This window comes from Primulina tabacum, chromosome 15, assembly GCF_025594145.1.
Source record: "Primulina tabacum isolate GXHZ01 chromosome 15, ASM2559414v2, whole genome shotgun sequence".
In the NCBI taxonomy this organism is placed as follows: Eukaryota; Viridiplantae; Streptophyta; class Magnoliopsida; order Lamiales; family Gesneriaceae; genus Primulina; species Primulina tabacum.
Genome location: NC_134564.1, coordinates 2,214,143 through 2,285,910, shown reverse-complemented (window position 1 = coordinate 2,285,910; position 71,768 = coordinate 2,214,143). Strand labels below are relative to the sequence as shown.

General features: G+C 35.7%; 6 protein-coding genes and 1 long non-coding RNA gene across 9 annotated transcripts; 2 read left to right on the top strand and 5 right to left on the bottom strand.

The window, feature by feature from the left end:
- Window positions 1–9,203: 9,203 nt before the first annotated feature.
- On the bottom strand, window positions 9,204–11,232 carry LOC142527615 (2-oxoglutarate-dependent dioxygenase 19-like). Its single transcript, XM_075632457.1, has 4 exons — window positions 10,950–11,232; window positions 10,053–10,291; window positions 9,639–9,966; window positions 9,204–9,537 (listed from the first exon to the last, which is right to left on the bottom strand). Exons 1-4 carry the CDS (start codon window positions 11,163–11,165, stop codon window positions 9,286–9,288), a joined length of 1,035 nt encoding a protein of 344 aa, XP_075488572.1. The 5' UTR covers window positions 11,166–11,232; the 3' UTR covers window positions 9,204–9,285.
- A 22,728-nt stretch (window positions 11,233–33,960) lies between these two features.
- Window positions 33,961–35,581, bottom strand: LOC142527614 (2-oxoglutarate-dependent dioxygenase 19-like). Its single transcript, XM_075632456.1, has 4 exons — window positions 35,285–35,581; window positions 34,883–35,121; window positions 34,412–34,739; window positions 33,961–34,294 (listed from the first exon to the last, which is right to left on the bottom strand). The coding sequence occupies exons 1-4, from the start codon at window positions 35,516–35,518 to the stop codon at window positions 34,037–34,039; spliced, it is 1,059 nt and encodes a 352-aa protein (XP_075488571.1). The 5' UTR covers window positions 35,519–35,581; the 3' UTR covers window positions 33,961–34,036.
- A 16,185-nt stretch (window positions 35,582–51,766) lies between these two features.
- LOC142527591 (putative RING-H2 finger protein ATL53) lies at window positions 51,767–53,307 on the bottom strand. The gene has a single exon (XM_075632434.1). The coding sequence runs from the start codon at window positions 53,076–53,078 to the stop codon at window positions 51,945–51,947; it is 1,134 nt and encodes a 377-aa protein (XP_075488549.1). The 5' UTR covers window positions 53,079–53,307; the 3' UTR covers window positions 51,767–51,944.
- A 1,362-nt stretch (window positions 53,308–54,669) lies between these two features.
- On the top strand, window positions 54,670–56,516 carry LOC142526533 (uncharacterized). The gene is made up of 5 exons (XM_075631003.1): window positions 54,670–54,966; window positions 55,063–55,134; window positions 55,654–55,736; window positions 55,984–56,186; window positions 56,334–56,516. Exons 1-5 carry the CDS (start codon window positions 54,758–54,760, stop codon window positions 56,430–56,432), a joined length of 666 nt encoding a protein of 221 aa, XP_075487118.1. The 5' UTR covers window positions 54,670–54,757; the 3' UTR covers window positions 56,433–56,516.
- An 83-nt stretch (window positions 56,517–56,599) lies between these two features.
- On the bottom strand, window positions 56,600–61,168 carry LOC142526532 (bifunctional riboflavin biosynthesis protein RIBA 1, chloroplastic-like). Its single transcript, XM_075631002.1, has 7 exons — window positions 60,862–61,168; window positions 59,666–60,050; window positions 59,366–59,587; window positions 58,670–58,992; window positions 58,466–58,595; window positions 57,507–57,803; window positions 56,600–57,023 (listed from the first exon to the last, which is right to left on the bottom strand). The coding sequence occupies exons 1-7, from the start codon at window positions 60,909–60,911 to the stop codon at window positions 56,757–56,759; spliced, it is 1,674 nt and encodes a 557-aa protein (XP_075487117.1). The 5' UTR covers window positions 60,912–61,168; the 3' UTR covers window positions 56,600–56,756.
- A 2,964-nt stretch (window positions 61,169–64,132) lies between these two features.
- Window positions 64,133–64,688, top strand: LOC142526335 (uncharacterized). The gene is made up of 2 exons (XR_012815223.1): window positions 64,133–64,238; window positions 64,342–64,688. It is a non-coding gene; the product is annotated as an uncharacterized LOC142526335 (long non-coding RNA).
- LOC142526334 (long chain base biosynthesis protein 1-like) lies at window positions 64,453–71,408 on the bottom strand. 3 transcript variants are annotated; one of them, XM_075630655.1, is made up of 13 exons: window positions 71,329–71,408; window positions 70,323–70,547; window positions 70,149–70,243; window positions 69,178–69,269; window positions 68,568–68,661; window positions 68,391–68,463; window positions 68,147–68,279; window positions 67,277–67,451; window positions 66,179–66,319; window positions 66,009–66,104; window positions 65,193–65,334; window positions 64,926–65,053; window positions 64,453–64,848 (listed from the first exon to the last, which is right to left on the bottom strand). In XM_075630655.1, the coding sequence occupies exons 2-13, from the start codon at window positions 70,435–70,437 to the stop codon at window positions 64,642–64,644; spliced, it is 1,491 nt and encodes a 496-aa protein (XP_075486770.1). In that variant the 5' UTR covers window positions 70,438–70,547; window positions 71,329–71,408; the 3' UTR covers window positions 64,453–64,641. The 3 variants fall into 3 exon arrangements, with proteins under 3 accessions (XP_075486770.1, XP_075486769.1, XP_075486768.1); XM_075630654.1 differs by having other exon boundaries at window positions 70,323–70,584; window positions 71,333–71,355; XM_075630653.1 differs by lacking the exon at window positions 71,329–71,408 and adding an exon at window positions 71,098–71,314 and having other exon boundaries at window positions 70,323–70,584.
- Between the last annotated feature and the right edge of the window lie 360 nt (window positions 71,409–71,768).

The window sequence follows — 71,768 nt, the reverse complement described above, 5'->3', positions numbered from 1 at the left end:
AGATTGGCACTGTGCCTGGCATGAGATCGATTGCAAACTCCACCTCTCTATCTGGTGGAAGGCCTGCAACGTCGTCTGGAAAGACGTCTGGGAAATCTCTGACTACTGGCACCCCTGATACAGAAGGAGTGGGCACGTCCGGTGCTGAGATAATGCTGGCCAAGAAGGCCTGACACCCCTTCGAAATGAGTCTCCGTGCCTGCATGCAAGAGATAACGCGCGGGAAACTCCTCCATCTGGCTGGCTCAAAAAGAAACTGCTCCATGCCCAATGGTCTGACTAACACTGATCTCTTCTGAAAGTCGATAAGAACTCTGTTCTTAGTCAGCCAGTCCATTCCCAATATGATGTCGAATTCTGGCATCGGCAATAGGATTAAATCTGCATATACTAGGTGGCTATGCAGTTCTAGATCGATATCTCTGACCACACTGGTAGCTAACAGCTCTTCCCCTGATGGGACTGTCACTGAAAAGTTCACGTCTAGGCCAATGGACTTGAGGTCCAAATGATTAGCAAAAGTCTCCGATATGAATGAGTGAGTGGCTCCTGAGTCTATCAGTGCAGTTGTGGATAATCTCTTAATAAAAATGTTTCCTGAGATGCGTTAGCACAACACAAAACTTATATCCCCAACATACAAACAGTAACCTAAAGCATAATAGAACTCAATATCCCAAGTCACACAAAATATTACTAGCACACTAATAATCCCAAGCAAAATTTCCACATGCATGGCAAAATAATACTGAGTTTAGGTAGAAAGGTTTACCAGTCAGTAAAGTGGTGTCTGGATCCGCCTCCTGTGCGTGCATGGCGAATACCCTGCCCTGGGTTGGGTGCTTCCACTGCGGGCACTCCTTCACAATGTGGTCACTGGATCCACATTTGAAGCATTTGCCTGATCCGTACAAACACTGGCCCTATGCTGACGACTGCACTTTGGGCACACGGGGTATTCTGGCTTCTGAGGAACTCCCTGCTGCTGGATTGGACCCTTGCCCTGCGGCGGTCCATGATATTGTTTCTTCCCTGGCGGCCCCTGGGGAGCCCTCCTATGCTGGGGTCGCTGATGCTGCTGCTGCTGGTACTGCGGAGCCTGATAGGGCCTCTTGCCCTGCCTGTCAGCCTCAATATCTCGCTGGTCTTGCTCTGCCGCCAGCGCTCTAGATACGGCGACTGCATAAGTAGTAGGGCCAGCTACCCTCACATCACGGCGCAAGATCGGCCGCAGTCCATCCATGAAATGCCTCAGCTTTGCTTGGGCATCATTCGCAATGAGGGGTACGAAGTAACACCCCCTCTCAAACTTTCTGACAAAATCTGCCACACTACTGTCTCCATGTCTCAGCGTCATAAATTCCCTGGTCAGACGAGAGCGTACCTCTTCAGTGAAGTACTTGGCGTAGAACACCTATTTGAATCCGTTCCACGACAGAGTCTGCAAGTTTACTGCCACTGATGCACTCTCCCACCATAATCTAGCATCCCCTGACAGCAAGAATATAGCACATCTGACCCTGTCAGCGTCAGTCAGCTTCATAAAGTCAAATATTACCTCGATGGACTTGATCCATCCCTCAGCTGCCATCGGGTCAGTAGTACCCGAAAACTCCTTCGGACTCATCCTCCTGAACCTCTCATATACTGCCTTTGGTCTAGGCCTCTCCTCAGGGCCTACAGCAGTCTGGTTCCTCGCAAACTGTGCGAAGAATTGCGTCATACCAGCAAGCATCTGCGCCTGCATATCTGGAGGTGGTGGTGGAGGATTGGCTCTTCCCTCATCTCGAGGCTCTCTGTCCTCCTCCCTAGCTTCCCGGTTAATCATACGTCTAAGAGGCATACTGTTCCAATGAATTACCCAACACGTAAACCCAACATGCATGAATATGATATAAATGACATACGATGCACGAAATTTGAACTTAAACATGAACATGCTGAAATCATGGCTTAATGCATACTACATAGCATAAATTTTTGAAACTTTAAAACTTACAGACTTGAGGTGTGACTTTGTGAGCTTCTTGCGGCTGGCGGTAGGCGTAACCCTTTACAAGAACACCGCTCTGATACCAACTGTAGCGTACCATACTTTTACCGTTCAAAATTTGCGGAAAAATTTAACATTTTCTTAAACATAACATAACCTTCAAAGTTTGCCATAAAATATCTCAACCAAGTCCCCCATAAGACATGTTGCTCAAAATAACTTCAATAAAATTTGCTCACAAAAGGTTTGCTCAAAGTGTTTCCCTCAAAACATGAAATCAGAGTAAATTAACATTTGCATAAAAACATAAACATTGCGGTCCTCGGGTTAGCCTCCCGCTCAGTCCAAGCCTGTCCCTTGGTCGCCACCTCCTGTCTCCTCATCAACATACTCACATGCATCGATCAAGTCTAGTGAGTTTAAAGACTCAACACATATAAACTGAGAAATAGCGAGTACTACATAATAAAACCGCATGCAACTTTAAAAATAGAACATACATACTTGAACTTGGATTTAACATGCTTGAAACTTGAACATCGTGAGCTTAACTTAGACGTGCCATCAACATGAGCTTTTCTTAAACATTCTCGTAACATAAACTTGAGCGTATAAAGCATAATTTTGCGTAGAGGCATGTTTCAAAGTAAGTGACCCATAACATAATAAAGCCTGATCAGACACACCACAGTACTGGGCTGACAGGGACGTATCCGCTGCCGCATACATAAGATCCCCGTTCATAAGTTTAACGGGTGGATTGGTCCCTGTTCATAAGTTTAACGCTTTCCATTCCCGATCTGAACCCGTTCATAAGTTTAACATGGGCGGAGAGGTCCTCGGCCACGTTCACCGACTTCCAAACCCATTCATACATTTGGTCACAAAGCAATTAGCATACCTCAAAACTTTAAAATATTTTCTTTTGCACGTCATCATACTTACTTGGCGTTGAGGAATTCGTTGGACTTCGACTTGGGCCGTTGTTGCAACATACTAACATGAAATTGCATACTTAACTTGCACAACTTAGACGTAGAAATCCTACTTACTCTCAAGCTCAATCATTCCTTAGGACATTCTACAATTTCCCATGACACGGCCTTGATAACCCTTGCACTAAACCAAGACATCAAACCCCAAAGCAACCATCATATTTTTCTCAAAAACGTGAGTACACAGGACCCCGGCCCCGAGTCCGTGTAGGGTCGGTGACCTGTGTGCAAAGGAAAAGGTGAAGGCACGGACCCCGTGCTTGCCTCCGTGTAGGGGTCCGTGTCGACTCGCTAAAGCCATACTCTGAAAAAAAAAAGGGGGACACGGACCCCGTGTCAAGGTCCGTCAAAGGGTCCGTGTACCTACGCAAGTTTGACACCAAAAATAAAATAAAGGCACGGACCCTGTGTCAGGGTCCGTGTGCAGGTCCGTGTGTCCTCGATTTTTCTGCACCTGCGAGAAAACTTATGCAATGTCTATTCACCCAATTTGACACTTAAAGGATGTGATTCAACACCTTAAGACTCTTCTTAGGACACCATAACATTGCACCAAAACTCGTACAAACGCCTCAAAACACGACGTCCACTCTACTACTCAATGCAACACAAAATACGGCAATTGACATTAAATCTATTTCCTACAACTTCTCACTAGTTCAAGTGCCTAACGACATGAAACGTAACCTCAAAAATACTCCAAGCATCATTACCAATATATCTATACGCAGCAACAATCACCCGTCGATCTCCAACGAAGCCTGCAACACAAAAACTTCAAGAACACATCAATATCATAAAATTTCTGAAAACGCAGTTTGAGAAATCTCACGAAAAACGCCATAACTCACTCGATTTTCATCCAAAAATCTCGAATTTTATATCAAATCGAAGGCATCGAAAAGTTCTACATTTTTCAGTGTTGAAAGTTTTCTCAAAATCTCGACTGAAAATTCGCAGTTTTAACCAGAACAGTAAAAACGTGATTTAGATCTAAAATTTTTCCTTCAAAGTCGATCCAATCAATTAATCGCTCAAACTACGAACATCGTACACATGATTTTACGCATAAAAACAACGCAACACATAATATGACATGATCGACGTAGCAAAGGAGAGATTATACGTGCCTTTAAATCGTAAACGTTACCGAACCGGCGATACCGAAGAGGAGATGGAAGCGAGGTTGATCCGGGGCGATTGTGGCGTTGAAATTCTTGAAGGAAACACACGAAAATTCGCTGGAAATATAATGGAGAAGGGGGCGGCTGCTCTAGGAACAAGAACCCTAGGTTTTGCTTCTTAAAAAAAATAAAAGCTGGAATAAATTGTGATAGTGTGTGTGTGTTACGGCTTTGGTATGTGTGAAAAGGTGTGAGTGTGTGTGTGTGACTAACGTGAGTTAGTGGTGAAATTAGGGGAGATAGATTGCTTAATCATGAATTAACCACTAATTTTATAAAATTCCCCTTTAGTAAATAAAGTCCACAAAATGCTAAGTTTAAAAATTTTAAACTCTTAAATCACTAAATACATAAACTAGGCTTTAAAATGCTAACTAAATAAATTATTTAAAACGCCCCAATCTCAACTTAAAATTAAAATACCGCATTAAAATTGCCAACAATCGTCACCGGGTCTTTTCCGCTATCCCGCCTCGAATAATAGCCTGAAACATGAAACTCGAAATAAAATATTTTTAACGTGCATCACATAAACATGACTAATTTAAAATAATACATTTTCATAAATCATGCATGGATAAACTCATTTAAAGTTAATTAAATGATTTAATATTTAAATAGATGCATGGTTAATACGTGTACTGCATTTCGGGCTCTACACTCATAGTGTCCATATCTTGTTCTGAAAGCTGTCTTCGGAATATCGTCTGTCTTGACCTTCAGTTGGTGGTAGCCTGACCTTAAGTCGAGCTTGGAAAAGGCTATAGCTCCTTGAGTTGGTCAAACAGGTCATCTATCCTTGGAAGCAGATACTTATTCTTGATTGTGATCTTATTCAGTTCTCTGTAATCGATACACAATCTCATGCTTCCTGTCCTTCTTCTTTACGAACAGGACAGGAGCTCCCCACGGAGATGCGTGTGGTCGAATTTGCTTCTTATCCAACAATTCTTGAAGTTGCTCTTTGAGTTCTTTCAACTCTGCTGGAGCCATACGGTATGGTGCTTTTGAGATTGGTGTAGCCCTAGGAATCAAGTTGAGCTCAAACTCCAATTCATGGTCGGGGATTGTGCCAGGGAGTTCTTCGGGAAAGACGTCCGGAAATTCCTGAATAACTTGAATATCCTCTATCTTTAGAGTAACTTCGTTATTTACCTCGCTGATCGATCATTGCTAGTTAGACTTTCTAGGTCTGAGAAGTAGAAATGAAGGAGTTATGTTCCTTATCTTTACCACGAAGTACGATTTATTCTTGGATTGGGGTTTGGCATTCTTATTCCGACAATCTACCATTACATGATTCTTGTCCAACCAATCAATTCCCAAAGTACACTGTATAAGATCGGCACTGAATATATGTGTATCCATACTTATTTACTCTATCTTAAAATTAACACGATTACTAACTCAAATCTTGAAACCAATATAGAATCTTAGAATATAACTCCTTATCAGCCGATTGCTTCAAGTCCCAATAATTATAACTTAGTTAAAATTTCTTTCAACCTTGAACGGAAGAAACTAAATCCTCAGACAATTCTTCTTTTACTAAATTTTTCCTTAATCAAGACTATGAGTCCAGCATGTTTTAACACAAACAAGTTTCATTGGATGTCTTTCTCTTAGCATCCCAAATTTAATGTACATACCATTAATTATTGACAAAAATTTTACTCCTACATCTGAATTTCAAAGCTTATATAATCCTTATCTCATATTTTCATAAATCATATATTATCCGCGAGTCAAACAATTCATCTTAAGTCAGAAGCTTATCTTTGATAGGTAAATTTTCAAAAATGTAAGTCAAATTATATCAGATAGGTGTATTATCAAAATATAAGTCACTTATATCTGATACGTACATCCCCAATATAATTCAACTTATCTTGGTACATTCCCAAAGAATGTTACACTTATTTCTTTTCGTATGATAATACCAATCTAGTCTACCTTATCATCTCTCCATTATCACTGTTATTTTTCCACTACATCTATAGGTATTTCTTCTTCTCTAAGCTCTTAATGTAGCTACTCTGATCAGTCATAAACTTCATCCAAAACAGGAGAGTGAATGTTCAGAGTTGATCTCAAGAGTACATGTTGAGTTATAGACTAATACTGGAATGAACAAAATCAGTACTGCCTATATCTTTAATAGAAGAAATAGCTCAAAAATTTTCGGTCTCAGAATTCTGTGAAAAATTTACTAAACATTCCTTCACATCAAGAACATGAATGGTACCAAGTTTGGTGTAAAACTACTGAGCCGTTTGGAAATGAAAATTCCTCAAAGTTTCAAAAATTTGAAAATTTTTACGGAAATGATGTTATCACTATCTTAACGAAGGATTTTGGGGTTCGTCGGCGGTGCTAGAACGATTGAATGTTCTAGGTTAGGTTCTCCTCGTCGAGAGCTTTCCAACGCATACTCTTAATAGTAAAAATTCCTCCTGGATCAAAAAGTTATGGCCATTTGAAGTTTGCGCGAAAAACACCTCAACTTCCATGCCATTTGCAAGGTCTACTGCATGCACTTGCTGGAATACACTATCTACTGCAATTCTGATGCTTCTGCAATCAGTCTGCTGTTTTTCCAGCATTGTCTGCTGCTTTCCAGTACTTTTAGAACCAGCCTGCTGCATTCCGAGTCTACTGACCCAGTCTTCTGCATTCAGATCTACTGGTTTCCATCTACTGGTTCTGGTTCCAGACTACTGGTCTGATACTACTGTTTTTCGGTCTACTGGTTTTCTTTACTGATTTTTCCCAACTGCACGTAGTTAGTCTATATTTTCAGTAGTCTATTACAATAGTTAATTTTCAGAAGTCTATTACAATAGCTTATTTTCAGTAGTCTATTACAGTAGTTTATCTCAGAAATTTTCAAGACTTATTTTCAGAAGTCTATCAGAACTTATTATTTCTAGTTCCTCCTCCCTAGATTATGAAACCTGGTTTGCTCTGATACCACTTCAATGTCACGTCCCGAGACGGGGGTGGGTTGACATCGACGTTGTTCTCAAATTTACATTCGAAAACAACAAGCCTCAAAAGTACAAAATTCAGAAACCGGTCTTTTATTCATAATAATCATGGTATGATACAACTCAATGATAAATGTTTTACAGCGAAATGTAAAACCAGAAAATACAATGTCTCAACAGATGCAGCGGAAGATAAATCAGAACTAAGAACAACGATCTTTATCACCAGCCCCAAAACTGAAGTTGCTCCTCTTCTTCTAACAGCTCTTCCTCGTTCTTATCTTAGATGAGTTTGGTGGGTGAGTGATATGATTGTCACTCAGTAAGCGGGGGCGGGAATAACTCCCAGTTTTCAAAACCATTTTAAACAGAAACAGTAATACGAATAATATACAAAAATTCTTATTTTCAAAACAGAAATCAGTATTCAATATTCAGTATTCGATAATCAGTAATCAGTATTCAGTAATCAGAAATTTGACAAAGAAGCACTGAGAACGTTCGTGAATTTCATGGCTAAACTAATATCAGTCCCCTATATGTTCTCTCCTCTAAGGGGTGAGGCCGGTAATCAGTAATCAGTAATCAGTCATGTTCAGAATATATATTTCTACCATTAGTTCACTAAGTTTCAGTGCTTCAAAATCACATATCAGAAATCAAGAATATACTTGGCTTTAGAACAGAAATTATCAAACGGGTTTCAAGATATTTATACATAAGCCCACCTACCGTAATTTGCTAAATATTTAGGTTGAAGTCTGGAAATCTGTTTGTTCTTGCTACTGGTTTCTACTGCTCCGAAAAATGCACTCTCTTCGCTCTAATTTCAAGTGATCTCAAGATTTTGGTAACAACCATTTCAGAGATTGAGGGTGCTATTTATAGGCCAAAATCTGACTGTTAGCCTTCCAATTAATGACCATAATTTGCCATTAACAGCCTTTATTCCATGTTAAATGCTTCAGTTACAAGTCCTGAGCAGAACCAGTAGCTATCTGCTGGAATCTCGCTACTGAACTCTTCTGCTGCTGGATTTTGGTCTGCTGGAAAATACCATCTTCTGAAATATAAGTTGTTGCTGGAATTTTGCTAGCTGCTGCTACTGCTGGAATTTCAGGTTCTCACAACCTGAGTTCTATAAGTTCGAATACGAATCAAATATCGATTGAGCCAACGCGAAAAACTCACAAACCGATTCGATTGGTTTATAGCTATAATAGGTAGTCCGGCTGAATTGATTCGATAGCATTCCTAATATCTAATAGAGTTTCATTTATTGTGGGCTCAATATAGTCAAAAGCATTGTTGAATTTGACCATATTGTTTCAGTCCTTTATGGCTACTGTGACGTAACTGTTGTTAGTTGATCGCAGATGAACTTAATCTGTTTGATAAGATAATTTTAAAAAAAAAAATTCACATAATTTTAAATTTTAAATACATAAAGATTCCTATTTATTTTTCTAAAAAAATAATCATAAATCTTCAATATTTCAAAAAAAAAAAAAGACAAGCTACAATATATTTATAATATGAATTATCTAGTAATTATTAATAAAGATGTATAGAAAATACCATATATGTCATGTTCCGAGCCCGGGCCCGTGCCTGCACAATGAGCTCCTATAGCAACTACTTCGTATTCGTTCTCGCTTTACGAAAATGATTAATCCAAGTTGCTATAGAAGTCCATTGTAGCCCATTATAAACTCATTTTAAATCTTTCATTTTTAAGATGTGGGATAAGGGCATCACAATTAGCTCAACTGGTACCAGGATTGCTTTGCATGACCTATATGTCCAGGAGGTCTTGGGTTCGAATCCTGGGAAGGTAAAAGGTCCAGTGCCTGGGCTGGAGAAGTTTTATGAATAATGACGCATGGGAAAGCCCAGTGAGGGAAAATGCCACATTGGGAACCCAAGATGGGACAAGGCCCCCGAAAGAGCCCAAGATCGAGATAGTCCATGGTCGTTACAATATATATGTCGCTAAGCGGTCACAATAATTTAATACAAAACGTGTAATGCATATATCCCATAGTAAATATTGTAACATCATTCGATTATTTAAAAATCAAGCAACATAATTAACTATAGAAGATACATAAATTGTCTATTCATGGTTAATTATCTTGGATTTTCAAGCATTCCAAGTTCCCTTTGCCACCGTATCGATTGCTTAACATCGTCTCCACATATTCTATGTATTTCATCGGACCATATAAGGCACGGCCGTCGCGTTTCACCAATTCTGGGGATGGGCTCACGATTACATCCGGTGCTGGACCATTGGCCAGGACCACTGAAATCCTGGTCGCTTCAGTGTTCACCACAGCCCGATGCTTCACACTTTTGTATCTTCCATTGCTAAATATCTTGTTAGAAAAATAGAAAAAAGACATGATGCTAACTTGTTGCACTATTTTATAAGTTGATTATTCCCATAAACATATATAAATTTGAAGGAAGAATTTACCTCAAGATGATCGGCGGTGTTAACTAAAATAGAATTTTTCGGAGAGTTGGTGTGGAACCACTGTCCGTTGTGCTGTATTTGAAGGCCACCAACTCCATTGTGAATCAGAAATGTTAAAAGACCATGATCAGTGTGCGATGGGATCCCGATTGCTAGATCAGGCTGCGAGCATGGCGGGTAAAAATTTGCAGCATACAACTGAAAGCAAGAATCCAGGTTCAGAGCTTCATCCATGGATCCTGGCTCCAATTCCAGGTTATCAGAAATTCCTTGGAGGAGTTTTCTCAGAATCCATCGACTTTTTTCGGAATATTCGGATACGATGTCCCTGGATAACAATTTACACATTATACATGTTTCAACCAAAGATGAGATCCATTATTACATCCAACCAACATATTATAAATTTATTACCGTAGATGTTGTGGCTTCTCCGGACAGTAAAAGCTGGGATGAACATAGGATTTCATCAAATCCCTCCACAAGAGAATCTTGTGGTTTGCGGCGTTTGCTGTGCCGCTGCCGGATTTTATGGGATCCGACGCACTCTTAGCCTCGTACCGCCGCTTTTCGTCCTCCGGTAAGTCGAAAAACTCCAAGCTTGCGTCGATTATGGCCTTCATCAGAGTTTCTGAGATCCCATGATTTATCAGCTGCGAGGAATTTTTGAAGAAGTAAGAACTTTTAGTATTAAACTTAATATGAAAATCATCTGTTAAAATAATAAATAAAAACTAATATTTACAAAACTCATTTCATAAAAACCCACAATTCAAAATTTGATTATTTGTCCACAATATCTTTTATGGACTTGGTCTGAGAACAACAATAAATTTGAGAAAAATATCTTAATTCGACTCTTTTTTCAGAAACCGGTTATTCTAAAAATAATGTGATATTTTGCTAAATTAGTATAAATTCACTGTTGAAATACAATTTTATTAACAAGTTTAATATATGAGTAGATCTCTTGTGAGACGGTCTCACGAATCTTTATCTGTGAGACGAGTCAACCCTACCGATATTCACAATAAGGTAATACTCTTAGCATAAAAAGTAATATTTTTTCATGGATGACCCAAATAAAATATCTGTCTCATAAAATACGACCCGTGAGACCGTCTCATTTAAGTTTTTGCCCTGATATATTTATATAGTCAAGCTTAAACTAACCTGAATTAAATTGTTTGAAATAAATTTTTATAAATCAGTTAAATTCTAATTCAAAAAAATATATAAATGAGTACTATATATATATGACTCATTTTATTATAAAAGATAATCCAAGTGAACTTGTTTCCAGAAACAAACCACAAAAAATCCCCAATCTTCACATGCTTTGCCAAGATCCAAAAGCGATTTGGACCGTTGATCAGCTTTATCCGAGACGAGCATGGAAAAATCGACGATTGGGAGCGAATCAGAATTCGAGCCTTTTGAATCATTAATGAAAGTGAATTGAGAAGGAATGGATTTCAGGTCGGGAAACTGGGCAAGGTCTTTAACAAGAGGAACTGTTGCTGCCATTTCTATGTGTGTTTGTATGTGAAATGGGGTGTGTGTGTATATTTGATCATTCAATATTTGTGTGGAGCAAATGAAGATAATGAGTGGCCTTTTATAGGGACTGGCGGGGGCCATTCACAGTCAAATATAGCTGCTATCATGAAAATTCAGTTTTAAATAAACTTTGAGTATTCAGAGATGTTCTTGTTATTCTCGACAAGACGGCTAGGTCACAAACCGCTTCTTCCAACGCGCGTCCCATTCGTTCCATTTGTAACAACCCAATTAGTTCTCCAAGTGAAAAAATATTAGACAGTCCATCTTCTGAAACCAAGACCTTTGATGCTATTTGACATTGTAATAAATATCTTTGATGTAAGTTCATACAAATGTTTTTTTCCTATTCGTAACACGTAATGATGTTTCCGTGACGAAAATGTTCGAGAAAGGAAAACTTGACAAGTCAAAGAGAAAATACCTAAAAACCTTATAAAAATAGGAAAAAATTATGTTCTTAGTTTTGTAATTTACATTTTTTTCACATTTGATCTTATCAACAATAAATTTACACATTTAGTCTTGTAATTTGTATGATTTTTTAAATTTTTTGTCATGTTAACAATACATTTGCTATTTAGTAATGTAACTTGAATGTTTTTTTTTAGATTTCATCGTGTTAATGATGCATTTGCATTTTAGTTATGTAACTTGAGTGTTTTTTTTCATTTTTTTGTCATTTTAAATGGTGGATTTATATTTTTAATAACTTGTATTTTTTTTCAGTTTTTGGTCTTTTTTTACTGAAGTCCATCGTGTTTCTTTTCAAATAACATTTTGAAAAAATAAAATATGCAAGTTTCTTCGCAAAAATCAATGTCGACGTACATGGTTGCCACATAAACAATTTCAGGCAGACACGTAATCTCGTAAAAAAAGGACAAATTTAAAAAAAAACCATATAAGTTTGGTAATTTTTACAGGCTTTGTCTTTCTTTTTCTACTTATATACTTGGGATAAACAAATAAATAAATTAAATTTTTTAGGTTCGGTTGGGCTAAAATCTCAATGTAAAATATTAAAAATAGAAGCACACATCCGAGCTGTCCTCCCCACACTACAAGTCAGGCGGGCTTACATGTGGCTCCAGTCTTGCACACCATGCTGGAATTTTTTTAAAAAAAATATCAAATTACATATTTTATACCGTCTCTATTAAATTTAATCAAATTTATACAGATATTAAATATTTTAGTAATGGTTAATCAAATTTCTATAATGAAGCTATTATACATTAATTTTAAAACATGAAGACTCGAAAAAACCAAAGGTAAGATAATTATTTTGTGACCAAATTAATGATTACTTGGTTAGAAAGACTTGTATATTTTTGAATTTATTAATTTTAGTTTATTGTGGTCTACACTGAATCAAAATGCTAGCTCTGTCCATTGATCCCTTAAAAGGATATATTTCTATTCGATAAACAAATTTATCTTCTGATTGAATGTGTGTATATTTTCGAGTCAGTTTATGTTATACTTGATGTGATATCGTGTATTTTTTAATATAAAATGTTCAATTGATCATCTATATTCAAAATGAAAATACGTAAAGTGCACAAAAGTATCAATCCAACAACTTGTGTTAAATTATAGAATAAAATTTATTGCAGGTGAAACATAAACTTAACCTTTATTTTCTCGAATGTATCCGTGACCAACTGAACGCAAAGAAAAATGGAGCAGGACTTGAAATGTAATGGGGTAGTCAAATGTAATAATTAGGCAGCTTCGTTATGTATTAGTTTTTATGGGATCAAAATTTTTAATTAGAGTAGGTTTTTTGTGAGATGGTCTCACGAATCTTTATCTGTGAGACGAGTCAATCATACCGATATTCACAATAAAAGTAATACTCTTAACATAAAAAGTAATATTTTTTCATGAATGACCCTAAATAAGAGATCTGTCTCAAAAAATACGACCCGTGAGACCGTCTCATATGAATTTTTGTTTTTAAATTATATTTTTGTCAAATTTATAATTATTTAAATATTACGTGATTAATTTGTACGCTACGTCGGTCCAACATAATAATTAAAAATTCGTGGTGGAAAAATGTATGCACATTTCCTAGTCTAATTGAATATATGATGGCTTTGTTTGGTTATGTTGCAAAAACAAAAAGGTATAATTGATTTTATTGAAGAGAATAAAATTGTAAATAATAGCTGTCACGTCATACTAATTTCTTTATAATATTATCTCAAAAATTAAATTATTACAAAATTTTTAGCACAAATTATTACAGATCGAGTAATGGCATATATGGTTATTTCTGTAAAATGTAATAGCATAAATTATTACAATTTTTTTTCTTTCACATTTTCTCAAACAATTTTGAAAATGGCTATTAAATATTTTGTTGATTTTGCCGAAGTCACAGTTTATGTCAGAATGAATCTGAAAGTTTTATAAAATTGTTATATCTAACGACTTGGTAGAAAAATGAGGGGAGCTATTTTTGCAATAGAGAGAGGAAATCTGGTCTCCCTCTGTTTGAGACTTGAACTTAACTAGTTTTTAAAAACTAATTCAAGGGAGAAAGATTATCTAAGTCCATATATACAACTTTCAGGAACTCTATTCAACCGATGTGAGACATCTTAACACACCTCCTCACGATTAGGAATGAATAATTGGAGCTTAGAGATATTAACCGGTGGCCCAACTATGGGCAATCCGACACATAACGGTGTGTTTGGGCTCTAATACCATGTTAAAACTGGAACTTTGAGCTAACTCAATCCCAAAAGCTAGCTCAAAGGGAGATAATCCAAGTTCATATATGCAACTCTCTTAAGCTTTATCCAACCGTTGTGAGATATCTTAACACCCTCAATTTAGAGTAACACTAAATAGATTAACATTATAGTTATATTCATAAATTTTGAATTACTGAAATCCCTCGAAATTAAAAGAAAAATTATAAAAAATGATAGAATGGGTATAAAAATAATTTAAAAATAATGAGTTATAGCACACGCAATGTATATGGTCAGCAGAAAATAAGAGAATGATATCGGTTTTATTTAAAAACAAATAAAATGAAGTCTATCAACTTTTGAAATTGAAAGACTTCATTTTATTTGTTTTCAAATAAAACCGATATATATATATATATACACACACACACACACACGATATAATAATTTTAAAATAGATTTTATGACTTCAATAAAAAAAATTCCCATATTTTTTTAATGATTTGTAGTTGAATTATAACAAGCTAGTAAACTAAAGATTCTATTATTTCTATCAAATAAATCATGTTGGGTAAAAGTTTTCAGCATACAACTGAAAGCAAGAATCCATGCAGGGTCATGCTTCCAATTCCAGGTTTTTTCACAAACTAATGACTTTTATAATCAAATTAATATCACAAACTAAAATAAAAAAATCCAATTATAATTTGTATTATTATATATACAACTATTTAGTCCTAAAAGAGTGGAAAATTGTGCTTAGTTAACTTATGAACACGCAGCTAACTAATTTGTTGTGCTATGTCTATTAATTATTAGATCACATCTATATATCTATGCCTTTGTTGTGTGTGCATGGTGTGGGTATATGTGAACTAACTGATAATAGGCATAACACAACAAAGGCATATAATGTATATATAATGGCCTACTTTAGACATCAATTAAATTTTACGAAAATACTAATATTATGTTAAAAAAGTACTTTTTTCATTTCATAAAAATCTATTTTAGTAAATTTTAAATTGGCAAAAAAATTTCCCTTCTGGTCCTCCTGTGTTTTTACATTTTGCGATTTTGCTCATTTATGTAGTCAAATTTTAGTTTTAGTTTGCTATCTTCGTTCGTTCGTTTGTTTGTTTGTTTGTTTGTTTTTTTTTTTTTTTGATTTAGCCATTTTTCGAAGTGGTGATGACATGAAGCCGATGCCACACTTATGTGGCAGCGACATGATGTTGACATGTTCAGTGTCACATAAGGACTCCTAATGAAAAAAGACTAAAACTGTCATAACTTAAAAGATATATTAATAAGATTGAAATTTGACAACATAATTGGTTGAGTATTAAAAATTATCACTTAAACAGAAGTTTTCCAATTGACATTAAATTACCATTTAGTAATCATAAATGTTTGATCTCAAATCATGCTCTTTTGATATTATCTTCATTTGAAATAGTTAATGCATAATAGTTTTCTTCCAAAACAAGTTATATATCGTATATCTTGAACTTCCTTATTAAAATTCAAATAAGACAGCCCAAGAGATTTAAAAGAAATAGATTCAAAATATTTTCAAATAGACATTAAATTATGCTCAATAATCAGAAATGTTTGATTCCCAATACATTCAATATTTGAGATTTCCATAATTTAAAATAGTTTATACATTGTACAATTCTGGCTAAAGCACCCGATGTATAGTGTATGTCTCTTGTGCTGCTTTATTTGAATTTTAAATTATAAATAATGAGCCCAACATATTTAAATAGTGTAGCATATTATATTTGAAACCAATTTTATTTATCTTACTAAAATTTTTACTCCAAAATTGCGTTCTGAATTGGCTCCCCTATTCAACATCATCCGTGAATTGAATCCTTCCAAGATGCAAGGGGCTTTAAACTTAGGCTTAAACATTAAACCTAGGTTGGTCATTGGATGACACTTAAATGCTATCAAAGAAAAATAACTTGGTAACTAATATATAATAAACGGTCTTATATATATGTAAATAAGTAGTGTCTTTTCATTAAAATGAATCGATTCTTGAATTTTGATGTTTCTTTGATGGGAGAGTTAATGTATTCCGCTAAACATCCGACTCTTTATTTCTTCATTCGATGTGATAAATGGCATAATGATATTTTATCTTCAAACTAGTCAAGACAAATATCATTTAACATATTTAAAAGAATCAAAACACCACAAAATCTCCTACATAGTCAATTTTTTAAAACCCCATATTCTTTAAGTAAGACATAAATCATCTGACAAATGAGATAAATACACTCGAATTTTTAAGAAACATATTTTCAATAGATAATTGATTTCACACATAAAAATTTATTATGATCAAATGTTTACTACCAGGCCAAAAGTTATAAATGTTAGTCAATGCATAATTTTATTTCTTTATAAAATGACAGTGGAGTTTAACTACTTGGATACTAAAGGACGAGCTGTTAGGCCACGAGTTCGGTGATATGTATGTCTATCTACTAGTATTGTAACTACTTGGATACTAAAGGCGAGCTGTTAAGCACTTAAGTCATAAGTTCGGAGAAATGCATGTCTATCTACTGATACTATTTCATATCCATTATGGAACAATCTTATCTTTTTCCTACAATCAACCATGTTTCCAGCAGAGACAATACTACATGTTAAGATCAGACGTAATGGCCCATATAGACAATCAGATCAAACGGAGCAACGTCAGCAGTTTGACGCACGATAAATTCTCATAAAATCAATAATCAGTACTACTCTCACTCATGCACTCTTAACCCAACATAGTTATATCTTCTTCTTTTTTTTCCTTTTACACATGTATACCAAATGTCCCGTCCATGAGAAGTGTGAAGGTAAGAAAGTTTGGAGTTGAAATATTTTCCCGACTTATAAGTTTTGGTAAAAATATTCACACATATTTTTGTGGGATTTCTCATATCTCGTCACCTCAAAAGTGGAAACGCATGTTGAATATAATATTTAATAAAATGCTTATTCTCTAGAAAATCTACCTCAGTAAACACACTATATCATGCCAATTTGACACGTTATGTATTTAGGTTGAAAAACATAACAATAAAGTTGAGGTTTGATAGCAGTTTCTGCACTTTGTAATATCCCTATCACCTCTCTTAATTTCTCGATATATAACAATAACTTTAATTAATAGTTTCAGCTAATTATTCTCATAAAATAATATAAATATTTTAATAAAATCTTTTGTGTAGGAATATTGTTGTATTCAAGCAATTTGATTTTATATATTTAGTGAAATAAAATAAAAAAAATCATGAATAATGTTTTACTGAAAAATTATTTTATTAAAATCTTGGATCACATATGGCTTCATTAATTTTTTCAACTAAAAAACCAATGTTGATAATTGAGTTTTGACTACGAGTATGTACAACTGAGGCCGGTAGATACTAGTAGCCCATCAGTTTTTAGGCTTGTCCAATTGGGTCAGGCCCGTCGGACCGACCCGTGTCGTCATAAAAATTGAGCGGGTTGGGTTGATAAAATAGCAGCCCGTTTGGAGGCGGGCCAGCCCGCCAAATTAGGGTTCGAATTTTATATTTTTAAGTTTTATATAAAAATTCTTATTTCTTTCTTATTTTTTCTCATGTGCCTAACTTCAATCAATCTGGTAAAATCTTTATACTTCTATTTTTTTTGAAGATGTTATACTCTCCCGTCTCCTCCCTTTTTTTAATTTTTAACTAGAATTAATCCAGAATTATCGAAATAATATAGTAAATAAAGTAATTATGTGTATTGTTGAACACATAATATTTTCTGAAATTTACAACCGTCTGTTTTATCGACTTTGTGTTATCTTCCAATATTTCTCACTTTTTAAGAAAATGTGGATGGTAAGAGCTAGGTCTCTTGTGCGGACAAACCCTTAAGATCGTTAATTTTTGTTTTCTTGTGATGACAAACCCTTAAGAAACTGGAGAAAGTGTATTCTAAAAAAGATTTGGAATTCACATTTAAAGGTTTCATTGTATTTATGGTTGATGATATTACATGAGTTAATTTTTAGTACATGTGTACGATGAAATCTTGTGTGAATTAGAATAAGCATTTCATTTTTTTATGAATTATGTTGATTGTTGTATGCTTTCAATGTCTTATTTCAATGTTTTTGAGTTTTTTATGAAACAATTTGACTGAAATATATTTTTCTTCTATGTTTATTTTAATATTGTTTAGTATTTTTTTAAAAAAAAATAATAAGCGGGTTGGCCCGCCTAACCCGCGGCCCAAGGTGGTTGGGCTAGGGTTGGCCATTTAGAGGCCCGCCAAAATGGCGGGCTGGCCTGCCCCGCCCTGCCCCGCCTAATGGCGGGTTGCGGCGGGTGGCGGGCTGGCCCGCTCCGTCAGCCCGTTTTGACATGTATACCAGTTTTGATCTTTGGTTACAACCCAGTTTGATTTCTCTTAGCCTCTTGTTTTCTCTGTCTTGTTCATGAATTTTGTATCCCTTCTTTGGATTTTCTATGATAAAAAATTAATGAGCTAAAATTTTGCAATTTTTTTTTTAAAAAATTGTTGCTAAAAGTTCCCTTCGAAAAATTATCAAGTTAAACCTAAAATATGAACGTTGTTAAATTTAAAGGTATTTTTTAAAAAAATAATTGTTGCTAAAAATTCCTTCCCTTCGAAAAATTATCAAGTTAAACCCAAAACACGTACGTTGTTAAATTTAAAGGTAAAATTATTTCCATATCAAATCTTAATGGGCATCTCCTGATCATTAGATTATTTCCAAAAGCCATGGACATTTTCTTTTATCTTACACTGTAATTTTAAAGTGCTAATAGATATAATCATATATACTATGTCTTCCCATCATCAATATTGAATCAAGCTTAGATATATTCGAGTTGAACTTGACAAGTGTTTCAATTGTATTCTTAAGCTCATCCTTAGTTTTGCACAATTCCAAGTCTTTTTTAGCTTAAGATCACTTTGAGTTTAGCAACAACAGACTTCAGCTCTGTATTCTCCTTTGAGAGAGTTGTGTTCAACTTGTTTCTTTTGATCCAGTCAACATAGAACTCCTCATATAGTCTTTGTACGCTTTCCAGAGTGATTTCTTCATCGTCAACTTCAAAATCTCCATGAGTACTTAAATTTTCAGAAGTTATAGAATTCAAGCATGATGATTTTGAACATGTGTTTCGGTTAGGTGTTGCAACACCAGAGGCAATACTTAGTGGATTTACTTGTAACCAACATTTTTCTTCCAAAAGTACAGTCAACAAGGTGTGATTATGTCCTTCATTTGATTCTTTGTCCTCATTTGATTCCTAATCGCTAAGAGAAACATTGAGTCCTTTATTCTTGTGAGATATGTACATTCATTGGCATAATGTCCAAAACCATTGCACGGAGTCAAACCTTTTCGAATTAAACTGACTCTTGCCTACATTCCTCTGCCGAAATTGTCCTTAGATAGGAAACTTCTGAGTTTTTTCAGGAAGTAGTTAGACTGGGTAATTTAGATGGCTTTCCAGTCTTTTTTTCCCCTAATCTTTTTTAATTAATCTCTGAACTTATTCGTGATATAGGAGATAGAGTCTTCATAGAGATCAGACTCATTGACTTCTTGTGACAGTTGAAGAATATCAAAGAATCATTTGATACCTGAAAAGCAATTGTCTAACCTTTCACTACAAAAAAAATTTCAATCAACAACACTCATACGACTAAGGTTTTTATTAAAATTGTTGTCTTTTTTCTTTTAACAACGGTTTTAACAAAAACCGTTGTCGTAGCCTAAAAAACTCCGCCTATAGACAACGGTTTTTACGACAACAGTTTTTTAAAAACCGTTGTCTATGAGCGTTTTTTTGTTACAACAACGGTTTTTAAAAACTGTTGTCTAAGAGCCTTTTTTTTGGGCTACAACAACGGTTATAAAAACCGTTGTCTATGTGCGATTTTTTTTAGGCTACAACAACGGTTTTTAAAAGACAACAAAACCGTTGTCTTTTGGATGGTTTTTTTGGGCTACAACAACGTTTTTTCAAAAAACGTTGTCTATATACGATTCTGTCAAGGGTCAAAGACAACATTTTGTGTAAACCGTTGTCTTTCGGATGGTGTTTCAACTACGACAACGGTTTTTTAAAACATTGTCGTTTCTTAGTGTTTTATTTGGTTAAAGACAACGGTTTTTGAAAAAACATTGTCGTAGTTTCTAATTTTTTTAAAAAAATTGGTTTATATTTAGCGACGGTCTTAAAACTTACCGTCGCTAATTTAAATTGAGCGACGGTTCTAAAAAACCAGTCGCTAAATTTAGCGACAGTTCTGGCTTGTTCGTCGCTAAGATTAGCGACGTTTTTTAGCACAACGTCGCCGATTTAATTTAGCGACGGTTCGTAAAAGCGTCGTATTTTTAAATTTTTGACGTTTTAAATTAGCGACGAAAACACCGTCGCTAAGTTAATGTGTTACGGTTCTATTACAGTAGTCGCTCATAGCGACGGTTTATACAAAAACCGACAGTTTACTCTAATATCGTCGCACTCTGTCTATTAATACCCGCGTTCTTAGTCATTTTTTCCACACACCTAAGTCATTTCCTTAGTCATTTCACTTTTCAAATTCTTTTTTCTTCCACAATTTGTCCACGATTTTCCTTAAACTTCATTTTAAGTTAAAGATTATAAATATATTAATTTAATAAGATTGTTAGTTTTTTTGTTAGGTTTATAAAATTATAACCGTAATTTTTTTTATTTTACGAAAAATAATAACGACCGAAATCATAACAAAAATCGTCGCTAATTAGCGACGATATTCATAATAAAAACAGTCGCTAAATAGCGACGGACAACCAATACCGTCGCTATTAGCGACGGAGTTGTTTAGAAAAACCGTCGCAAAACTTTGTTTTACAACGATTTTTCATTGCTACGACAACGGTTTTTCACCGTCGTCTTTAGACGTCTACGACAATGCTTTTTGACCGTTGTTTTTAAGCGCACCCTTTTAACCACAGTGCCTTTAACAATGGTTTTACAATACCTACGACAACGGTTTTTCACCGTTGTCTTTGAGCGCATCATTTAACAATACTAGCTTTAACAATAGTTTTTTTGACCTACGACAACAGTTAAAAACCGTTGTCTTTCGCCTTTTTTCTTGTAGTGCTTGTTGTAGCGGCCTTACCAGAGCAACTACTAAACAGACTAATAAGCATACAACATATAAATATGCAGCATATAAGTGTGTATACTATGTTTGGATATCTCAGTCATTAGATCATGTACCTCACTAAAGAATCTGACAAAAAGCTTACTCATCTGAACCTAGACAATACCAACATAATGAAATCACTATCAAGTCAGATCCTGAATTACTAAACATGCTTCAAAGTTCTTCTTAATGATCTTTAAATCACTATTTAATGCTTTAAGATTATACTTGCGTCCGTCGTCAGTCCGCTGATGATGTCTTGATCTGCATCTCAGTTCACTGACCCCTTCTTAAGTTGACACTAGCTCTGAAACTTCCCTACACTAAACTGCCCTAGAAATTGGCTAGAAAATCTAATGTATATGGCTAGAACTCGAGAGAGTAGCTTAAGGAAGCGGCGTAGAAAACAAATAAAATCAGCTTCCATTTATAGGCTGCATCTGGACTATTTCAGAAGATCCAAAATCAATATTATCTGCCACTTGTTAGAATCTCATTCGTCTAATTGGATTTCTCAGGATAATGTAATCTGAAGTAGATTGGTTGGTCCATTTTAAATTCGGTGGTTCCCATTAGATTGGTCTCGAATTATTACTTCTTTAATAATGCTTAATTAACAATTCTTTAATCATCTCTTAAATTATCACTTCATTCAAAATAAGGATTCAGGTTATTACACTTGGCTTTCTTTTGCACATCCATATTCATCTCGAAAGTACGAAGTGAGCTTATCAAATCTTCTAGTGCAATTTGAGTTGTGTCTTTTGCTTCATCAATTGCACATATTTTGATATTGAATCATTCGGGCAGAGATCTGAGTACTTCGCTAACTTGACGTTCATTCGAGATTGGATCACTAAGACTAAATGCTTCGTTGGCAATTTCTCTAAGGCGACGATCGTAGTCAATTATTGTTTGTCTCTTCTATCATCAGATTTCAAATTTAGATGTTAGCATTCTCAGCTTGTTCTTCGCATACTTTCGGATCCTTCACAATGTTTTTGAAGGATTTCCTACACATCCTTAGCCGATACACAATTTTTAATCAAACTAAATATGTTTAGGTCGGCTGAGGTGAAAATAACATTTAAGGATTTTGAATTGTGGTTCGAAACTTGTACTTCATCAGCTGTCTATTCATTTTCTGGTTTTGTGAGACTATCACCATCTTCATCTATTTTTTTCGATGGACTCCAACTTCTAACAACTCGTTGTCACGCTCTTTCATCTATGGACATAATATATATTCTGATTTTGACTTTTCATAGACTATAGTTGGATCCATCCAAGACAAGTGGTCGTAGTGCAGCGTTTGTAAGTGACACGTCCATTAATTAGGTTGTTAAACAAAAATAATCAGAATCAACACTTAGTATATCAAGAGTAGGCTCTCATACCACTTGTAGGTTTGTGTGAATTTTGTTTAACATAAAAGTACAGAAAATATTGAACTTGTGTGTATCAGATGATCAAGTGTTGTTAGAGGTGTTGACAACATCTATTTACAACATGTAGCGGAATATAGTAATTAAACACACCATTCAACTTTAAATAGACAGACTACGACAGACTAAATTATGCACAAGTATAAAATTTTACGCGGTGCCTCAGGGCAAAAATAATCACTATAAACACAAACTTGAGTTTACAAAACAATATTAGCGAACCTATGAAAAACTAATTTTCTCAACAAGTTGAGAGAACAAATTACTTCCTAATATAAATAATCAGACTAAAAAAGTATCCAAGGAACACAAAAAATGTGCCGAAAACTGGAGCACAAAAACACGATCTTCAATCAACACTTCCACAAATATTGTTTTCAGATGTCTCTAACAATCAAGGCAACACGTTGTAGCAGCATTCTTCAAACGACGACGCTCTTGTGAATTGAATTTTCTCTCTCGATCTCTCGTCGTGCAAAAGTGTTTTTTAGCAACTAATTCTCCTCTTTATATACTCATTTTCTCCAAGAATTTGTTCCAAAAAGAATCCTACAAAAGATGGAAATAAGAGTTTTATTAGAAATAAAATCTTTTTGAAACAATAATATCATATCATGAAACTCTTATCATAATAATTGAAAATCTAGAAATGCAAAACCTTTAATTTTATTTTACAAAATTTTATTAATAAGAAAAAGATAATTTTAAGATTATCTTAGAGACGACCAAGAATTATTCCAGAACCTAACTGCAACACAAAAAACGGAAGAAAATGCAATAAATCATCCAAAGTTTAAATTTTACTCGCAACTATATTGAATATAATATTAAATAAAATACCCATCTTCTAGAAAATAATATTTGGTAAAGACAGAATAATCTGGTCGAAAATTGAATGATGTATCAATTCATATTGGACATTACGTATTAAAAAACAATCAGTAAAGTTGAATGATATATCAATTCATATATATTCGAAAATTTTAATTATAATATTGTAAGTCGATAAGTTTTGGATTTTAGTCTTATAACTTGTAATGTTTGAATAGATGTTTGGTTTCATCTATTAACTTGGATTTTTGTCCTTCTTTTCACCTGAAGCCATTAAACTCAATGAATATTTTTTGTTTAATACTGATTGATACTCACAGGAAATTTAGGGTCCGATCCCAACGAGCGTCACTAGTTCAGACATGGGTTTAAGATTACCCTGAGCCTGAAATCAAGAAGAAGACCGTTAGGAGGGGGCCAGGAGGGTGTCCTGGCGTAGCCCCTCCGACGCTCAAGTCAGAGACTGAGGATATATAAGGGGAGCAGCTAAGGGTGCTGCTGAAAACAATATACTGAATGCATAATCATACGCTCAAACATGATATTTATAGGAGAATACATGTGCTTGTCATGGGCCATTCACCTGTGGGCCTTAGAGATGGGCCGGGAGTTTGGGCCGGATCTTGATGGGTTCATCCCTGGGTATCATCAGTCTCCCCCTCCCGAGTCGAACTGAATCGTAGGTTCACAGTTCGATTAATTGCGTTGTTCTCGGTTTACAACATGTGAGTTGTGTGTCCTTCTCGCCATCTGTCAGTCTCCAAAAATTTGGAAACAAATCAAGTCGCAATCCTGCAGCGTCGCCCCCTCCCCACGCTCGACCCAAGCCTCGCCTGGTCGCCCACGTCGAGCCCTCGCCGTGTGCACCTACTCCCCCAGCTAAGCACACACTCTCAACCTCACCTGCTCGCCCACGCTGTGTGCCGCGCTCGCCCCTCGCCCGAGTGCTCGCCCCACGCCGTGTGCTCGCCCACACCGTGCCACGCTCGCCCGAGCTCCACGCTCGCCCCTCGCCGTAAGCCGCGCTTGCCTGTGCCGCGCTCGCCCGAGCGCCCGAGTGATCGACCCTCGCCCGAGCGCCCGAGTGCTCGCCCCACGCCATGCAACGCTCGCCCCTCGCCTGCTCGCCCGAGCGCTCGAGTGCTCGACCCTCGCCTGCTCGCCCACGCCGTGCCACGCTCGCCCCTTGCCCGAGTGCTCGTCCCACTCCATGCCACGCTGGCCCGAGTGCCATGCTTGCCCCTCGCTTGCTCGCCCGAGCGCCCGAGTGCTCGACCCTCGCCTGCTCTCCCACGCCGTGCCACGCTCGCCCCTCGCCCGAGCCCTCGCATCGCCCATCCTCGTCCAGTACGTTGAGAATTTTGATATATTCCCTTGCGAAGGGTTGTGTGATTTCTGAATAGCTTTTGGGGGCGTTGCCCCCAAACCCCCACAACCTGACCGGGCAGGTCGATCCCCGTTATTTTCGCAGCGGAAAACATCGTTCGTTATCGATAAACCGAATAAATTTTTCTAACACGGAATGTCCTCGACGCCTCCATCTTCAAGGTCCTCTACTAAGCTTTTGAAGAAAAATGATTTCCACTTCCCCGCGCCGTTAACTCATATGCTAAAATAGTCCTTAGCAGGAAAAGATAAAAACTTCAACCTCCACACCCTCTAACTCCTCTGTTAGGCGACGCCTTAGCAGAAAAATAAAGATTCTCCACCCTCACCCTCTAACTCCTCTGCTAGGCGACGCCTTAGCAGGAAAATCAAACTCTCACCTCATCATCTCATAACTCCGCTGCTAAGTCAGGTCTTAGCAGGAAAATAAAAATTCTCCACCCTCACACCCCAACTTCCTCTGCTAGGTGAAGCCCTAGAAGAAAAATAAAAATTCTTAAACTTCACCCTCTAACTCCTCTGTTAGGCGAGGCCTTAGCAGGAAAATAAAAATTTCACCTCGTCACCCTCTAACTCCTCTGCTAGGCGACACCTTAGCAGGAAAATAAAAATTTCACCTCGTCAACCTCTAACTCCTCTGCCAGACGACGCCTTAGCAGGAAAATAAAAATTCTCCACCATCACCCTCTAACTCCTCTGCTAGGCGACGCCTTAGCAGGAAAATAAAATTTTCAACTCGTCACCCTCTAACTCCTCTGCCAGACGACGCCTTAGCAGGAAAATAAAAATTCTCCACCCTCACCCTCTAACTCCTCTGCTAGGCGACGCCTTAGCAGGAAAATAAAAATTTCACATCGTAACGCTCTAACTCCTCTGCCAGACGACGCCTTAGCAAGAAAATAAAGATTCTCCACCCTCACCCTCTAACTCCTCTGCCAGGCGACACCTTAGCAGGAAAATAAATTTCTCCACCCTCACCCTCTAACTCTTCTGCTAGGCGACGCCTTAGCAGGAAGATAAAAATTTCACATCATCACCCTCTAACTCCTCTGCCAGACGACGCCTTAGCAGGAAAATAAAGATTCTCCACCCTCACCCTCTAACTCATCTGCCAGGCGACACCTTAGCAGGAAAATAAAATTTCTCCACCCTCACCCTCTAACTCCTCTGCTAGGCGACGCCTTAGCAGGAAAATAAAAATTTCACATCGTCACCCTCTAACTCCTCTGCCAGACGACGCCTTAGCAGGAAAATAAAATTTCTCCACCCTCACCCTCTAACTCCTCTGCTAGGCGACGCCTTTGCAGGAAAATAAAAATTTCACATCATCACCATCTAACTCCTCTGCCAGACGACGCCTTAGCAGGAAAATAAAGATTCTCCACCCTCACCCTCTAACTCCTCTGCCAGGCGACACCTTAGCAGGAAAATAAAATTTCTCGACCCTCACCCTCTAACTCCTCTGCTAGGCGACGCCTTAGCAGGAAAATAAAAATTTCACATCGTTACCCTGTAACTCCTCTGCCAGACAACGCCTTAGCAGGAAAATAAAGATTCTCCACCCTCACCCTCTAACTCCTCTGCCAGGCGACACCTTAGCAGGAAAATAAAATTTATCCACCGTCACCCTCTAACTCCTCTGCTAGGCGACGCCTTAGCAGGAAAATAAAAATTTCACATCGTCACCCTCTAACTCCTCTACCAAACGACGCCTTAGCAGGAAAATAAAGATTCTCCACCCTCACTCTCTAACTCCTCTGACAGGCGACACCTTAGCAGGAAAATAAAAATTTCACATCGTCACCCTCTAACTCCTCTGCCAGACGGCGCCTTAGCAGGAAAATAAAGATTCTCCACCCTCACCCTCTAACTCCTCTGCCAGGCGACACCTTAGCAGGAAAATAAAATTTTTCTCCTTCCTCACTTTGCTCCTCTGCTAGGCGATGCCTTAGCAGGAAAATAGAATTTTTCTCCTCCCCACTCTGCTCCTCTGTTAGGCGATGTCATAGCAGGAATATAAAATTTTTCTCCTCCCTAACTCTGCTCCTCTGCTAGGCAGTGCCTTAACAGGAAAATAAAATTTTTCTCCTCCCTAACTCTGCTCCTCTGCTAGGCGGTGTCTTAGCAGGAAAATAAAATTTTTCTCTTTCCCAACTCTGCTCCTCTGTTAAGTGATGCCTTAGCAGGAAAATTAAGACTCTCCACCCTCACCCTCTAACTCCTCTGCCAGACGGCGCCTTAGCAGGAAAATAAAGATTCTCCACCCTCACCCTCTAACTCCTCTGCCAGGCGACACCTTAGCAGGAAAATAAAATTTTTCTCCTTCCTCACTCTGCTCCTCTGATAGGCGATGCCTTAGCAGTAAAATATAATTTTTCTCTTCCCCACTCTGCTTCTCTGCTAGGCGATGCCATAGCAGAAAGTTAAAATTTTTCTCCTCCCTAACTCTACTCCTCTGCTAGGCGATGTCTTAGCAGGAAAATAAAATTCTTCTCCTCCACTCTCCTCCTCTGCTAGGCGACGTCTTAGCAGGAAAATTTAATTTTTCTCCGGACAAATTCTGCTCCTCTATTAGGCGATGCCTTAGCAGGAAAATTTAATTCATTTCATCCTCACAATACAACAACATCCACGAACTTAATATAAGAACTTGGCTTTATTAAATTTCAACTGATAACATAAGACAAATTCAGAAACGAAATACAGCAAAATTCAAGTCAAGATTAATATTCCCTAAGGTGGTAAATATTCCCGAGCCTCTTTAGAGCCTTGCCCAGCGCATTCTCCAACTTTCATCTATGCTCCTCTTGTACCTCCACAGGACAAAGTTACCCACTTCTTCCTTTCCTAATCAAGTTAAGCTCCACACACGCTCTTTTTCCCTCCTCCCTCACTACCCCTTCATAACACCGACGCGCGACTTTTTGGTCTCCACACAAGACTCCAACTCCTTTTCCCACAGGAAACTTAAGCTTCTGATGATAAGTGGAAGCTATGGCTTTGAAATCCTTCAGGGCTGGCCGTCCTAGAATTCCATTATACGCTGAAAGGGTATCCACCACAGTGAACGCTATCATTTTTGTTACCCGCCGAGGATCAGTCCTCAAGGATAGGGGAAGCACAATCTGACCCAAAGGCGGGATGGCGTGTCCGGCAAACCCATACAACGGGGTAGAGACCGGCTCAAACTCAAATCCTTCCACCTTCATTTGATCTAACGTGCTCTTGAACAAGACATTCACGGAGCTTCCATTATCAATAAATATCCTTGCCACATCATAATCGGCAATGGTGGCCATCACCACCAAGGCATCATTATGTGGAGTCACAACACCTCGGAGGTCTTCCGGCCCAAAGCTGATGATGGGGTCTTGTGGTAAGTCTGCACCCCTAGATATCTCAAAGTTCTCCAACCTTCTTCCATGTGCTTTCTGAGCTCACCTAGAGTCTCCATCAGTAGCACCGCCCGAGATCATATGAATCATTCCTCTCGTAGAGTGGTTATCTTCATTCAGTTCCCCTCCTCGACTTGACGGGCTCCTAAAGGACAATTTGACCTCGACCTTCCCCTCTCTGCTCCCCAACCCTCTGATTTATCCATGGAGGACCTTGACCACGCCTGGGGGACGGGCGAGACCTCGGTCGACTCCCGGATGCGGATCCTTCTCGTCTGTCCCGCGAAGGCAATCGAGCACCGCTCTCAACCCTTTGCGACTTCTCCAATCTTCCCTCGGGCTCCCTCACCTCCACCACCTTGTCACGACTCCTATCCAGGGGAACATGGGATGAGAATTGTCTTCTGTCCCTAGCTTTATTATCCTCCTTCTCGCTCGCACCTCTCTTTCTACCTCCTCTTTCCGCTCCCTCAACTCTACTTCCCCCATGCCGCTGCTCCATCTTCTTGTGTCGCTGGACATCTTCTAGATTTACATATTTTTCCGTCCGAGATAACAGATCATCATAACTTGATGGAGGTTTCTTGACCAATGATTTAAAGAACTCTCCCCCCTCTCAGTCCTTGGGTAAAGGCAATTATCATGATGTCAGGGGAAGCATCTGGTATATCCAGCGCTGCAACGTTAAAACGCCGAATAAATTCTCGCAAAGTTTCAGTTTCTTGCTGCTTCATCACAAACAAGCTCAAATAATTTCTTTGGTGCCTCTTGCTGCTAGCGAATCTGTGCAAGAAAGTAGCAGAAAAATCCTCGAAAGATCGTAGAGAGTTGGGCTGCAAGGTGTTAAACCATTGCTGGGCTGACCTCACCAACGTTCCCAGAAACACCTTACACTTAACTCCATCTGAATACTGATGCAACAGAGCTGTGTTCTCAAACCTTCCCAAATGTTCTTCTGGGTCAGTACGACCATCGTACTCTCCCACATTTGATTGTCGGAAACTTGGAGGAAGCCCTTCCTCCAAAATGACGGGGGAAAAAGGACTCTCCTTCTTGGACAATGGAGCTCTGTTTCCCAATTGTTGCCTCAACATTCTTATCTCCTTCCACATCTCCTCTATCTCGGGATTCTCCCCACCTTGGAGGGGTTGCGTCTCTTCAACCCTGCTCTGATGACCCTCAGCATTCTCCTCTCGCTCCTGGCGAGTGGCTTGTCCTTCAGCAAACATAGACTTTTGATTCCTCTTCATGGCCTCGTTCACTGTCCGGGTAATAAATTGACCCAACTGCTCCAGGGTCAAGTTCCCCACATTTTCATTAGGACGGGGTTGTTCGACCCTGGTCTCTTGACGAGGTTGTTCGGCTCTTGTCTCTTGACGAGGTTGTTCCTGTCTCGTCTCAAGATGCAGTTGTTCCTGTCTTGTCTCAACATGAGATTGTTCGGGTCCTCTCTGAGGACGCGATGATGCTGAGGTAGCTCTTCTATTCCCTCTCTTGCCTACCATCTCTGCGTCTCAACTCAAACTTTCCCACAGACGGCGCCAAGTGATACTCACGGGAAATTTAGGGTCCGGATCCAGCAAGTGTCACTAGTCCAGACGCGGGCTTTGAAATTATCCTGAGCCTGAAATCACAAATAAGATCGTTAGGAAGGGGCCAGGAGGGTGTCCTGGCGTAACCCCTCCGACGCTCAAGTCAGAGACTGAGGATATATGAGGGGAGCAGCTAAGCGTGCTGCTGAAAACAATATATTGAATGCATAATCATACGCTCAAACCTGGTATTTATAGGAGAATACCTGGGCTTGTCATGGGCCATTTCACCTGTGGGCCTTAGAGATGGGCCGCGAGTTTGGGCCGGATCTTGATGGATTCATCCCTGGGGTATCACTGATATTCTCCTACATAACTAAAATAGGAAAAATAAAGTTTGTGGTGTACCTATTAAAATCAATCTAAGTAAAATTAAGAGGAAAAAAGAAATAAAAACGACATTCAATATAATATTTCAAAATAGGAGTAAAAAATTTGTCATTTTCTTTTATTTTACATAGAAAGATTTTAATATGTGTAACAAAAAATCAGTAACAAAAAATCAGTCATGTGAGTCACGTAGAAGAAATCAGTAACAAAAAATTTTGATGAGTTTATGGTTTAATGCAAAAATAAAACCAAATTTAAAAAAAATTCAAGTTATGATGAAAATCAAACATTGACAAATTATAAAATTAAAATATAAAACATGTCAATTAAGAGGCTGAAATTATAATTTTTTTTTACATATTCCATCACATCGCTCTTGTGACAATTATATATTTATTTAGTAATAATTTTATTCAATTATTTTTATAAAACAATATAAATATTTTGATGAAATATTTTGTGTGGGGGATCTTGAGTGAAGATTCTCGATCTGCGGCTGCTTAATTTTTCAATTTTGAATTTAACAAACATTTCAAAAAGAGGTTATTGGCAGCAATAACTTCGAGTTTTATGGTCAATCTCAATAAAATAATTATATGAGTTTAAACTCATTATTGATAATAAATTATACATTTAATTGTGATATCCTTACATATATTATTGAGATGTAATAGTTGTCTAGATTAGGTAGAATGATCGAACCATGTCGGTTAAGTTTTTGTGCGATTTAAAAGATTTGAGTTGCACCATTACCACAAGTTATAGTTTTTGGTAAACGGCAAGCTCTCGGTCCTACAATTGATATTAGATTCAATGTCATAGGTTCGGTTCTCATTGATTACAAGGAATGAAATAATTGGGAGTAAGATTGTTTTAGTACAATAATTGTCTCTGTTAGATAAAACGGTTGAACCATGACGCTTGTGTTGTTATGCAGTTTAATATAGCTTTTGGTAAAATGACAAGCTCTCGATCCTACAATTGGTATCAGAGTCAATGTCATAGGTTCGGCTCTCATTGATTACAAAGAATCCAATAATTGGGAGGAAGATTGTTTGAGTACAATAATTGTCTCTGTTGGATAAAACGGTCGAACCATGAAGTTTGTGCCGTTATGTTGTTTAAAATATATATATATATATATATTGGATGTCATTTATTAATTATATGTGAAAATGTTGAATGGGTTTTAATGGAATGGTTATTCGCAAAGAAAAGGTCATTATAAGAAAGCTTAAACTAATCTGAATCAATTTTTTGTGAAAATATTGTTGTCTTGATTTTAGAAATTCAGATCGATTTACATAATTTTAATTAACTAATGTGATAATTACCCAAATTGAAGTGTTCTGAAGTTTTTAAAAAAATTATCGTATTTTTGTGTAATTAATACTATGTATGTAAACATTCTAAAGCTATTATAGATCTATCATTTCTCACTTCACCAAAATTTATAGTCGATGACGATGATGATGCAACTTTTATAATATTTTAAAATGTACAACAACTCAAAACGTTACATTTCAATTGCTTTCTCATAAGAGACAATTATTAGATTCTAACAATATATTTTCTAATAATTACATTACTTGAAATCAACAAAAATCGAACACGTGATCTGCAATTTTTATAACCTTCATACCAAAGTTCTATCTCTATTTTCCACAATCATAACATAATATTATTATTTTTGAACACAAATTGTGAGTAGAAATATATATAACACAACTTTTATTTTATAAAATCTAAACTAAATTGGAAAAATTATTAGTAAACGCATATATATCAGAAAAATAAATAAAGTTATAAATTGACTATTTTGAATAACTTTAAAAATAATTATTAATCTAACACTCCTTTAAAATAGGAGGAAGTTTGAAAAAACACAAAAAATTTTGTGAGTCGATTTCATTGTCAATTTTGTGAGATATGTCTTCTATTGGGTCACAAACGAGAAACTATTACTTTTTATACCAAAAATATTACTAATTATTTAAATATAAGTATGGTTGACTCGTTTCACATATAAAGATACATGAAACCGTCTCACAAGAAACTTACTAAAAACATATGTGAATATTTCAAATAAGGCAAGATAGGATTTACTGTGAGAACCAGAATTTCCAGCAGTTAGCATTTTGCAGCAGCTAGCAATATTCAGCAGTAATACAAGAATTTCTGCAGAAGCTAACAATATTCCAGCAGCTATTAATATTCCAGAAGCTCGTAGTTTTTCCAGCAGACAGAATTCCAGCATATAGAATCCAGCAGCAAACAGAATTCCAGCAGACAATTACTAATTCAGCTTATGATTTGTAACTAGCATTTAACACGAAATAAAGGCTGTTAATGACAGATTTTAGCCATTAATTTGGGATGCTAACAGTTAGAAGTTTGCCTATAAATAACACCCTCAAACATCTGAATTGGTGTTACCCAAATCTTGAGTTATCATTCGAACTAAGAGAGTGCATTTTCGAGCAGAAAAATCCAGTAGCGAGAACAAGCATACTTCCAGACTTCAACCGAAACTTCTAGCAAATTACAGTAAGTGGGCTTATGTATAAATATCTTGAAATCAATTTGATAATTCATGTTTTATATATTTCTGATCTCTGATTTTGAAGCACTGAAACCTAGTGAACTAATGGTAGGAATATATATTCTGAGCATTTCTGAATTCTGATTTCTGATTTTGGCCTCACCCCTTAGAGGAGAGAACATATAGGGGACTAATATCAGTTTAGCCATGAAATTCACAAACGTGCCCAGTGCTTACTTGCTAATTTCTGATTTCTGTTCTAAATATTGATTCATGTTCTGAAAAGAAGAGTTTTCTGTATATTAGTTGTATTACTGTTTATGTTGAAAATGATTTTGAAAACTGGGAGTTATTCCCACCCTCGCTTAGTGAGTGACAACCATATCACTCACCCACCAAACTCATCTCAGATAAGAACGAGGAAGAGTTGCTAGAAGAGGAAGAGCAGACTCAATTCTGGGGCTGGTGAAGAAGAATGTTATTTTCAGTTTTAGTTTATGTTTCCCGCTGCATCTGTTAAGACGTTATTCTGATATGTTTTACATTTCCGCTGTAAAACATTATTATTTGACTTTGTATCAGACAATGAATATTCAGTATTATGAATAAAAGATTGGTTTCTGAATTTTGTACTTCTGAAGCTTGTTGTTTTCGAAAATGTAAATTTGAGAGTAACGCCGGTATCGACCAACCCCGTCCCGAGGCGTGACATTTACCATTCTCACCAAATACTCTCTTGATCTCTCCAACTTAATGAAAATAGTATATAGACAAGTCAAAAGCATTATTGAATTTCACCGGTTAGACCTCAATGTGTTACTTGATTAGATGGGTGTCGGTTAGCTGGTACATCACCCTTAATCTTTTCAATAAAATAAATTTTTCCCAAAAAAATTCTAAAATTTAAATATACAAACTACCCTATTTTCTAAAAAAAATTAATACTCACAAATTCGAGTAAAATTTTCATGTCCTCAAGACTTTCATTATAATATTTGAAAACTAAAAATCTAGGACATCATCAAAATATCATGATCAATTATAAGAATATACCAATAATACAAAATATCTCGTAATTATATATAAAAGAAGGCAAAACTTGTGTGAAACGGTCTCACAGGTCGTATTTTGTGAGACAGGTCTCTATTTGAGTCATCCATGAAAAGTATTACTTTTTATGCTAAAAGTATTACTTTTTATGTGAATATCGGTAGGGTTGACCCGTCTCACAGATAAAAATTCGTGAAACCGTCTCATAGGAAACCTACTCATAAAAGAGATACCATATGTAACAAAGCAAAAATAATACAAACATGTAAACATATATCGCATATTATTCAATTTTTATTCAAAAATTGTACATATAAAAGATAAATTCTCTATTCCTGGTTGTCTTGGATCTTCAGGCATTCCAAGTTCCCTCCGCCATCAAATCGTTTGCTTAACATCGTCTCCACGTATTCTATATATTTCATCGGACCATACAAAGTACGGCCGTCACGTTGCACCAATTCGGCCAACGGGCTCACCATTACGTCCGGTGCTGGACCGTTTGCTACGACTATCGAAATACGGGTCGCATCGGTGTTCACTACAGCCCGATGTTTCACACTTTTGTATCTCCCATTACTAAATATCTGATCAAATCAATTCCAATTAGTCGAAACTGATTAAAAATAGAATTCAATGCTTTTAACCACTTGTACTACTCGGTTATTCGCAATCTATATATATGGATTTGAATATTAATTTACCTCAAGATGATCTGCGGTGTTGACCAAAATAGAATTTTGCGGAGAATCGGTGTGGAACCACTCTCCGTTGTGCTGTATTTGAAGGCCAGCAACTCCATTGTGAATCAGAAATGTTAAAAGACCGTGATCAGTATGTGGTGGGATCCCAATTGCTAGATCGGGTTGCGGGCATGGCGGGTAAAAATTAGCAGCATACAATTGGAAGCAAGAATCCAGGTTCAGAGCTTCATCCATGGATCCTGGCTCCAATTCCAGGTTTTCAGAAATTCCCTGGAGGAGTTTTCTCAAAACCAATCGACATTTTCCGGAATACTCTGATACAATGTCCCTGGAAATTATTTCTCACAGTTAAAAGAATAAAATCTATATTGGTATAATATTTACAAATTTTATGTCAAATATCGAATTGGTTACTTGTTAGATTCGGACAAATAGTAATATATTATTTAGAATATCATAACAAGGTAAGACCTTAGATTTTCAGGTTTCTCCGGACAGTGAAAGTGGGGATGAACATAGGATTTCATGAAATCTCTCCAAAGGAGAATTTTGTGGTTGGCACCATTGGCTGTTCCAATGCCAGATTTTATGGGATCCGACACACTCTTGGCCTCGTACCGCCGCTTCTCCTCCTCCGGTAAGTTGAAAAACTCTGTACTTGCGTCAATTATGGCCTTCATCAGAGTTTCTGGTATCCCATGATTTATCAGCTGAATGAAATTTTTTTTTTGAAAAAACTTTAGTGAGTTTTTAGCATTTAATGTATTTTATGGAAATCTAACAAAAGACCATAATTTCGCTGTCTTTTAGAAACTGATTATTCTAAAAATAATTTGATATCTTACTAAATATATTTTATTTTCCAGAACTTACCACAAAGAATCCCCACTCTTCGCAAGATTTGCCAAGATCCAAGAGCGCTTTGGACCGTTGTCCAGGATTATCGGAAATGAGCATGGAAAAATCGATTATCGGGATCGAGTCGGAGATCGAGCCTTTTGAATCATTTACAAAAGTGAATTGAGAAGGAATGGATTTGAGATCGGAAGACTTGGAAAGATCTTTCACGCACAAGTCATCAAGAACAAGAGGGACTGTTGGTGCCATTGCTGATAAATTGTTTGTGTGCTTTCTGTGTCAGATGATGGGCGGGCGGCGCTTTATAGGGAGCAGCTGGCTATACAATAAACTAATAAATTACTCAAAAATAAATATGCATTATAATTAAATTTTAAAATATTGAAATCATTTTGTGCGAACGATGAGGGTAACACTTCAAATTCGACGAGTGTCTTAATTGTATCAAGACATGTCTTTCCAGCGTACTTATTCAATCATTCATACGCATCCTAAGAAACTTTTCAGTGGATCACACATTCCAGAATTGTCCAACTCAAGCACACTTAAATTTAGAGCTCTTATCTGATGAACTCCTGAAAAGAAAATACACCTTCTTGATATGAGTAATATATATCAAATCTTTTTAAACATTTTTCAACTGCACAATCTCATACCTGAACAGTTTTGAAATTCCTCTCATTCTGGTGTGAGATCGGTTCATTCATGTTCCTTTCGCCTAGAATCATGCCAAGAATCGCTCATTGTTTGTTCAACTTCATGACACCGACGATCACCCCGCCCTCTACGGCCCTGGCCTCACAATGAGATTATTGAATATGATTCAAGTTCAAAAACCGTTATATCACTCTTTTTTCTTAATTTGTCGTCACCTCATTCATCGTCTTATTCTACCATTAAAACAAAATTTAATTAGAAATAATAAGCATGCTATGCAACGAAATATTTTGGTGCAAATATTTATTCATTTTTTGTGGGCTTCGTCACATTATTAAGCAATGGAAGCTTCTGTTTAATAGAATATTGAATAAAATGCACAGTTTTCTAGAAAATCTAACCCAATATAATAAATGGAAGTTCGACGCCTAATGTTGAAAAACAGAACAATAAAGTTGGAGGTTGTGACTCTTTGGTAATGAATGTCCCTATCACACCATTTTTATAAAATATAATAACAAATTGTAATGGAATATTATTTTCCAAATTTGTATGGTCATGTAAGGGTCATGCCAAAAAATATGTAGACCTCAAATAACCAATACGCGATCCAATTCATGAAAGTTAAATATGAGAATTGCCTGTGGTAGAATTTGGGTGCCCAACAGTTTTGATGTAAACAACCACATTTGATGCTAACTTACCACCCCTTTTTCTTTGTCCTATTAATTTAGTTATCCTCCATCGTTTTCCAGTACAAATTGCAAATCAGGTCATTAATTCATTCTTTTTTGGGGGGTGAAATTAACTATGTTAATCCTTATGGCTTAAATTTGAAGGTAAAATCTCATACAATCAATTGAACAAGTAGTATTAAAAACACAAAAACTCACGTGAGATGATCACACAAATCAATTTTGGAGGAGTAGGTCTCTTGTGAAACGGTCTCACGGATCTTTATCTGTGAGACGGGTCAACCCTACCGATATTCACAATAAAAAGTAATACTCTTAGCATAAAAAGTAATAATTTTTCATGGATGACCCAAATAAGATATCCGTCTCACAAATACGACCCGTGAGACCGTCTCACGCAAATTTTTGTCTTTTGTGAACATATATTCTATTTCAGACATCCATAAAAAATTATTACTTTTTATTATAAATATGGGCACTGTTAACCCGTTTCACTGAATAAAGGTACGTGAGACCGTCTCACAAGACACCTATATTAAAAAAGATATCAACACAACAATCTCTCATATTATCAAATAAACATTTTGTATTAAAAATAAGAATCAGATGTAACGTACACTCAACATAAAATCTCAGTTGTCAAGATTTTATGAGCTAAACCCCATTAGGGTATTGAAGTCTGTTGCTTAAATCCATGTACAAATTTTTAGTCACACACATACGCTTATGCACACAAATATATATATATATATATATATATATATATATATATGATAACTGCTACGCTACACACCATGAGTGTGTACCATGATGGGCGCCGCCCCAATCCCACATCATTTTTCATTTTTTTTTGTTTTTTAAAAATTAAAATTACAGCTAGCATTAAATTTAAAAACTCTACAAAATTGCCAAATTAGACATGAGCTTTGTGGGTGCCGCCGCCAGCCCACACCATAAGTTTTTTTTGTTTTTAAAAAATTACAATTACTAAAATCATCAGATTTCAAAAAACTAAAAAAATATCAAATTAACATGAGCTTTGCATCTATCACACAAGTTCTTCATGATTGAAGCTATAAAAAACAACAAAACTAATAGAAAAAAATTCTATAAATCAAATAAATAAATACCAAAAATAAAGAACTTAACAATCTCATAGGTGGAACTAAATGAAAAAAAGAATAACACGATGCACCAAAAGATTACTAAATGAAAAACAAAAAGGACATTTCGTTGCATAAATGAACTTAATTCATTAATCCAACTGTGTTCCAGATGTTCGCATGTTGTTAGAACCTGCAATAATAAATACAATTCTTAACATCAATATCTCATAACACTATTGTTTAAAAAAATTAAACATTTAAAGTACCAGCCATTGATGCAAACTCTTCTTCATTTATGTTGTCATCGTTGTTATCATGATCATGTATAGTTGATCTAGTAAACGACACATCGTCATATTTACAAAATAAATGAAATTATTTGATTTGTAAAAAATTTATAAAATACACACAATATTAATCAACACATACCCGTTATGCAAAATTGGACAATTGCGCTTGTCATGAGACACACCTCGACTCCCACATCCACGACATAGTCTGGCCTTTGAGATTGACTTCTCCTTTGATGATTTCAATCTCTTCCCACACCCCTTTGCTCTTATTTCAGAAGGATCAATAATATCAAGGACCACATCCATGGTTATCTTCTTTTGACTTTCACTGTTGAAAGTTTTACTAGTGTTTATCTCTTTAATTTTGCTTAAAAAATAATCTAATTGTTTATCCAAGAAGTTTGTCCCCTCATCAGTCAACGACGCATCATCAATTGCTACGGAAGCTTTATAAGATAACCTCGAGTGTCTTGACATCAAACTCTTTTCTGGATCATCGATGCTATTTTGCTCAGTCTTGAAATACATGACATCAACCTTTGCAACTCGTGTCCATCATTTCAGTATATACTTATCAGGCAATTGATACACTTGGCTAATACGAAAAAAAGCTAGCATATGTCTGCATGGAATGCCATCGAACTCAAATTTCATACAACTACATGATATGGAGTCCATCAACTCCTTCAGACGTATGTTGCAGAAAATAACCATCACTCTCATTCATTTCACTTTGAAACTCTAACCATTTTCTTTTCGTGTACACCTTGACCATTTGAGTTTCCATTGGCCTCTTTGACTTAATTTTGGGACACTCATTCAAATCAATATGGTCAACAACTAACTCATTGTACCTTTGATGTCGGAGTTCCCTATTGAAACGAGTGGTAAAATCCATCAATGAGTTCTTATTAGAGACGTACTTCTTGAAAAATGCATGTGAACTTTCAGATCTCTGACTACTTGAGATTCCAGCACAAAATACTTTGTTAAAATATGCTGGCACCCACTTCTGTCGTAATTCATACATCAATAACAACCAATCATTTTTTTCCAAATTAGCACACTTTATAACATCTTCCCAAGACTTATCAAATTCATCACTTTATTATGAGTGAGCACCCTTGGTTTGGAGGAAGAACAACTTTGAAAATTCATCACATTGTAAACCACTAATTCAACTCCTTCAGACGTTTGTTGCAGAAAATAACCATCACTCTCATTCATTTCACTTTGAAACTCTAACCATTTTCTTTTCGTGTACACCTTGACCATTTGAGTTTCCATTGGCCTCTTTGACTTAATTTTGGGACACTCATTCAAATCAATATGGTCAACAACTAACTCATTGTGCCTTTGATGTCGGAGTTCCCTATTGAAACGAGTGGTAAAATCCATCAATGAGTTCTTATTAGAGACTTACTTCTTGAAAAATGCATGTGAACTTTCAGATCTCTGACTACTTGAGATTCCAGCACAAAATACTTTGTTAAAATATGCTGGCACCCACTTCTGTCGTAATTCATACATCAATAACAACCAATCATTTTTTTCCAAATTAGCACACTTTATAACATCTTCCCAAGACTTATCAAAGTCATCAGGTGTTGTAGAATTTTGAATGACGTTCTTTATGCTTTGATAGTAGTCACGAAATGTCACAGGATTTAATTTATCTGAAAATTTGTTCAGTATATGCCACAAACAATATCGATGCACTACTTGTGGGAAAACTTGTGCAATGGCCTTTGTCATAGCAGGATCCTGGTCAGTAATGATCACGTCTGGTGCACCTTTAGGCATGGCTTCTATGAACTTGTTAAATAACCAAACAAAAGACTCAGTCTTCTCGTCACTTAGAAATCCGCAACCAAAAACGATTGTCTGATGATGATTGTTAACTCCTACAAATGGTGCGAAAATCATACCATATTTGTTAGTGTTATATGTCGTATCAAACACCACTACGTCACCAAATACACTGTTTGTCATCCTTGATACAGGATCTGCCCAAAAACACCTACTAAATCTATTATCCGAATCAGTCTCATAATCAAAGAAAAAAGCTGAACACTTGTCTTTCTCAGATGCAAAGAACTCAATTAGTGTTTCAGCATCAATACCTTTTTGTTCATCTCTTACGATTTTCTCACAGTTTCTAATATCTTTCTATGTGCAACCTACATGCTCAGGCCCTCCATACACTATTTCCAATAATCGCATTTGTTGACAAATCGGTACATTGGCTTCTGAAAATTGTTGAATCAATGCTTTCTTTGATACTGAGACATTTCGATGTGAGCGTAGCAAATGCACCTTTGAAGGAGTCGAAAGTGGATGATTATTGACTTCCATGAAGGTACTGACAACCCAATTAGGATCAGTTTGTTCCTTGACAAATATAATCTTTGACTTACATCCAGTTCTAACTTCACCACGAGCTCTTTCTTGTTTCGGTTGATCGTCTTTTACATGTTTCATCCGGCGGAGTTCATCTGTATGGCCTTCTTTAAAGCATACAAAATTTTTTCAGACAACTTCATTTGTCATCTTTTGTTTCTTACTATTGCTCATTCTCGCGCTAAACCCGGCTTCTCGTGCATATTGGTTATAGTATGAAAATGCATCATCCAGTGATGCGAATTTCATCCCGATTTTCGGTTTTCGATCGTCTGCAACTTGGGGAATGAATAGCTGATCATCACCACTATTTTCTTCCATTGCTTAGAGAAAAAATGACAAACACACAATTTAGAAAAATATGATGATTTTATACAGCAAATTTCTTTGACTTAATAGAAAATACTATCATAATTAGTGATGATAATTATAAATCCTATAGCATCGATAGTTTGTCTAAATAAATTAAAGGAAATTAAAAATATTTTATTTTTTTAATATATTTTAATACAAACGAAATTTTATTGTCAAATTTTGACTTAATCTCATTTCATACACATTTTGCCGACTGAGAACTAAATAGTTATCATTTCTTGATATGAGCAATAATTAGTTCAATGTTAACCAAAATTTTTTAATATTAAAGTTGTTATCACAATCGTAAAATGAGATGAGGACATCTTGAAAATGAACACAAATTCAACACACTATTCTAGAAAATGAACACAAATATGAATAGGTGAACTAACAACAAGAAAGATTTGGGGAAAAGTAATTGAAAATAATGTATCCATCTTTTACGCACAAATAAAATGTCGTAAGCTTTGTTTTTGTGTAATTAAAACACAAATTTATAAGCTATGTTCTTCTGTAATTGCAACACAAATCTTGAACCTCATTCTTCTATAAATATGGAACTGCAGATACCGTAAATGTAAGGTTAGAAGCCATAATCTAAAAAAACCATTGTAAAATCCACGAGATACGAAGCATACCTTGGTAAAAGTTTCACCGGAGCTTGAACGGGAGGCAACGGAGATTGAGAGACTGGGTGGAAGGTGAGTTTCGGAAGAGAAAGAGTTTCTTGTTTGCCGACTATTTCTGAATCTTAAGCTTTATATATATTTTCTTTGCCGTGAGTTTGAAATCTGATGATTTTAGTAATTGTAATTTTTAAAAAACAAAAAAAAAATTATGGTGTGGGCTGGCGGCGGCACCCACAAAGCTCATGTCTAATTTGACAATTTTGTAGAGTTTTTAAATTTAATGCTAGCTGTAATTTTAATTTTTAAAAAACAAAAAAAAATGAAAAATGATGTGGGGTTGGGGCGGCGCCCATCATGGTACACACTCATGGTGTGTAGCGTAACAGTTCTCTCTCTATATATATATATAAATAAAATAATCATAATAAAGTTTTTATAGACAAAAGTGATGTTCTAAATTAAAAATTTCTTTACAGAATAGTTTTGTATTCTTGCATTATTAGTAATTAAAGAAAATAATTGTTCAACCACTCAATTGTTTTGTATTCAACGATATTTTTCACGATTTTCAGACTTTTCAACGTGAAAATTTGACTAATCACTGAGGGTAGTGAACTGCTATAAATGGGAACGTAACAGATCATTTTCCCCAAAAATGGTCAATGAATAGGAAGTTAGCATTTACGACAAGAAAATAGGGCAACATGAATTATTATATTTCACTGGTGGTGTTAGAAAATAAAAGGGAAAAACTGTGTTTTTGATTTGATATGTTTGTGAATTTGGTATCTATATTATATATCAAATATCGGTTTTAGTCTATAATTTTCGAGTTTTTTGCATTTCTAGTCCTTATTCCTCGTGGCGTTGACAATATGATGTCAATATGATACTGACGTATGCAATATCAAATCAGCACTCTTACGACAAAAAAGTTTGAAATTTCCAAACATTAAAAAATAAAAAAATTAAAATTAAAATTTATTCATATAGAGGTTTAAAATTGGCTAACAGAAAAATATAATGATAGAACACAAATTGAGAAAATTGGTACTTACTTTTGATTTCATACGTACAGTGATGACAATGTAATGGCAAGAAATTTATAAAAATGACATTTATTTGACGATGATTTTTGAAATTTAATATTCTTGTTGAAAATAAGAATTGAAAATATTGAAAATTAGTGTGTGATGTGTATGTAACAATGTAATTATTTTTAGATTATTTACAAAAAAATTCTATAAATAGGTCTATCAGTTTGTGAAGAAAATTTTATAAAGTGTGTAATTTAATATATTTTGTGTGTTTGAGATTTTATTATTTACCATTCATTTTTATTTTTAACACGTTATCAGCACGAAACTCGAAAGTTATCCATATTTTTTCAAGCTCCAAAATACAATAAAAAGGTAGTAATATTCAAAAGTAAGAATATTTATTTTACTGTTTATTAATTTTTATTGTGTATCTATTTAATATATAATATCATGTTATTATATAAAATGAGTATATGACACCTTATTATAATAACGTGATATGATTATATCATTAGAGTGTTTTTATATTTTTATTGTGTTACTGTTTATTTATTGTATATATATATTTGAATAATGTCACATTATTATATAAAAGGAGTCATTGACACCACATTATAATAATATAATTTGATGTACATAATTATTTAAACATGATTAATATTATATACATCATATTATTACCATAAAATTATGCATATACATACATTTATTTTTTAAGATTTGTATTTATATAAACGATCATAAAAAGCTAGTTTTTACTCTATAAATATGATTTCACAAACAAACTCAATCACTCCAAAATTTCTCTTCCTCCCTAAAAATTTTTCTTCATCAATTTTTCAAAGAAGAAGAAACAGATGGTTCTTTCAAGGTTATTTTGTATAATTATTTTGGTTATTATATTCACTAGTGTTTTTTTATCGGAGAATATTAGTCTCACGGTTTTTTTTTATTTTTAAGAATGCTTGTACTTATAATTTATCCGTTACTTTGTATTGTCATATTAATAGATATAAAACTTAACTAATAAAATGCATTGTTATTTTTCTAGTACCACCATGTCAAAATTGACAAAGCTCGAATTAGTTACGCTCAACATTACTGGAAAAAATTATATGCTCTCGATGTAGAAATGCATCTCAAGTCATTGGGTATAAACGAGACCATTAAAGAAAATGGTATCTCATAATTACAAGAAAAGCAAAACCTATGATATTTTTGCGTCAACATTTTGATGAAAGATTAAAATATGAATATGTTATTGAAAAAGATCTCATGGTTTTATGGAAATGATTAAAGGAAAGATTTGAACATATAAAGAAAGTTATACTTCCGACCGCCCGTGATGAACGGAATACGTTAAGATTCCAATATTTTAAGAAAGTCAGTGATTATAACTCGACAATGTATTGAATAATATCGCAATTAAAATTTTGTGGACATGAGGTTACGGAATCAGAAATGGTTGAAAAAACATTTTCCACTTTTCACACATCAAATATAACTCTACAACAACAATATAAAGTGCGTGGATTTGTGAGATATTCTGAACTTATCACATGTCTTCTTGTGACGGAAAAGAACAACGAGCTGCTAATGAGAATCATTAGTCCCGACCCACTGGATCAACATTATTTCCAGAAGTAAATGTTGTAAGTAAATATGAATTTAAACCTGGAAACCAAAATCAAAGTCGAAGACATCGTTTGTCGAGGTCGAAATCGAGGTCGTGGATGTAGAAGTGGCTGTGGTTGCGTTCGTTGTTTTGAAAACAATCGAGATAGTTACTTTTATAACACATCTCAAAAAGGCGTCATGAACCACCCACTAAAAAGACATCATGAGAATATGAGTGTTAATGAAAATCACTCAAAACGATTTGAAAGTTCTTGTTTTGGATGCGGCACTCCAGGACATTGATATCGTATTTTTCGAGCCCCCGAGCACCTTTGTAAGCTCTATAAAGAATCAATTAAGGGAAAAGAAAGACCAACTTCATTGAACACAATGATCATTTGAGTGACTCAACTTATTTTGATGCTGTAGATTTTCTGAATGATTTATCTGAAATGATCAATATTCTGGAGGAATAGAAATATAAAATATTTTATTTTCATGTACTCGTATGATAATGTTTTATTGTATAATTATGATATGTGTTATAATCAATATACTTAATGGGATAGAAATGTAAAATATTTTATTGTACTCATATGATAATGTTTTATTGTATAATTATGATATGTGTTAATTAAAAATTAAATGGATTAAAAGAGTTTTGGGTCCATTAAGCACTAAAATAAACCCATCAAGCTCAATAACACTCCTAAAAAATATTTTGTTTTGGTACGTTTTTGAAAATATTGCTCAAACCCTCAAAAAGTCACCTGAAACATTAAAATTTGCGTACCGATAAAAATATAACTCGACGATTAAAATATCCACAAAGGCCCATTTTTTGAACATCCCTCTAAAATACACCATATATTAAAAAATAATTATTTAATAAATATATTTTTCTTAATTATCACCGGTCTCCGTTCCTCGTTCGAGCTCAAAATGCAACTTAAAATCTTAATGCATGAAACTTTAACAAACAATGAAATAAACACCTAACCATGCAATATTCAAGAATTAAATGCATAAAAATCCTTAAACACATATTTTAAATAAAACTCTAAATTGAATGGATTCATGTTATGTATTTCAAATTTCTTAGACCTTACAGCAAGTGTGTGGAAAAATAACTTTGAGTACTCTATATACAAAATATTGTTAGGTGAGTTTATTTAATGGGGTGAGGCCCACACATTAAATAATTTAATAATTAAAACGTATCCCACATCGATAAGTTTACGAAACTGAATGAGGGATTTAGTTATAAATAGATCTCAATTCCTTCGGTTATCGTATCCCAAAATCATAAGTTTTTCAGCTTTGATAAAAAGAGAGTACATAGAAAAAAAGAGTCTATTTTTTCTTGAGTGCAGGAATTATCTTGTGTGAGTTAGAGAAATTATTTTCTCGGTATACTCGGGGTTTGGGAGTGAGAAATTTTGAGTGTATTGGTGTATACACTTGTTGTAATATTTCTTCCAGTTATAAAAGTTGCAGTGCTCCGTGGACGTAGCCTATTTTGGCTGAACCACGTAAATCTTTGTGTTGTTGTTGATTATTTTTATTCCGCATTTTTTGGGTACTATATTATCATCGTGGTTGGCATCGCTTCGGTGTAATTTACCAACAACTGGTATCAGAGCCTTGTTGTGAAAATTTTTAAGAATTCTGAGTATGCTCTGTGGTTGCAGCTTTGTCTCATCTTCCACATCAGAAAAGATTTTTTAGATTTTTTGCTAAGGCTAGAGAAGTGATGGCCGGAGATGATGGATCGGGACCGGAATCAGCAAGTTCGACGGAATAGATTTTTCGTTCTGGCGGTTACAGATTAAAGATTATCTGCATAGCAAGAAGTTGCATCAACCTCTATCAGGAAAGAAGCTAGAAAAGATGGAGGATGATGACTGGAAGCTTCTTGACCGACAAGTGTTAGGTGTAATACGATTGACCCTAACGAAGAACGTGACACATAACGTGGCGGAGGCAAAAACAACGGAGGAGATGATGTCCATTTTGTCGGACATGTACGAAAAGCCATCGCAAATAATAAAGTTTATCTCATGAAGAAGTTATTTAACTTGAAGATGAGAGAAGATGCATCGGTGGCTAAACACATCAATGAATTCAACACGATTGTCTCACAGCTAACATCGGTTGAAATTAAATTTGATGATGAGATTCGGGCACTTATTATTTTGGCGTCTTTACCAGACAATTGGGAACCTATGCGGGCGGCGGTTAGCAACTCTGTTGGAAAAAGAAAGCTACAATTCAATGATGTCAGAGATCAAATTCTTGCTGAAGAAGTTCGCAGGATGGATTCAAGTGAAGGAACATCATCGAGATCTGCTCTAAATCTCGAGAATAGAGGAAGGGGAAGGAGTGACGAAAAGAGTTTTAACCAATGGCATGGTAGATCCAAGTCAAGAAATGGAAAAGACAATAACACATTTGAAAAGAATGTGAAGTGCTGGAGCTGTGGTGAGACTGGTCACATGAAAAAGAATTGCAAATCAACAAAGAACGATGCTAATTTGTTACTGAGGAGGTACATGATGCTCTATTACTATCCATGGAAAGCCCGGTTGATTCTTGGGTTATGGACTCGGGAGCTTCGTTTCATACCACTGGTAATCGTGATGTATTCGATAATTACATTGCGGGAGATTATGGAAATGTTTTCCTGGCTGATGGAAAACCTTTGGAAATAATTGGTATGAGTAATATCCGGATGAAGATGACAAATGGATCTGTCTGGAAAATCAACAAAGTAAGGCATGTATCAAAGTTGACACACAATCTGATTTCAGTGGGACAGCTTGACGACGAAGGTCATAAGGTGACCTTTGGTGATGGTTCCTAGAAAGTGAAAAAGGGAGCCATGATTGTTGCTCGGGGAAAGAAAACTGAAACACTTTATATGACTTCCAGTTTGAGAAATAAATTAGCAGCTGTGGATGCTGGAGCTAATTCAAGTCTATGGCATAGTAGGCTTGGGGATACGAGTGAGAAGGGAGTGAAAATGTTTGTTTCAAACGGAAAGCTACCGGAATTAAAGATCGTTGAACACAAGCTGTGTGAAGCTGTATTTTTTGGAAAGCGGAAAAAGGTGAGCTTTTCAAAAGAGGTTAGAGAACCGAAATCAGCTGATTTGGAGCTGGTACATACTGATGTATGTGGACCATCTCCTGTGACATCCCTTGGAGATCACTCAAGATATTATGGCACTACTGTTGACGATTCGAGCAGAAAATTTGGGGTTTATTTTGTGAAAAATAAATCGGATGTTTATGAGACCTTTAAACAGTGGGAGTTAGCCATGGAAGATGTGATGGATTCACTGTCAACCAATCACATGTGGGAGTTGTCAGAACTTCCTGAAGGTAAAAAAGTTTTACATAGCAAGTGGGAGTACCGGTTAGAACATGACGGTAGCAAGCGGTACAAAGAAATACTTGTTGTAAAATGTGGAAAGGAAGTCATTGTTTACACTGATATTTTCTCTCTGGTGGTAAAGTTAACTACTATCAGGACTGTACTTGGATTGATGGTAAAAGAAGATTTACATCTGGAACAGTTAGATGTAAAGACGACGTTTCTTCATGGTGAGCTAGATGAAGAAATAAATCAATCACAGGGATTTGAAGTACGAGGGAAAGAGAAAATGGCGTGCAAACTTCTGAAGAGCTTGTATGGTCTCAAACAAGCTCCAAGACAGTGGTACAAGAAGTTTGATGGTGTAATGAATAATGATGGTTTTCTGAGGTATCAGGCTGATCACTATTGTTATGTGAAGCTTGATGGTTATTATATCATACTACTGATATATGTAGATGATATGTTGATAGCAGGAGCTTGTCTGGAGGAGATTGATAAACTTGAGAAAGAGTTATTAAAGTAATTTGTTTTGAAGGATTTGGGTGCTACAAAACAAATCCTTGGAATGGAGATCCTTAGAGATCGAATGAATGGAGTCTTGAAGCTTGAGAAGATTCCTGGAAGCAAGAATCCAGCTGATATGCTCACGAAGGCTGTTATCATTGAAAAACTGAAGTTGTGTTTGACTTCAGTTGGTCTCCTGGACTAACAAAGGATGTATGAGCTGCTGCACCGATGGTGTGAAGACATGATTGAAATCAAGTCTTCAAGTGGGTGAATTGTTAGGTGAGTTGATTTAATGGGGTGGGGCCTACACATTAAATAATTTAATAATTAAAACTGTATCCCACATCGATAAGTTTACGAAACTGAATGAGGGATTTAGTTATAAATAGATCTCAATTCCTTCGGTTATTGTATCCCAAAATCATAAGCTTTTCAGCTTTGAAAAAAGAGAGTGCATAGAAAAAAAGAGTCTATTTTTTTCTTGAGTGCAGGAATTCTCTTGTGTGAGTTAGAGAAATTATTTTCTCGTTATACTCGGGGTATGGGAGTGAGAAATATTGAGTGTATTGGTGTATACACTTGTTGTAATATTTCTTCCAGTTATAAAAGTTGCAGTGCTCCGTGGACGTAGCCTATTTTGGGTGAACCACGTAAATTTTTGTGTTCTTGTTGATTATTTTTATTCCGTATTTTTTGGGTACTATATTATCATCGTGGTTGGCATCGCTTTGGTGTAATTTCCCAACAAATATGGAGGTGAATTTCATCATTTTTCAGGAAACTTGTTGGTATTTTATTTTATATATATAAAATCATTGAGGTCTGCCCAATCAATTTATCGTATGACTCTCCACATCCAGTCCCAGGAAGTTTTACAACTTTAAAAAAATGATTATGAATTTTTTCTTCGTAACCATCGACATTGTTCTTTGTTACGAGGTGTAAGGACCGTGTATCGTATTATCGTAAATCTTATGTGATTATCGATAATTTATGAAATTGTCATGTGATTATGTATTTGATGTATATCATGACAATGGAATTGAGAAAATGAATATTGAATATGAATTGACGTTGTAAGAGCTCGAGTGGAGAAGCCGGACGCCAATATAGTACAAAAATTTATATTTGTACAAAACGTGTGGCGCTCGGGCGGTAGAAAATGACCGCCCGAGCGCCAGGATATGTAAAATTTGTGTTCGGGCAGAACACTCCGCGCCCGAGCTGGTAATGTTTGACCGCCCGAGCGCGGCACAACTCACACTCGGGGACAGAATGTCTCGCGCTCGGGCGCGAGAATTCTACCGCCCGAGCGCGAGAGCGGTGGGAAGATAAGAATAATTTTGCTGTTCGTTTTCTTCATTTTCATTTCAGAAGTTTCGAGAGAGAGAAAAAGATTTCGAATTCTTTCGTCTGAATCGACTTCGAAACGCTATCTAAACGCGAAACAAATTATATATTTGGGATCTTCGCGTTGAGGGCTTCTGGCTGAGGTAATTTTCTTCTGGTTCCAGCAGCTCTAAATATCAAAGTGCTGGAATAGCATGTATTTGAAGTTTAATTTCATATATGTAGTTAATTTTAAACTCGTTTTCCGCTGTAATCAGTTAACCCTAATCAAAGTGCATTGTAATAACGATTCGTTTTACAATGCACTTTGATTAAGGCATTGTAAACAACCAATTAATGACAAAATTAGGGCCCTAATCGTTATTACAATGCACTTTGATTAGGGTTAACTGATTACAGCGGAAAACGAGTTTAAAATTAAACTACATATATGAAATTAAACTTCAAATACATGCTATTCTAGCACTTTGATATTTAGAGCTGCTGGAACCAGAAGAAAATTACCTCAGTCAGAAGCCCTCAACGCGAAGATCCCAAATATATAATTTGTTTCGCGTTTAGATAGTGTTTCGAAGTCGATTTCAGACGAAAGAATTCGAAATCTTTTTCTCTCTCTCGAAACTTCTGAAATGAAAATGAAGAAAACGAACAGCAAAATTATTCTTATCTTCCCACCGCTCTCGCGCTCGGGCGGTAGAATTCTCGCGTCCGAGCGCGAGACATTCTGTCCCCAAGTGTGAGTTGTGTCGCGCTCGGGCGGTCAAACATTACCGCTCGGGCTGCGGAGTGTTCTGCCCGAACACAAATTTTACATATCCTGGCGCTCGGACGGTCATTGTCTACCGCCCGGGCGCCACACGTTCTGTACAAATATAAATTTTTGTACTATATTGGCGTCCGGCTTCTCCACTCGAGCTCTTACAACGTCAATTCATATTCAATATTCATTTTCTCAATTCCATTGTCATGATATACATCAAATACATAATCACATGACAATTTCATAAATTATCGATAATCACATAAGATTTACGATAATACGATACACGGTCCTTACACGAGGCCTCTAAAGTAAATACAATCTTTGCAAAATATAAAACTAATTTATTATTTTTGTATCATCCATCTATATAAATGAATAATTAATGAAAATTGTAAAAAAAAAAAATATTTCATCGTAAAATTTTCACCAATGCGTCCGAAATTATTTAACTTATTATTTATTATTGATTAGAGATATAAACGAACTAAACCATTCGTGATATTTGGAGCTCGACTTGATAAAAATCTTGTTTGAGTTCGTTTGTTAATCATATCAAGCCAACTCAAGCTCGATTTTGAGTTCGATAATTTAATCAAACTAAGATCAAGCATAAGAAAATTCGATCGTGAGCTTGCAAATTAAACATGTTCGTTAATAAGCTCGTGAGCTCGATGCTCGGCTTGTTTAGCTTGCTCGTAAGCTCGAGCTCGACTTGTTTAGTTTGCTCGTAAGCTCGAGCTCGACTCATTTGTTAAGTTGACAAACTAAAAATATTGGTAATAATAAAGTTTACACTTAATGTGTGATTTAAAATTAGTTCATAGATATATTTAATCTTTACCAACTCGAATCAAGTTCAAACTCGAGTTCAATTGTATGTATTAAGAGCTCGAAAAAGAGCCGAGCTCAAGCTAGGCTTGTTATGATAAACAACCTATTAATATATCAAGGTAGATCCCGGCTTGATTAACATGATAAACAAGCTTTTAACGAGCGAGCTCGAGTTTTTCGTGAGCTTAGTAATTTCAAGACAATTCGAGCTCGAGTCTGATGATAAAATCTCGAATCGAGCTCGAGCTTCTATCAATCTTATACGAGCCAAGCTCAGATCCGATACTAGTTTGACTTGGTTTGAATTGTTTACATTCCGACTATCAATTATATCTAACGCCAACATCTGAAATCGATAGTTTTATAGTTCCCAATTTTGTTTAATCTCTGCCAACAATATTAATACAATGGCTGTTATTGTCTCCCTTCCATGGAACTTGATATTTTAAGATGACAAAATTAATCAACATATGGTCGAAATTTCAATTGGTTTCTAACACATATATACTGCTATTTTTAAGCGTAAAACGATCCGGATTCATGCTGCTGAAACATCTAGACTCATTCATACATACGGATTTCGAAATTCCGAAAAATGACAAGTTATAAAAATTTAGGTTCAAAATGTGAAGCGAAGTGTCGTCAAGTTTCAAATTTACAGGATTAACACATGTTTATCACGAATTTGAGAGTAAAAAAAAGTTTTTTTTAACTATAAATTTAGTTATTTTAAGTCAAACGATAGATAAAACTGATCGAAACATTGTAAATTTGAGATTAAATAAATAAATTTTAAATTCGAAAAGATGCATAAACGAGATTTTCAGACAGGCCTATGTTTTGATCAAACCTTCATGCATACTTGCATCAAAAGTATCCTGGCGAGGCCTCTGTTTTGATTATCATGAGCATCCCATTTCCTTTACATACATGTCATTATTAAATTTATTGAGATATTATCAAAAGTTTAGTGAGTTGAAAAACTCTCCGACGTTGTAGATTTCGAGCTCGAGCACTCATGGAAGATTAACAGGATTCCAGCTCTTGCCGCTTTATCTCGGAAGTAATACTCTTGCACTACATGAAGCTGATCTTTTCATAGAAGAAGACCCTGTTCGTGAAAGCCTCGATTGTGATGAGTTTCCAACTAATCTCAACAAGTTTCGATTGATCCCAGCACTTTTTTCAACAATCCCACCATTTGTTTCTTTCATCTCAACCGATTCGAGGCATGGAGTTTCATCAGATTGAGGTGAAGAAGAGTTGGCAATGGCTTTTCTGATAACCGATGCCGATGAATAATCCATTGAAACCGATCTTCTCGTTGGTTGAATCCCATTCTCTACTCCATAAATTTCATTAGTCTTTAGTCCCACTGGAGCTCGGGGTTCGGCCTCTTCCTCAATCCTAACTCTCAAGTCCGAATTCTCATTCTCTGCACCAGATTGCTCTGTTTCCTCCGCCCCGCCTGAATTCGGAACAATCGCATTCTCTGACGATGACATAGGCGCTGGGTTGCTCACTATTCGGGTCCGACACATCGGGCAATTCGTGTGTGCTCTGAGCCATGTGTCAATGCAAGGAATGTGGAAAGCATGATTACATTTAGGCAGCAATCTAAGGCTCTCATTTTCTTGAAACTCGCTCAAGCAAACAGAGCAATCTGTTCCTTCTATAAGACCCCCACCTTTCTCGTACTTAACTATCGCAATCGAGCTGATAACAGATGGATCAAGACCAACTGTCCTTATGTACCAGATTGGATGGTCAACGACCGGGCCGTGATCAACGTCAAGAAACTCTTCCGGGCCCGACTCTTCATTACCAATCCTGGATGATCGAGACCTCCATGGCATCCTTGAGTTACACCATCTCAAGAAGATCCTGTAGATTATGTAGCAAGCAAAGAAAAAGAAAGACGTGGCCAAGATGGCTAAGGATACCGTGAGAAAACTAGAAAGAGTAGAAGATTTGTGCGCTTCGCCATAACCGCGTACGAGATCGTCGGGCAGCGGCAGCGGCTGTGTTGGGGTGACGATGATCGGAGTTCTGCAACAATCAGGGCATATGTTCATACAGTTAAGTGGACACGATCCGTTGGGGTTTTTCTTGGCATCACAAAATTCTTCTTGGCAGCTTGAATCAAGATCCGATTCATCCAGCAGTTTTCTGAGGCGAAAAGCCATGACAAGCTAGGAGAAATTGGGATCGAGGAAGAGGGAGAATGATTCGGGTTTTCTTCGTTTGCAGACTTTTCTTGTTGACTTAACATGTGTAGTCGTTGCTAGCAGCGTCGGGCCGGGGATGGTGTGATGTTGCATGCCTGGATTTGGCCCGCCCCGGATTATGGGGGAAATGAATCGACCAGGAAATTACAGAACTAACTATAAAGTTGGATTGCGATTAAAAGAATTACCACGAAATACGCAATTAATATATATTAATTCTTCACACAACTTCCACTAAATACACAGCAAAAAGAGAATAAGTTTAAGCTTGGGAGGAACACACAGCTTGCTTATGTTCTTGTACAATATGTGATAGACTCGAACAGTGGAACTCAAATTTTATCGGAAATGACAATTATATATAAATATAGAAAATGGGGAAATTATTATATTGATATTAGTCGGGGACAGATCCAGTAATATGTGTTGGGGGGCTTGAACTCAATATAATAAATTATATATTATTTAAAAAATTACGTTATATTGTTCAAAGAATTTGCGTCATACGAGATTTTAATACATAAAATTAATCTATAATAGAATTTACATCTATATGTTTAGCTAAATCTCGTTCAATACAGAGTGTCAAACAATCGACAAGAAAGTCATCCTTCATTTTATTGCGAAGTGTCGTCTTCACATGCTTCATTGCTGAAAAACCTCGCTCAGTAGTGGCGGTAGACACAGGTAACGTCAAAACAAGATTAATCAATCTAGTCAACTTAACGTAAACATTTGACCGTCCGATCTCAGTAAATTGCTGACACAACTCAACAAGTGTCACGCCCCGAGCCCGAGCCCGAGCCCGAGGCTACGTGACTGCACAATGAGCACCTATAGCAACTATTTCGTATTCGTCCTCGCTTTACGAAAATGATTAACCCAAGTTGCTATAGAAGTCCATTGTAAGCCATTATAAATTCATTTTAAATCTTTCATTTTTAAGATATGGAACAAAGGTATTACAACAAGCATAGAAACCTTCAAATTCTGCATCACATGAAGTTTATAATGTATCAATTCATACTCCAAAACAACAATGTCTTGATCTGTCTAATATTAACATGTGAAGTCAAAGATGAAAATCTTAATGATCTTCTTCCATTAAATTTAATCGTTAAATCGAGTTGTTCATATCGGATCCTAGATTTTATCCCTCAATTTAAATTCAATCGTTTCCAATTAATTCATATGAGATTCAAGCCTCAATTTTCATTACCACAACCCCAATCTTTCAATAAAAAAAATAAATAAATTTTATATCAGATTCTTGTTAAGATTGAGACTTGGACCTAACTCAACTCCAAAAGCTAGCTCAAGAGAGGATGATTGTCCAAGTCTATACATGCGATTCTCATGAATTTATTCAACTGATGTGTGACAACTAACAGTCTCGATATTATTAGGTACCACGTGTAACCATATAATTAAAAGAGCCCAAATCATTTCTTGGCGTGTTAGGATCTTTTAGGGTTCTTCTAGTTTTGGCAATGCAAGAATTTTGTGCACGTAACTAAAAAGATGGAACTGACTTCAATCTTCCTCAAGCTCATGCATTAAGCTCTAAGTTATAAAAAAAATTAATTCAGAGAAATCAATTTTTCATAGGATAAATCTCTGTTGAATCATAGATACATATGGCTGCAACAAGAAATTCATCATCCTCGTACAAATTCCAGACTTGGGTCACGCTTCATTACCAGAAAAGAATTGTATCCGGTGGTCCGTGGCCTAGCCGCCTGGCCCACCGCGGGGAGCTGCCACCATATTGTTGTGGTTCTGTGGATCAAGGGCTGAGGTTCTTTAGTGGCAGCTCTACGGCGCATGCTGAAACCAAATTGGCTATGTACCAATCTTTATAATGTCAAATAATATTATTAGAAATAATATTTATTGCTATTTTTTTATTAATAAAATGAAAATTTCTTATTTATAATGGAAGGGGAAAGTATCAAAGTGCTGACCGGGTACAATCATCAATACCAGCTCCTCACAAGAATGGCTTCTCCAATTGGTAAAATATTACTAGATTTTGCATTCTAAATTTCCTTTGGATTGCTAACTTCTATTGCATTGGTAAGTTATAGACTATGGAGTATTTATCTCTCTCTAATTTTTTTTAGCAATTAGTAAATATTCAATCCGGACGAGCTACTCTGATTATAGAAAAAACTTGTGTGAGACGGTCTCACGAGTCGTATTTTATGAGACATATCTCTTATTTGAGTAATCCATATGAAAAAATATTACTTTTTTATGCTAAGAGTATTACTTTTTATTATGAATATTGGTAGGATTGTCTCGTCTCACAGATAAAAATTCGTGAGACCGCTCACAAGAGACCTACTCGAAATGAATTAAGGGTGCATTTGACTATAGATTTCCAATCGAGATTTAAAACAATCCCGCTTATTTAGGCACTTTTGAAATCTTTTTTAAATAACATTTTTTTGTTTATTATTTAATGTGATGGATTTCAAATTCCTAACTATATAAACCCTTTTTTCCCTTACATTTTACTAAATTTGTACAGGATGAAATGGACCTTGGGATCTTTACTGTCATTGCTATTGCCTCTGTTGGGTAAAACCTGGAAAAATGTGGTAAGACTAGAAGGTAACCACTATATAATCAAAACCCTTTCTAAACTGTAAATTCTCTTATCTATATATATATATATAGTTTTGAAGTTTTGATATGCTGCACACCTACCGTGCATACTTATGTGAGCACCGATGAGGTGTCACTCACCCATTGGATGCGCAATTATATATATATATAAAGTTAGTTTTTAGAACTGAAGCCATCACGTTTTAATTGTGGTCAACCTTACTTGATCTTTGAGGTTGAATTTGTATCCCAGGGAAAATAGAAGTAGTGGCGGAAGACGTGGATGTGGTGGCAGAAGTGGTGGGGTCAGTGGCAAACGCCGCCGATAAGGCGTTGAAGGAGGTGGCGGAAGAGCTGCCTAGTAATAGCAAATTTAAAGAAGCAGCTGAAGACATGGAACATTTGTGCTGTGTTGCCGCCAAGGATTCTAAGCTCATTCAGAATTTAATACACAAGGTATATATTTCCGTGTCTCTCTCATTGGTAAACATATTGACCTCATGAAAAAATTTAAACTGCTATATAATTTATAAATTTGAGTTACGTTTTATCATCAGCGATAACTTTTGATAAAAAAAATTAATAGTTTTTCTCTGATGTCAGGCTGGTGAAGTTAAGCAAGATTTGGAAGACATGGATACTATCATCCAGGCAGCTGTTGGTAATGTGCAATTGGCTGAGGAGACCAAAAAGCCCACCTAAAATACCGTTTAATTTATCTTAATTAGTTATTATATCGAAAAAGTTTATTTATTTTTTATATAATATCTATAATTGATTACCTAAAATATTTACGTACTTATTATTTTATTTTGACAAAAAAAAAAGATTGATCTTAAACTTTTTTCACAGTAAAAAAATAGAAAACATTACATGGAAATATAATTTTCCAAATAATTTCATTTAACTAGTAACCACTCTCATTGACGAGCTATACGACTGACACAATATGAAAGAGAACAATCATCAGATGCTCTTATTCTACCATGAAAAATTCCATATTAATTAGTGTAAACCAAATTGAATTTATGACGATTCGGATGCAACCGGACTTGCTGCACTTGATCGACCGTTCTTGTTGGTGATGATGGCTGGAAAGCCATTGGGTTCGATCGAGTAAACATGGCCCATCTTGGCACGTTTTGTCTCCAGATATCGCTTGTTATCTTCAGTGACGGTGGTCACAAGTTGAACCCTGCCTGAAACTGCTAAACCATAGCCTTTGAGTCCACGGTACTTCGCAGGATTGTTTGTCATCAATTTCATTGTTCTAACACCAAGATCCCTAAGTATCTGCATAAGATCACACAACAGTTAGTGATCTGGAGTTTCTTACTACAACCATTCTGCGTGACAGAGATATAACTCCAATTCGGAAAGACCAAAGCAAATGGTTGGTTTCCTAGGACAGGGTTTCGGGTTCAAATCAGATCAAGCATCTGCAAACATAATCCTGAAAGACATGGGACTATGCACTCCAAGTAGAAAGGCAATGTGAAAACCACACCAGTATGGAAAAGAGTACTACTGAAACCAGTAAGCCAGTTTCAACTGTGATATATGGAAGTTAAACAACAATGGAGATAAAAGAGTCGTGGATTGGTCAGCTCGTTTCCAATAATTCAACTTTCAACATTTTGTTGGCCACTAAATTTTCTTCTTTTAAGAACTTAGCATGTGCGAGGCCAATAATACTGTATAGACTTCAGAATTTAGATGAAGAGAAAAGTAATAAAAACTGAATGCAATGCATGAAGTTCCATAAGGTAATGATACCTGCGCGCCAATCCCATACTCTCTTGAATCAACAGGTAAACCCAACTCTTCATTAGCTTCAACAGTGTCACGCCCCGCATCTTGCAACTTGTAAGCACGGAGTTTGTGGCCGAGACCAATTCCCCTCCCCTCATGACCACGGAGGTAAACCAAGACTCCCCTTCCAGCAGCTTCAATCTGTTGCATTGCAAGCCCCAGCTGGTTTCCACAGTCACATCTGGCCGATCCAAATATGTCTCCAGTCAAACATTCCGAGTGCACTCTCACAAGAATATCTTGTCCATCACCAATATCACCCTGTTGCAGCAGAAATGCCAATGATCAAAGTTTGAGATACTTAAATGAATAAAGCTGGAAGCCAAAAGCCACATCTTGACATTTTGTTTGCTGAATTAAGAGTGATTTTCGAAATGAAAATGAATAACAATTGGGTACAATGCGTTTGAAGTATATAACTATTTTTAAGCCACCTTCCACGAGCTCAATATTTTGAAATCCAAAACTTCTCTGTGCAATCCCTTTAGACTCAATTTAACTAGATCTCGGGTAGTTTTTTTGGGGTTTTGATACTCAATACCCAATAAACATACACGTGGACACCTTGGGTGTTAATATCAACGTAAATTTTGGTCTTCGGCATAAACATAAAGGCTGTGTTAAATTATACAAACACATTGAGCCAACGTCCATGAGCTCGAATTTAACCAAAAAAAAAACGAATTCTTAATAAATCCTGGTGGCCTCGAAGTAATAAAAGAAAGGTAAGGTGCTCTTTACATGGGGGTATTGGGTGGGATAGGGTTGCACATACACACAAGGAAAAAAGGACACGTATAAGTGCGCACATAGGAAAGCTCTAGTAAGCAAAACCTTGCGTATAGTTTTACAGTATATCAACAAGTCACCATTGATGATCAAGAAACTTGAAATATGTCCAAATTTCTTATATTATTAGTTACCTTGACCATTGCAATATGTTCAATCCCATCCAAAATCGATCTGTAGCAATAAGCTGTGAACGGACCCCAAGTAGTTGGTATGCTAGCAGCAGATGCAGGTTCCACCAATCTGTCCCTCTTTCTCCTATATCTGGAAAGCATATGGCCATAACCTTTCAGAATATGCAAGTTCAGAGAAGAAAAAAGCTCAAATGAACCAGCTACCTTATTAAGTCAGCAATAGATATAAGCTTCAAGTTTTCTTGTTCTGCAAATTGCCGAAGCTTTGGTAACCTTGCCATGGAACCATCATCGTCAACAATCTCACATAAAACTCCAGCAGAGTCTAATCCAGCTAGCGTGGAAAGATCAACAGCAGCTTCCGTGTGCCCAGCTCGTTTTAGAACACCTCCCTCTCGGTACTTTAGTGGAAATATGTGTCCTGGGCGGTTGAAATCCTCAGGCTTTGAATCTTTTGATGAAAGAGCCTTAATTGTTGTCGCCCTATCACGTGCCGAGACACCCGTAGTTGTACCATGTTTTGCATCCTACAAAATTTCATACTTCACTGCCTTGAGATTTATATTCTTATTTGTCGAACTAACAAAAGCTTCACAAATCATTATTTGGGCGTGTTCATATATTCAAAAAGCCATGTTTGATAATGCATGGGTTGAAAGATCTTTAAAGGTAGCAGCAGTTGCTCCTACTACTACCAACATATGTAGCTTTGAATAGCCATCGATGTTTGTTTCTACAAACCATTTCTTGACTATCAAGGCAGGTCTGCTCAATCATATTTTTCAAAACTAATGCGAAACATAACCATAATATCATCTTCCTTAGAAAGTCGACTGGAATAAACAAAGAGCAAAAAGAAGTTTATATTTGATTATTCACGTACAAAGAGAAGCAACTTACCACTGAAACAGTGAATGCAGTACTAAGTTTCTCTTCATTTGCTTTATCAATAACCATCAAAGGAAGCTGCAATCTCTCCAAGTCCTGCTCCTTCATGCTTACACATACTATTCCAGTACCATGTCTCACAAAAAAAGCCATAGCCTCTGGTGTTGCTTTTGATGCCGCCATGATTAGATCTCCTTCGTTTTCTCTATCCTCGTCATCAACCACCACAACCATCTGCAATTTTGGTTAAAAAAAAGAATTTGTCACCAATTTCTGCATTCCAAACTCAAGAACATCAATCTGATTACTAACCTTTCCTTCGCGAATGTCTTCGATGGCCTCACTAATAGACGAGAAACCTACTGTTGGCAGATCCAAATCAAATTCATCATCATCAACAGAAAAGGCACTATTGGTTGGTATCATATCGGCGGCAAGTGCTCCTAAGACTACAGAATCAGATTGCACCTCAATGCCAACCGATCCATTACTTGTGACGGCACTTTTTACACCATTAGAGCCAGTAGAATGAGAAAGTACACCATTTTCTTCAGAAAACAAAATGGACTTAATTTTCCCACTAGCCTTGATGCTGAAACCTACTTTTCCACTCTGTTGTTTGACGGACTCTAAACCATTCATAGAGTGGAAATTTCCACGGTGGAGACCATTGAACATTCTGAAATTTTTCAACGCTCTGCAATAAAAAGAGATTAGCTACCAATTTGTGTCATTAGACGGGTAAAAGGTAAAGTTATCCAGAAGCACACATTATACAATGGCCTGAAGGAGAGCCATTGGACTTTGATGCAACACAGAAAGAAACTGTAATACTTGCAAATAAAACATAAGTTAATTATTTATTGGTCGTGTAGAGGCTCAAACACCACCTTCCTACCACAGTCCATGTTCACGGAGACCGTGATCAGTCAATAATATTCAAGTAGGGGCAAGGACTACTCTCCATGTCCATGCATAATGTAGTTTTCCGTATATATCAATAACTCTCAAGTCAGTACAATGACCAAAATTTTCAGTTTCTCAAAAAGAGATAATCTTCACGTCTAGTATATCTGAAAAATATGTATCATATTTAGAAAAAATTTCGACCTACTTCATCTACCGCCGCCAAACCGTGGACAGAAGTGAAACCAAAAGTTTTTGAGAAATTTTCTGTCTCCTAGTTAACAGAGCTCACGTTTTAACAAAAATAGATAAAGAGCACGATTTGTCACCAAAATTCTATTGTACCACATTCTAATATAACCCGTCATCAAAATATAGCTATGACAAGATTTTTGCACAACTTAATGATAACTTAATAAAAAAATCTCTTTTTGTCCAAAAAAGAGAACAAACCGGAACAACCAGAAATGGGCAGAAAAAAATCAATTCAAAATCCGAAATTTTATTCATTCTGTTACAAGCAATCATCGAATATAAATCTTTAGACGATCAAAATACAAAAAGAACAGGAACACAAAAGAAACACAGAAAAAAGAGCTAACCGAGAGCGAGAAATCGGGATCGATGAGTAAGAAAAACTAATTGATGCCATTACTTTTTCTTGAATTCTAAAATACCCTTAAACTGAATATTCAGAACAAGAACAAAACTTTGGCTGTACCACGCCCGGGTTTAGTACCCTCCATAAAATGAAGAATCGGATTAAACGAGGAAACGGCTGTCACCACCGAAAGGGGGTTTGATGTGCAACTGAATGGTTTTCCCTTTCAGCTAAATTTCTGTTTCCGTAAATCAATTGTACTCAAATTGGCATCTCATTTCCTTGAATGCTTTTCTCATCCTCCCATATACAGATAAAGATATAAGATATATACATACAAAAATCGACCAATAATAGTAAATAAATAATATTATGTTTCATTAAATTAATACGGAATGCTTTTATTAATATTTCCACTTCTCAATTTTGTTTACTTTGACTTTCAATTATTTACATCCTCAAAACTTATTAAACAAAGAGCATGTTGTATCTTTTTTAAATTGTTAAACGACGTCGGAGATTACTTATGATTTATTTGACATCAATATTTTACGTATTTCAAATATGAGAAATTTTGAGACTCGATTATAACAAATTTAAAAGTTTTAAGTTTGAAATAAAGTTATAGATTCCAGATTCAATAACAACAAATATTTTACGGTTAAAAACCATTTCAAATATTTAGTGTGAGATACTTTATTATTTTTAAGAAAAAATATATATTCCTTATGCTTTTCTCAAGTTATCCATCTATGTATGTGTTGGGAAGTTTTTGACGTATTTTAAATTTATTCCATAATAAATTATTTTAAAAAAAGATATAATGCAATAAATTAAATTAAAAAAAAAAGGAAAAAAGCATGGAATTTTCACACATTTTGTCTCAAGTTGAATTGAATCAAATGGTCAACCAATAGCAGGTAGAGGTACTCATCGGTCGATTTTCGATTTTTTTTCAGTTTTTTAGGTTTTCGATTTAACAAATATATGATCCGATATCTGAACCATTTTTCTTCAATTCGGTTCGATTTTCTACCGAAATGGTTCGGTTATTTCGGTCATTTATTTCGGTTTTCATACAATTATTTAAATTAAAAAGATAAATATATTGTAAAATATAATATGTTATCTTTTTACATGATTTCTTAGTAAAACATTTAAATATAAAGTTTAAATCAATCACATAAATAACAATCAACTAAATATTATTCAAAATAATTAATCATTCACTAAAATCATCTCAAAAAATATATAATAAAAATAAAATTATTAATTTAATTAAATTTCTGTTTTTCCGGTCGGTTCGATTTTGACATATATAATCTGAAACCGAACCAAATAAATCTCGGTTTTAACATTTATATCTGAATTATAAAATTTGATTTTCGGTTCGATTCAGTGTTCGATTTTTTCGATTTGGATTTTCGAATTTTTTTTTGTTTTATCCGAAATTTGAACACCTATAATCACAGGCATATGCGCGTGAAGCTTTATTGTGTTAGTTGATTCATAATATCTAATGATATCGAGATAGATATGAAAGAGTATTTTTTGCAGAGGATTAACTAATCCCGTATATGTAAACCAAAACCCAACAATTATAGGCAACAACTTATATGAGACGGTCTCACGGGTCGTATCTGTAATTGCTCCAAGTCAAGCACGCTTAACTTTGGAGTTCTTATGTGATGACCTACCGAAAAAAAGATGTACCTTCGTGATATGAGTAGTACAAATCAAATCTTTTAAGCCCTCTTCAACTGTATAGTCCATTACATTGAACAGTCTCAGAATCCCTCTCATTCCTGTGTGGGTCGGTTCATTCATATTCCCTCCACCTAGAAGCCTGCCAGGAGCCGCTCATTGTCCGTGCAACTGATGGCACCGGCGATCACCCCCCGCCCTCTTCGGCCCCGGAATGAAATATTTAAAATGAGTTTATAATGGCTTACAATGGACTTCTATAACAACTTGGATTAATTATTTTCGTAAAGCAAGGACGAATACGAAGTAGTTGCTATAGGGGCCCATTGTGCAGTCACGCAGCCGCGGGCCCGGGCTCGGGGCGTGACAGTATCTTATGAGACGGATCTCTTATTTGGGTCATCCATGAAAAAATATTACTTTTTATACTAAGAGTATTACATTTTATTGTGAATATCGGTAGAGTTAACCAGTCTCACAAATAAAGATTCGTGATATCCTAATAACAATTATAACAAGTAATTTGTCTTTTCTTGTAATGAAATTAAATTTCAAATATCACATTAACATTTAACTCTATTTAAAGTCATTTAAGTATAACGTTGACCCACTTCGTGTCAGTCGTGGCGGCTGAGGTTGGATGTGCACGCTGCCTACATTTGACTCTTGCAGTTCAAGTAATGTTTCCCATTTCCAGCTGATTTCATCAATTACTATATATCCAAACTCTATTTGATCACCTATATATATGTGTGTGTATATAATAAAAGTCGAGCTTGTTATAGAAATTGTTTTGGTTTGTCGATGACGTTTTGATTTATAATACATTTTAATCATATCTAAGTTTAAATAACGGCTCAATCAATTGGAATATTGTTTTATTATTTAAATAATATTATAATATAATACATTTAAATTCTAAAGATACTAAATGGATATATAAATAATAAAAATATATATTTATCAAGGTTTAAAAATCAGTTAAGCTCTCATACTATTAAAATCATATTTTTAACAAAGTTGAAAATCCAAATAATCATATATATAATAAAAAATATAAATTTAAAAAATATGAACCGATACAACAGGTTTCTAATTATTTTTGGGAGTAGGACTAGACCAGACTCGGGATTGGTACTCGGTCGAACCGATCATTCTAGTTCTGAAAACACCAAACACAACACATACATTGTGTCATCATCAGTTTTTTTTTTTTTTTTTTAAATGAAACAAAGTTGTCGGATTTTATTTTGTAGTTCAAATGAAAATAATTGTTATGTTTTTATGTTGTTCATGATTTAAAACTAGTATTAACGCAGACTTGTGTAAAATAATAAATATAATACAAATTTATATTTTTAAATTCTTGTTTTTATTTTTTAAATTATAAACTAAATTGGGAAATAATATTACAAAAAAAAACATATGTATTAGAACAAAATAAAATAAATTATTCTGAACAGGTTTAAAAATAATTATTAAATTTACGTCTTTAAAATAGGAGAGGGAATTTAAAAAAATAATAATGGTATTTTAGATAAGGCAAAAAAGCTTCACCCACACCAAATTATAATGATTTCCCCTTGATTGAAAATGTTTACATCGTCATGTATGCAACGAGAAATATCATAATATATTTTAATAATGTCGTACCCTTCCTCATCCATTTCCGCAGTCCCTCTTGCCGCCATCGCGCCCTTCCTCCGCCGACACATTGCCGAAAGATCTTGGTGATGGTGAGCAAGAGGGGTTTTGGAATGGATTAGATGTTAGGCAGTCCCTCTTGCCGCCCATCGCGCCCTTCCTCCGCCGACACATTGCCGAAAGATCTTGGTGGTGGTGAGCAAGAGGGGGTTTGGAATGGATTAGATGTTAGGTAATAGGGATAGAAGTCAAGGAAATTCTACCTTATAAAATAAATTAAATAGCTACACTCAGATCAATTACGTCTTCTACTAGTAGTACGTGACAAAAAAAAGGTGCATTAATTTCTCAGACGGGACTACGTGGATGCACAGCCGAGCTACTACTCGGTCTATTGTTTCTTGCTCTGAATGACACGGCGAAAAAAAAGGCCCTAAAACAATGGAACATAATCTGGAAGATGGAACCATTCACCTGCCAGTACAAAAGCAGCAACTTTCTTCAATGATTCACTTGCATTTCTTAGATCGGATTCCGTATGAGAAGCAGACACATATAGCCTAATCCCAGCAGGTAATTTGCATTTGTCTACTGTGGATCTTTTTGAAGTTGCCACAAAGATGGAGTAGTCCTTCAGTAACTGTAAACATATTAAATTACCAATCAAGTTTTTCAGAACTATGTTATTCGTCTAAGCGAGAAGTTGACACCGCTTACATGATCGCAAATATCTTGAAGCACTTGTAGATCTGCCTTCAAGGATCCTGCAGACTTTTTGAGCTTAAGAAAAACTATGGGTGATCGTGGATCACTTGCTATTTCAAGTCCTTGTATCTCTGACACACCTGGAAATTTACGCTATGTTGTTATAAAGGGAAAGTGGCAATGTGGTTTCAACAAGTTCAATATCAGTTAGATGTAACCGAGTTGATAAAATAATTGGAGAATAGCCAAATGATCTATGAAAAAAGTAGTAGTAGAAACCTTTATGTAGAATAGCTACATTTTCCTTCAATTTTGTGAGAACGTGTGGATTTTCTTCCAAGATGTCGATGGCAGTAATGGCAGCACTTGCCAGATAAGGGGGCAAAGAGGCAGAAAATACATAACCAGAACTACTAAGACGCTGCCAAAAGGAGTATAGCATTGATATTAGAGAAGATAAGCTGCAGAATGCAGCAAAATAATGTGAACTAAGATGTTAAATTATAAACTATTGTAAGTCTACTCCTGAAACAGAATTTCTGAAAAAAGCAGTTTCAAACTTGGCATTAGAACCACGGGTCATACCGCAATACCACCAGTGTGTAAAACCATATATATTTCACCAAGTTGGTCTTGTTTGTTTGTTATAAGAAATTTGTTAATGTCCTATCAAACATGCACGACACATGTTGATATTAATTCTGGGCACATATTATCCAAGCTCCGGCATATACATGAGAGTGTATCGAAGTGTAAAAATATTGTCGAGCCACTTCCAATGAGCTTAAGCTAGTGCGAAGAGTGGTTCTAACAGTAGAATGCAATGAGATGGGAGCCAACAGTTTTTGTTCCTCAATCCTGAGAGGTGTCTGGGAACCAGCGAAAGTTATGATCTATATCAATTTGTCTCAACAAGCATCGATGAGCAGTCAATTCTCGAAAAAACATATGACACTATAAAACACCACTATCCACTAGTTTGATACAAGCAATTCAAGAGAGCTATACCATTTATCTAAAGAACAATGGATCAAATTTAGCAGCAACTATGTTTTTATCCCACACAATGGACTCCAAAAAAAAAAAAAAACCTACTTGATGATCGATAACTCGGGCACTCCCAGTACAAAATCCTCCTTCAGTGGCCAATGCGTGTCCCATTGCAGCAGTGACAATATCTACCTTCTCAACCTACAAAAAAAAAATCATGAAAAAACTAAATAGATATATTTATAAGTCGTAGATGAATGGAGAAGGATACTTACCGGAACTCTGCAATGTTCGGTTAGGCCTCTACCAGAACTTCCAAGAACACCAATGGAATTGCTTTCATCTAGGATTACACGGAATCTATATTTCTCCTTCAGCTTGATGATCTCATCCAATGGAGCGATTTGACCAGAATTCTGGAAGTGGCACGTGATCGGTAAGGAATAAACCTTTCAGAACTCAACTTCATTTGAAATATAGAATTGAAGTATAAGACTCCAATTGGAAAATAAACATAGAACTTAATATGTTGGTTGACACAGTTCCCAATTTTGCAAGTTAGAAGTGAGAATCTAAGAAACAATAATGAGTGTAGAGGAAAAATAGTGCCCATCGGAAGATCCTCAAATAAAATTCTGATGCATTCAGTGCAGGTAATAGTAAGATTACAGCCTCTAGATTGTTCGTAAAGCTTTGGGTGCTTTGGCGTAAGGAAATCCTCCGGTCAACATTTTCGCAAGTCATTGATCATATGAAAGTATGCTCAGAAAAATTCAGACGGGCTATCTTTGAACTCGGTTCATAATTAAATAAAATGCAAACATTTTTGCTCTCAATCAATTGGTTTCGAAGGAAAAGGAAGGATATAAGTTACGAAGAGATTTATGAGAGAGATTCATTAGTTCATACATTTATTTCATGTCATTTCACTTCACTACAATTGAAAAGGTGATGGAACATAGGCTTAGGTTGTTAAGGAAAATATGATGCATTTTGAATTTTTCCTTTTCCTTCACATTTTCCTCTCCTATATTATTGGTTCAACAGAAAAGAATGATACTTTTACAAATTATGAATCTAGCACAAACTAATCTATAGATAGTCATAAATTACAAAAACTAAAGACAATTCCAATAACTGGAGTAGCTCCATAGGTATCACATACACACAAAAATAGAATTTGTTAAATTGAAAATTCAGTTGATATCCTATAAGCATAAAAGACATTAGTGTTCAAAGTCTAGATCAAGGAGATGGTTATCGGAAGAAAAGCCATGGCGGACAAGCTCACCACATCTGAGAAGAAAAATAAAAAAAGAAATAAAAGAAAATGAAATAATAAAATGCTCGACAATTTCTGTTAGAAGTGATACCTGATATATTGCTTCTACCACTATATATCGTCTAAGCTTCTCAGCTCGTTTGTTGTCATGGGTGACCTTTTCCAAATTACTCTGTAAGGACTTCATATCATTGTGTTTGAAAAAAATTATAGTACTTCTAGAGAGGTGAAGGCCATTTTGTATCCCCCAGTGGACTCCCTCATCACTGCAAGATATTCACACCATAACAACCAAAAAGAGAAAGCAAAGAAAAGAACAATTTGTTATGATTCACAAGAATCACTACAGAAACCAATACTTACGTTTAAAACAAATTTAACTCTCCAATATAATCAGCTCATACATGCATATGTCAGAGCAGTAAAATAAAGATATAATCTGTAAGTCACACAAGAAAGAGGAATACATAATAAGTTTGATAGTGTGATGAACCACATGATGACTAAATTAAAAAATTTCATAGTCATGAAAAGAATATCATCGTACCCCATTAATAAAATGAACATGGAAGTTAGCATGCTTATGTTGCTCGTAAGAAAGAGGCATGCAAACTAAAATTGTAATTTCAGAAGTGAATTTAAAAAGCAAGGTGGAGTAAATACTGCCAAAAAATGAAGAAGGATTCATGATTGTATCTATGAGGAGGTAGGTTTCATCCTTGATATCCGTAAAAAAAAAAGAAAAAAAAATACCAAATCAAAACCAGATAAGAGTTTTACCATGTTCAGCATAATACTCCCCCACTAGTGCCAAATGATAATTGATATCAGATTACTAACAAATTTTCTATATTTAAATAAACCATAACTTGAATCCAAATAAAATTTTCAGGAATTTCCAGCAAGATATTATGTCGCACTGTAAAACAAAATGAACCATGAGTATTTCGGAAAAACTCACACGATGACAATATCACCCTTTTTACAAAATGCTGGAATCGTACTAAACATTGTGGAAAGCCCATAGGAATAGAGTATAGAGTCAGTGGTTCCAAGAAACTTTGCTATTCTGGCCTCACAATCAAGGTGAACATCTGTATCAATTAAAAATATCAACCGAATGATGTTATGGTGAGCTAATTTAAGGAGAGAGACATGATAAAGTAATGGTGCAAGAGCTTCACTATATTAATATCAGATCCTACCAATTGTCCCATAAAATCCACGAGGACCACAAGAACCAACACCATATTTTTCCAGTGCTTTGGTACATGATTTCTGCTTCGAAAAAACACCATCATTGGAAACCATGTAAAGCAACAAAGTAAAAGAAAAACCAGAGAATATTTACTTTTTTGTGACAAGCAGAAACTATTTCTTACTTGCAGTTTCTCATGCCCTAAAAAGCCAAGATAATTTGCTGATGTGAAATTCACAACATCTTTACCATTGATTACAGTATGAGGTCCAGCAGCACTGGATAATGTAAAGAATGAGATAATATGATGTCTAAAAGAGTATAGGGACTTTAAAATATAATTCTTCATTTGATGAAGCAAGACTGATAGAAACTCAATCCAACACACAGGAGACACATCATCATTCACTTCTATATAAAGTAATTTCACGTCAGACAATATTGTGATACATGCAGTGAAAATTCTTATATAGATGAGGATATAAGAGGAGATAGAGCACAATAGCGTAAGAGGATCCGTATAGCCGACCCCACTCAATGGGATAAAAGTTTGCGTGTTGTTGAATACAGTGAAAATTCTTGTCATGTAAAGAAATCATACATCTATTCTAATCCTTTTTTTCTAGTACCAATATCTTGTTTCAAGGAAACAAAGTATGAATGAAGTATGAACAATCCTAAACCGCAAAACTCCAGAAAATGGAACCTTGTTATATGACTTATTCTACAAATCAGCCAAAACTGCCTCTTCCCGAAAATACACTTGAGAAACAATACAAGATGAAAAATCTCACCTTTCCAACACCGGAGGTTCATACTTCCTCTCTTTAGTAATAGAAGGAATGAGGGATTCCGGGACCCATTCATCACATAACTCATCTACTTCCTAAAACCATTGCGCACCCATGTGTATCACAGTGTCAGCTTGAATGACAAAAAACAAGATGTTACAAAGGAAATTACATTAAGATGCAATGATTGGGTTGAAAGCCTAAGAAACAAGATGTTCCTAAAAACCATTGTGCAACCATGTATTTTAATACATCCAGAATCATGTAACATGAAGAGATGTCACTGCAACGCTGAGTCAATACTTTGCCTTCCATCCTTGGCTGTCATTAAAATGAGATGTAGCTATAAAAGTAAAAAGAATCTGGGAAAATATAAGTAAAAAGACATGTCTCAAGCCAGTTTTAATTTTAGAAAGAAGAATTTTTCTTAACCAGCACAGCTTTCCTAGAATTGAAAGCTATAAAAGCCTTCATCAAAATTGTCTTATCAAGAAATTTTAAATAATAGAGGAGGACCGAGGACACATACTGGCTTGTCAGCACAATTGTTTTTTGCATAAATGATTATGTGATATTCTTCATGCAGTTTGTTAAATATATATTATCATACATGGCCTATCAGGATGCCTTTGTGCGGTAACAAATTGTGGTAATTATACAATAGCATCATTCAAACAACATTAAAACATAAGGTTATATGAATCGAAGAAGGTGGATCTGGTGATGATGACATTATCAAAATCTTAATAATTTGTGTGCTTTCTTGGGTCTTGCATACCACGTTTTTTATTCCATAGCATTCATTAGCCGCAAAACAATGGCACAAATGAGAAAAGGAATCAAAAAGAAAAAAAAAAGAATTACTTAAAAAGTAACTCATTTCATGTGCATTGACAAAAGTTTAGGTCTCAGGCGTATCAATTTGATTAAAGGAAAAGTAGAGATGATAATAATTCAGTGTGTGAAACACAAACCTTCTTCGTCAATGGTCTTTTAGGTGGCTTATAACTTTTTTGGGATAGAAGAAAAAGAATTACAACCAAGAGAAGACCCTCCACAAAAAGATGGCCTACAAAAAAATGAACAGGTGACAAAATTCACATAATATAGAAACAAAACACTAGATACTTTCAAAGAAGATAACAAACCTCCTATTGGAACTCCAAAGATAACAGCTCGAGCAGAAGGTGCATCAAGGACCGATGTCACCCAATCTGAAAACCACTTCACCATACTTTCAAACAGAGCCAACATTGTATCCATTGACTCTAGTTGGAATTCACACAAAGGCTTACACCACTTAGCAGCAAAGCAACGAAAGCGGCTCCTCGAACCAGAATAAGCTAGTACTCTTTAATTCATATTACTGAAAACTTCTGCCATGGTTTTGAATGTATGTTTGCTCATGAGCTGGAACCAAAAACTACTAAATCAAATATTCATTAATAGTCACACTTCAGAAATAACTAAGATTCACGATTGCATCTACAACTGAGACAAAATAACATAAGAATGTGTTCAAATGAAAGATTGGAGTTAATATTTCATCCCCAGCTTGGACCCACTCTGCACTAAAGGATAGACTCACGCAGAGGAGAGGCTAAAAGATTTGATCTTTCTATGAAATTTGTCCAGAAAATACCTGTTTCGCTTAAAAAGCAAAAACAAAGCCATCTCCCCTAAAAAAAAATACTACCCTCTCTAGATAGGATGGATGTCAAATCATTCCCACTTATTAATATACCATTCCGACGCCGACCCTTTAATTGTAAACCCCGTCATTGTTCATTTGCACATCGGATCCAGTTCCAAACAATTTTACACGATCTACAAATCTAACAGAACACATAGGCATATCCATCGCAATTCAGAAAACGTAACACCATTCAAAAACAAATTAATGGCAGAATCCATTAAGCTCACGTAAAAATTGTCTCCAGAAGCGTAGGAGTTCAACACCAGGATATAATAAGAAGCAGAATCGAGAGCTAGAGTAACACGGGGAGTGGGCATGGATATCATCAAAAGCACAATAGACTCGAATTCAATCATTCCATTTCTTCAAAAAAATCAACAAAATGGCTCATCTCATTCCAAACAGATCTGCATATTATCATCACACTACAATCCCTTGAATCTTGAAGTCGAATTCACTTACCTCCAATATTGACTATACATTCCACCATATCAATCGTTATCGCAGACAGGCAGAAATGGGAGAAAGAAGAATCTAAAGATAAATGATCATCGTAAAAAACTCTGTTTTTTTAATTAAATAATATATTTTTTTTTAAAATCAAAACTACAATTTTAAGAATTCACGACCCGGTTCTTGAAAAATTATCTCAAATAGTATTGTTAGAAAAATTAATTTATTTGGTTCCATCGGTTTAATAGAAATTTAAGTCGACCTAATTTTCTTAATATTATTTATTAGTTTAATATTGTTGTTAATTTTTTTATTTTTGATATTTCTAATAATATTGTTATTATCTTATTTTTCATTATTTGTTATTCATATTATCAATAAAATTAGTCTTAGTTTACTCCATATTAATAATCATATTGTATTCAAATACTGTATTAGTGAATTC

Bases quoted from the DNA above. Each gene is read 5' to 3' on its own strand.
- LOC142527615 (XM_075632457.1), bottom strand. From the start codon at position 11,165: ATGGCAGCAACAGTTCCTCTTGTTAAAGACCTTGCCCAGTTTCCCGAC. The intron at 10,292-10,949 runs GTTTGTTTCTGG...AATTCCTCGCAG, and splicing joins AAGATTGGGGATTTTTTGTG to CTGATAAATCATGGGATCTC. The intron at 9,538-9,638 runs GTAAATTCTTCC...TTTTCTAACAAG, and splicing joins ACACCGCCGATCATCTTGAG to ATATTTAGCAATGGAAGATA.
- LOC142527614 (XM_075632456.1), bottom strand. From the start codon at position 35,518: ATGGCACCAACAGTCCCTCTTGTTCTTGATGACTTGTGCGTGAAAGAT. The intron at 35,122-35,284 runs GTAAGTTCTGGA...AATTTCATTCAG, and splicing joins AAGAGTGGGGATTCTTTGTG to CTGATAAATCATGGGATACC. The intron at 34,295-34,411 runs GTAAATTAATAT...TGATTTGATCAG, and splicing joins ACACCGCAGATCATCTTGAG to ATATTTAGTAATGGGAGATA.
- LOC142527591 (XM_075632434.1), bottom strand. From the start codon at position 53,078: ATGGCTTTTCGCCTCAGAAAACTGCTGGATGAATCGGATCTTGATTCA.
- LOC142526533 (XM_075631003.1), top strand. From the start codon at position 54,758: ATGGCTGCAACAAGAAATTCATCATCCTCGTACAAATTCCAGACTTGG. The intron at 55,737-55,983 runs GTAACCACTATA...TTTGTATCCCAG, and splicing joins AAATGTGGTAAGACTAGAAG to GGAAAATAGAAGTAGTGGCG. The intron at 56,187-56,333 runs GTATATATTTCC...CTCTGATGTCAG, and splicing joins TTCAGAATTTAATACACAAG to GCTGGTGAAGTTAAGCAAGA.
- LOC142526532 (XM_075631002.1), bottom strand. From the start codon at position 60,911: ATGGCATCAATTAGTTTTTCTTACTCATCGATCCCGATTTCTCGCTCT. The intron at 60,051-60,861 runs GTTAGCTCTTTT...TTTTTATTGCAG, and splicing joins ATCCCGATTTCTCGCTCTCG to AGCGTTGAAAAATTTCAGAA. The intron at 57,024-57,506 runs GTATCATTACCT...GATCTTATGCAG, and splicing joins AGTATGGGATTGGCGCGCAG to ATACTTAGGGATCTTGGTGT.
- LOC142526334 (XM_075630655.1), bottom strand. From the start codon at position 70,437: ATGGATACAATGTTGGCTCTGTTTGAAAGTATGGTGAAGTGGTTTTCA. The intron at 68,464-68,567 runs GTAAGAAATAGT...TTTTCGAAGCAG, and splicing joins TAGGGCATGAGAAACTGCAA to AAATCATGTACCAAAGCACT. The intron at 65,054-65,192 runs GTTTCTACTACT...GTAAATTTCCAG, and splicing joins TGTAGCTATTCTACATAAAG to GTGTGTCAGAGATACAAGGA.